At 41.4% G+C, this 54,317-nt stretch overlaps 2 protein-coding genes across 2 annotated transcripts in view; one reads left to right on the forward strand and one right to left on the reverse strand.

The window, feature by feature from the left end:
* Positions 1 to 2,510: 2,510 nt before the first annotated feature.
* Positions 2,511 to 21,409, forward strand: POP1 (processing of precursor 1, ribonuclease P/MRP subunit (S. cerevisiae); the record flags this gene model as incomplete). The annotated part of the gene is made up of 14 exons (XM_009702607.1): positions 2,511 to 2,761; positions 3,613 to 3,788; positions 5,076 to 5,324; positions 5,879 to 5,966; positions 6,273 to 6,448; positions 7,074 to 7,324; positions 7,457 to 7,550; positions 8,340 to 8,451; positions 9,419 to 9,538; positions 16,030 to 16,145; positions 17,477 to 17,668; positions 18,568 to 18,722; positions 19,562 to 19,903; positions 20,732 to 21,409. Coding segments are annotated over 14 exons (2,986 nt in total), but the record flags the coding sequence as incomplete, so codon positions are not given.
* Positions 21,410 to 46,119: 24,710 nt separating this feature from the next.
* The window catches only part of NIPAL2 (NIPA-like domain containing 2), a gene marked incomplete at its 5' end in the record, with an annotated part of 32,551 nt that continues 24,353 nt past the window's right edge, over positions 46,120 to 54,317 (reverse strand). The window contains 5 exons of the mRNA XM_009702608.1: positions 46,120 to 46,214; positions 46,523 to 46,617; positions 47,949 to 48,012; positions 49,724 to 49,812; positions 52,253 to 52,388. Of these exons, the coding sequence (XP_009700910.1) occupies positions 46,120 to 46,214; positions 46,523 to 46,617; positions 47,949 to 48,012; positions 49,724 to 49,812; positions 52,253 to 52,388 (479 nt within the window). The remainder of the gene's footprint in view (positions 46,215 to 46,522; positions 46,618 to 47,948; positions 48,013 to 49,723; positions 49,813 to 52,252; positions 52,389 to 54,317) is intronic.

Consider the following 54,317-nt stretch of genomic DNA (forward strand, 5'->3'; position numbering starts at 1 on the left):
CCCTCACTCAGGGCTGGGTGTCCCCGCCTCCTCAGCCCCAGCGGCCGGCGAGGCGAGCCGAGTATGGGAGCACCCCAGGGCTTCGTCCCCTGCCGTTGACTCCTTTAGCCCCGGTTCTGCCATAAATCTCGTTAATACGCGCGTCTCCCTATCGTCCCTTCGATTACATGACAAATCTGTGTCCGCCCGCTGCGGTTTCTAACCTTAAAATTAATTTGGACGTTACACCCCGTGCAGTGACCTCCCTTCTCGTTCTGTCAGACCTGGGAGCAGCAGGAGCTAGTTTAGCCTGCTGGCCCTAGGTAAATGTACTTTTTTTCCATCAGATCAGCATGCCCAGCCGATGTGCCTTTTGGCGCTTGTGGGTCCTGTATCTATGAAGGAGTATTGGCAGGAGGCAGCAAGGCCTTTCTCTAAAATGGCAGTGTTGCTAGGTCATTGCTGGAGCATTTTGTGCGTAGGTAACTTTTGCAGTTGAAGACTGAAGGAACCTGTCAAGCTGTATGCCAGATGGTTTTTTGTCTGTGTGTTTTGACCTGCATCCTGTATGCTTCAATCGGACTTTAATTTCCATATGCCTCCTCATCCCCATTTCATGTTTTTATTTTGTTACCTATATTATCTCGGGGGGGGGGGGGGGCCACACACACCAGGGGGGGGGAAGCACACATAAGAGCAGGGCCTGTTACTGTGAGGCCTTCAGAAGTTGACAGGTTGCATCTTTGTGGTTGAACAAAAAAATGCTTAAGTGTCACTGTGTATTTAGGTGACTGAAGAGTTCCTAAGCAGACAGAATGACATAGCAAATTATGGTCAGCCTTGTCTGAGGATTTTGGAATATCATTACGGGAGTACTGCCAGATTAAACACATTTTTCTGAGTTTATTTGTAGCAGGGAACTTCTAAGATCATGTGGTTATGTTTTTCTGTCCTGTTGATTGGCATGTATTTTCATCCATATAACATTCCTTGGTAATGTTAGTGAGTATCTCGATTTTATAGGGCTATTTTGTAGAAACAGGAAAGAAAAAAAATCTAGATAGGAGTTATAAAACTATAAATCTACATGGTACATGACATAATTTAATTTTTCCTTAGGTATTAAGTCAAGTCACTGTCTTTTGAAACACTCTTCCATCCTCTGATTAAAATATTTAGTTCCTCCATTCTTAGGCAAACTTGATAGTATAAGGGTGTGTTTGTGATATGAGTTAATCGCCATCCAGTTACCCTCCCACGATTGACTTGGGCTGTAGGTTTGCACAGATTTGCTGACTGAGGCAGCATCCATCCCTCTCTCCCAGCTATTTCCTTCTCACCTTCACCTCGCTGTCTGGACAGTGCTGCTCTCAGCCATGTGAAGAGCCCAGAGCAGGGAGTTATTCCACATAAAAACTAACTTCTGTTTCCACACCAAAAGATTTTTTCATCTGAATTACTGCAGTTCTGCATGATGTGTAGTTCCATCAGGGCTGCAACAGCATTGCTGCTGAACATAAAACGAACCTCATGCTTATTTGAAATGGAGAAAGGAGGTTCTTTGCCATTTTAGATTCACATAAATTGATGCTACTAGAGGTGAATGCGCTCCTGGCTGTTCCTCATGCCAGTGGTAACATTTTGGGGACAATGGGATAGGCTTGTTTAAGAAGCTGATCAACCTGAAAACTTATTTTTTCAGTCTCTCAGTCCGTTTCTCCTGACACAGAAGTTGATTTTCACTAGAGAAGCTCCCTGAACTGTATGGCTCCATGTTCCCTCAAGCACTCGTCTTGAGGCAGTGAGTGGGCTAGTGGGAATGGCGGTCTGGGCCCTTTTTAGTCCAGTTGTCCAGCATGAACTGCCTGAGAACCACATCTCCAGTTGTACTAGATATCCTAACCAAGACTTAACTGAATAGGTTGGATAGAAACTAATCATTAAATATGGACTTCAGGCCTGTCTTAAACTTCAAGTACTGTTAGGCACTTGCCACTTTTGAAAGGTATTTCTGTACCTTAGGAAACTTACTGTAGACTTTAGTTACTCAATTTCAATATTGATTTAAATGTCTGTACCAGAAAAGTAACTTACCACACCAACATACATGTGTCACACTTACCTTATTTATTGCTGTAACAGAAATACATGTGAGACAAGAATACCTTTGCTTATGGGAAAAAAATTAAGGGGCAAGAGGGAAAAATATTAACTTTGCTGGTTTGGTACTAAAACCCTGACTAGACAATAATAAAAATGACTACTGATGTTGCGTAGACCAATTTTGGTTGGGTCTTTCCTGTTGGGTCTGATAGAGTATTGGAGGCAAAGTCTGGATGGGGTACTATTTTCAGAATGTACAGAAGTTCCTTAATCTACTGCAGACTTGCTGCAGGACAGTGCAAAATTTTTATTTCTTCCTATAAAAAAAAACTTAATTCTTCTGATTTCTGATGGCTTTTTCAGGTACATGTATTATATATAATAGGAGGAATGTGCAATGCAATCTTATGAGGAAAGGCTGTGTATAGTTATCAGTTACTTGGGCTGCTTTGCATTTCTGTTACCGCTTTTCATTTCTGTTACCGCTTACCTCCAGGAGATGTTCGATCTGAGCAGCAGTTTCAACAGCAGAAATTTTCGAATCAGTCATCTGGGCCTTCTTACAGGAAAGACCAGTATTTTCCGAAAGGGCAAAATAGAGGAGAGAGAGGCAGAGGAAGAGGAGGATGGCAAGGAAGACACCAGAGTGTTTCTGAGGAAATGCCGAAATACATAACAGGTTTGTATATAAGAAAAAGGTCAATTTATATGGCCAGGGCAACTTGCTAGTCATTAAGTTTGCTGTCTGTCTTTGCTTTTGTGCAAGAGCAAAAGTTAGAAGTGATGCTATGTTCTTCTGTTTTTCCTAATTTTCTCCAAAATACAGAAGTGGTTGCATACTGGAATGAATGACCAGCTGTTGTTCAATGAGCCCTTTCAGACTCCTGAGTTGAAAAGTTGCACTTCCTTGTAATGAGGGATATGTATTGTGGTTTCTGTTTGCCAGCAAAATGAGTACTGACAGTCATCTGCTTTTAATGTAGCCAGTGAAACTGGTTTTGCCCATGGTGTGAGTTAAGGACAACTTTTCATCTAACAGAAAGTTTATTTAGGAGAGCAAATTAGCTTTTCAAAATGTGGCAGTGCTCTGGTAGTAGGTACACTTCCATAAGCATAAAACAAGACCAACCTCTGGATTTTTATCTGATTGTTTTAAAAGAGTCTGTAATATGATTACTGCTTCCTTTTTTTTCCATGCTGAGGCTTTTTTCATCTCTCTGAATACCATCTGAAAAGATTGTTACTCTAATTTAATAAAGAATTACTTAGTGCAAATAGGACTTGTTGGTTATACCACAGCTTTCAGATTCATTCATGTGTAAGTACTTGCTTAACCATATCTGTAAGCTTCAGAATATCTAAAGAATTTAAATTTCTTCAGTAATAGTATACAGTATTTACTTTCATCTCAAGAAGTCATTAGACTGATGTACTAGGAATACTCTGCTGGAATTCAGTAATTTACGTACAGTGTCCCTTTCTTTGATTTTTGCCGTTTGTCGTGCTCTGATACAGTTCTTTTCATTCCAGTGTCTACTTTTGCTCAAGCTCGTGCTGCTGAGATCAGTGCAATGTTGAAAGCGGTTGCGCAGAAGTCTTCAAACTCTCTAGTTTTCCAGACTCTACCTAGGCACATGCGAAGGCGAGCTATGAGTCACAACATTAAACGCCTACCCAGGCGGCTCCAAGAGATTGCCAGGAAAGAGGTATAAGTGCATTTTATAGTATTTGATAAACTGTGCAGCAGGCATAGCTAATGCACAGTGTTCAGCTGTACGTTTATTAATGTTCAGACTTGAGCTTATCTGCAAAACTTCCCTGCATACACAGGTTCTCAAACTTTGACTGACATTTGGATTCAAAATGCAACTCCTCAGTTTTAGATGGTAGCTCAAGTAGATCGCACTAACCGCTTGGCTTTGTGATTATTGGACATCTTGAAAAGTTATTAGATTAGTGATGATAACAGGGTCCACTGCAGGAGGGGTTGTTCAGGCAGTGCACTGGTCCCAGGTGATCCAGGAGTCCTCAGTACAATTCGTCTGCCTTGCACCCCACTACAGCTGTAGGGTGTGACCCTGCCAGCTGCAAGCCAGCACAGCCCGTTCATGACCGGCGCAATGGTTCATGTCTTTTAGCTGAAATGTGGGAGGTATGCTGGAGCTGTTGGCAGGCTGCGTGCAGCTTAAGACTTACTGGTTGACTATTCCTGGGTCTGATGGTAATATACTTTATTTTTTGTGCATTTCTATTTTGATACCATGGATTGCTTCAGTGTTTTCTGTGCTCTTGGCAGTGATCTTCTAGCATTCTCATTCCTTTGCTATTATAACCAGTGGTCTATTGTCAGCTATGCCTTGGTGAGCTTACAGAGGACATCCTACGATTTTTTTTGTGTGTCTTATAGTCCCTATTTCTTTCTGTCACTTCTTCACAAAAAGACAAATCGAACATTTATTGAGAGGGTCAAGCCTTCCTCTCCAGCCATGCATTCACCCATAATAGTTCAGACCTTGATTGGGTATTTGTCAAGAATTTGATCAAGACATCATTACAGTCCTTTCTTGTTCACTTCTACACATTGTAGAATCCTTAGGGTCCTACTTGGCAGTCTGGTAGTCCATACTGCTTCTGTACGAGCTCAAATCTCCAGGTGTTCCTAATGTCACGTTCATTTATTCATGTGGATATATTGATGTTGGGCAAAAAATTCACACAGGAAGTAGCAGATATTACTCTCCACTGGTAAGTTTCTGAATGTGTGGGGATTTTGGTTTGTGGGTTCCAGTCAAACCTTCGTACACTTGTGTGGATGGGGCTTGTGTATAAAGTTTCAAAGTGTTAGTTAGCCTCAACAATTACGGAGAACTAACATCAGAATAATGTGTAACTTAATGTTAGTGCTTCTTGTATCCTTATATATGTCAGCCTTTTTCTTCTACAGAAGTTTGTCCTTTTGAGATTTATTTCAGTATCCTCTCTTTTAAAAACAGGCAGAGAAAGCTGTACATCAGAAAAAAGAACAGTCAAAGACTAAATGCCGCAAAGCTAGAAGGCGCCACATAAATTTGGTAGCAGAGTTTAATCGCAGGCAAAGGAAGAATATTTGGCTGGAAACGCATATTTGGCATGCAAAGAGATTTCATATGGTAAAGAAATGGGGATACTGTTTAGGAAATAGCCCTACGGAGAAGAGCTACAGAGCTTGTTACCGAGCCATGGCAAAACACTGCCTTCTTCAGGTACCACATTTACATGTTTTCTTTGTTATTTTGCCAAGATGAAGTAATCAACTGTTTAGTTATAGTGAATATTTCTGTCTCTTTGAAGTACTGTTGTGTCAGCTGTTAATAACTGCCAAGTATGAAATGAGTGATTTCGTAATTGTAATGAGGGGTTGCAAGTATCAGAGAGAACAAGATGAACCTTTAGAAGAGTCTTATGGTAACTATGATTGAAATACTACATCTTCAGTCTTTTCAAGAGCTAAGAGGTTCAGTGAATCCCTACATCGTCTTCCTGAGCAGGATGCTATTAAAGACAGGTGCTTTGTTCCATGTCCTTTTTAGTCTGTTGGTTTGAGTGGCAGGTTGAGCCTCAAATGAGAAATGCCTGACAGCTCTCCTATAACTAACAATCTTAAGTTAGAAACGAGAGTTTCCTTTTCTCTTTGACACAAATTTTAGTGAATGAAAAATTACTACTTTAGTGTAAATTGTGAAGCTCTGTCTGGTCCTTCCTTGCCAGGCTCATTTTGAAGAGTTATTCTCACTTTACCACTACCCTGTTGTTTCAGGACTTATCATATTATTGTTGCCTGGAGTTGACTGGTAAAGAGAATGAGCTGCTGAAGCAACTTGCTCGAATATGTAACATCGACACAGGTAAAATTTATGTAGTTCAAAGTAAAGTTAAGATTCTGAATAAACTAAAGGATGACCCATCCTTTTCCTTTTTTAGTATCCTACCAATCTCAATAGTAGTAACAGAGTTGATACTGAGTTGTGATTTTGGTTGAAAAACAGGATTAGAATGTCTCCTACTAGGACTAGACGTTCTTATTTTCAGTTGCTTATATAATAAACTAATTGTCGTACAGCATTAGCAGCCCAGCAGCCAGACTGAATTTCAGTTTTTTGGTTTTTTTAAACATGATTATTTTGGTTTTCAGTAAATATCTTCTTCTTTAGGATTAACATTTGAAGAGGCTTGTTGTCTGTCTGGAGGATTCGAGGGTTCCCTGTATCTTCACCGAGCAGATCGCTATCCTGAGGATATGCTTGGTCCTGTTACATTTATTTGGAAACCTAGCGATGGGTCTGAAAACAGACAGTTGTGGATCTGGATGCATCCAGCTCTCAAACAGGTATTTTTTTCTGTATAGTTGAATTCTGATTTGTTTAGCATTGTACGTTTTTAATGCTGAAGATACCTTCTGAAAGGTCTAGAAGAGTTGGATATAATACATGGCTTTAGGAATTAAAAGTTGGACGACTGTTTCCAGTCTAACAATATTTATGTTCTGCAGCTTGTTTTTATAAAGCTTATACAGAAGGTGCATGCCTCTAGGTTTTCTTAGTGTTTGAGTTTGTTAAAAGTTTCCCAGTGTCACTTGCTTCAGGTTACCTTTGCAATATGATGTTGCTTGATTCACATCCTTCCCACTGGCACCGCCAACAGGCTAAGTTTAGTCTCATCACAGATAATCATATTCTGATATTAGCTATGAACTTTAAAAAAAAAAAAAACAAAAAAAGTAAAATCTTGTGTACTGGCAATTTTTCTTCCGTTCATTTCAGTGAGAATGAATTCTTAGCAACATTCAGTATTACTTTCATCTCTTGGTAGCAAGCCGTGGACTTCAGCAGCATGAAGTTTATTACCTTAAATTCACATAGGAAAATAAAACAGTAAAATATTTCTTCAAACTGGACTTAAGCTTTGCAATGCACTGCTTATTATCCTAATCCAAACTTTTCATTTTTCTTAAGGACATACTGAGAGAGTTAAAAGCAATTTTTCAGTGTTCAGAGTCTGAAGAAATCTATATTCCTGAGCCTGTTACAACATCAATTCAAGAGGAGAAACAAATGGATGTTGTTCTGAGCCTTGGCAAGAAAAGAAAGAAGGAAGATAAAGAAGGAGAAAAGGCTGTGCCAGTGAAAAAAATAATTGGTGACGGCACTAGAGAACCCTTTCAGTCCTGCTCTTGGATCTCACAGACTACTGGCATTATGATCAGGTTTGTTCATAGTAGAGTCCAAAACTGTGACCCTCAACCACTTAATATAGCTGAATTCTGGCTTAACAGTACTGGGGAAAAAATTGTGTGTTGTACGATTGTATGTTCACCTGAAATTTTCCTCTGTTTCAGTGATAGAACCATGGAGATTCTCAGGTATCGGCTGATTGGCCCATTATCACACTCTGTCCTTACAGAGACCTTGAAGGCTGCTTCTCTCCAAACAGTAAGGAAATTGGTGGTTTGGATATTACTGTAATTTTGATAAAGTTTCTAGAATGTGCACACTTGTTTTTGCTGGAAAGAATCATACACTGTCTAGCCTTTCTTATTGCAAAGGCTAACCTATGTATTTCTACTCTGTTACCTTCTCTATATTGAGCCTCTTGACTAAGACTGATCTTAGGAAGAACTCCTATCTGGATTTTAAGTGGGGATAAGAAAAAAATAGAAGCAGTGGTGCTGTTGAGCAGGCTATGTAGTTTCTGCTGTAGTGATGTATTCTGCTGAGAGGTTTGGAATAGTTCATATTCTCTTTGACAAACCGTAGATTTTGTTTCTTGAGCAATGAGCTAGAGCACCTAGAGTAAAGGGCAAGACATGTAAGGAAAACTTTTGTGTTTTCAATTAGATACCAGATTTCTGCAGGACTTAGTATTTTGTCCACCTATTGGCACATAGCATCACTGTGGTTTTAATGGGGGGTGTTTTTTGTGTCTTGTGGCAAACACAACAAGGCCATGAAATCTCTGGCTTTCTGTAAGAAATAATTAATGACAGGAAGCATTGTGGATTGTTGTGTTTATTTTTGGAACGCAGGTTAAACTGAACAGCTTATTGGAGATTACTCTAAAGTGGAGTATAGGAATAGATGATATCAGGAAAAAATTATTTTGTTTTGAAACTTGAAGAGGAAGAAAGTGACCGTAGCAGTTAAAGGAAACTGAGAGTGAATTCATACTGATAGAAAATACTAAATCACCACTTGAGTTTAATTTGATGTGTTGTTTTTCAGGAGATGGCAGATTCAGAGACAGAAATTAATAACTGGTGGGTAGAAAACTGCAAGGACCCTGAAAAAGTGTCTCTTCATCAACGTCAAAGTGCTCTCTTTGAGCTATTAGAAGGTATTTGGGCATGTGGATGCTATGGGAGGAAGGGGAAACTTAAACTCTAGTGGTCAAAACTGGCATGCTAGTAAGTTGACTTCAGTTTGGGAATGCTTATTTTTTGCTTGATCAAGAGAGTGATGCCATTGAGCTTGTACTTAGGTAATTACCATGGCATGTCAAAGATTTGAGAAATGTTACATTAGGTTTTTTAAGGAAATTTTAACCCATTGGTCTAAACTCTTAATGAATAATCTGAATCTTGTTTCCTATCTTCATGAGCTTAGATTTTAGATTGCTGATGGCATAAACAGTCTGACATATGCTCTCACTCTCTCCCCCAATACACACCAAATTAAGACAATAAGTTGTGCAATACCTCCACAGATAAAATGTTAGGCTCCTACCCAAAGTGAAAGTATTATACCTTGCTTTATATATTTTTGTTTCTAATGAACAGTTGTGTATTTGGCTGAGTTTTAAAGTATCATAAAGTTAACAATATCTCCTCACTTTCTAGCGCTGAAGCAGGTAAGGGACTGGCTTTGGTAGATCTCACACTATACTTGAGCTATCCAATGTAAGGCAGTTACACAGAGATGAGATAAAACTTTTAAAAAACATTTTTTTAATTTCCTTTCCCTGGAAGACAAGTATAAAACAAAGATTGATTGTTCCTTAAGAGATATGCCAAATGCCAAGGATGAATCAAGTCTGTAAGTTGTGAGAGTGACCTCACTTCTATGCTAAGTATAAATGTAATTGCAAACTAAGTCTTATGCTGCTGTTGTTGTCTTTTGTTACTGGACATTTAACAAGCATTGGTGAGTTTTCAAAACATGTTAAATTAAGTGCTGTGGATTGCTTCTCTGGCTTACAGTGGTGTCGCATCCCTGCAGGCAAAAGTGCACAAAATAGTAGTGCAGAAAAAGATCATAACTTAATTGGTGGTTTCATGGCAATGTTCATCTGTGTATTTTTAAAGGGATAAGTTCACCATCAGAAATGCCACCAGGTACAATACTGGGCCTCACTGTTGGAGATCCTCGGGTCAATTTGCCGAAAAAGAAGACAAAAGCCATGCCAGACTTCGAAAAATACCAAGGTAAAATGCCTTGCTTATATTATGCTTCTGGTGGAACTGCCAAAGGCAAGAGATTCAGTTTGTCTCTACACTCTTGTTTTCATTTATTGTCATCTTCTACTGATTGTCTCTTGCTGTTTTCCTCTAGCATTCAGTTTCAGAATGTTTCCTTCCCCTTTCCACAGCCCCTGACAGAACAGAAACAGTTTGAAAGTTGCTTAGGTTTTAGAACACCAGTTGTGAGGGAGGGACATGCACCAAAGCTGGTCTTGTGCTCAGTGGAAGCCTCTGTCTGACCATACAGATGATCCAGGTTCGAATCCTGGCAAGGCCAACCAGGTGCTAAAAGCTACTTAGTAAGTTTTTGTTTGGTGTTTAGTCTTCCTGATGCTGTTTGTCTCTCCAAGAAGATACCTGCTGTTTCTGATTTATAGTCCTACAGTGATGAAAGTTGCAATTCCACTAAAAAAAAAAAACACATTACCATTGCAAGATTAGCATTGCAGATAGCCAAGATGATGGTTATGTTAAAAAATGAAAGCATGACTTCAGAAACTTTCATTTCAGTGCTGACTTACACAACGTTTCAGCGCAAAATTCAAATTCAGTTGGATGTGAATGTCCTTGAAAAATGTGCAAAAGCATATACAGTATACAGTGGGGTTTGTGTACAGTGCTGTGTAGGCGTTTCCTGTTAGGTTGACTGGACACAGACTGCATCACCTAATATGAGAAACATAATAGCCAGCTAGCAAGCAGTAGCAAATAGGACAAGTTGAAGGTTCCAGAGACTTGAAAATACTTCATTTCCTTGGTGGTGTGTTTGCAAGATGCTAGAATAATCTAGCTTTACCTGTCACTTAAATCAAGTTGAACACCTATTTCAGTCACTGTCTTTTAGCTCTATGCACAAGTCTTACTTAGATTGTCTTACATCCTCCTATTCTACCCTCTGTATCTAGAACAGCCTTTCTCCTGTTAATTAGTTCTGTTCAGCTAACTTTCTCATCATTAACGTTCCTATTGGAACATGTAGGCTGCAGCATACATGACCTCTACTTTGGTTCCTTCCTATGTATAGCACTTGTTTACAGATACTGATTTGAGCTGGTAGAGGAGTTAGCAACTGCAAGAAGTAATTCAGCTCCCTTCATTCTGCTTGTCATATCTGTGAAGATGTGTGCAGGAAGGCAACGTCAGCAGAAGGCATCTAGGCATTGGAAACATCTCATAGTAGTTTCTCTCCCACTGTCAGAGCTGATTGTCCCTCAGGGAGAAGGGCCATGATAAAGAGGTAGTGTTGTAAGATAGAGAGTCAAGAGCAAGAAAATACTCATGCCTTTTTTTCCTTTGGCTGGCTAGAAATGGCCATCTTCAACATCTTTCTACTTGGGGTTATCCTTCACTTGCAAAATGTCTTCTAAACCACAAACATTCTGAAAAGCTGGTGTTGCTTTCTGGTTCCTTTCTGAGTGGTTTTTTATTTCATCATGAACTTAAAACTGCATCTGTCCTCTCTGACTTGCATTTGGGAGAGGGACAAGGTCCTTGTTCAGCTAGCAAGGAAAGGTAAACTGCATGATACCTGCTAATTTAGGTTCTGCTAAAGGACTTGATGTTACACACTACTAAGTAAGCAGAGTAGGCAGAAGGATGAAAGAAGACAGGCAATACAGCTGTCTTCTAGTAGAAAATCAAAAGACCATCATGGTAAGGGAGTAGAACAGGAGACGGCAGCCCTCCTGCAAGAAGCAGTTAAGGAAAGAATAGGAGGGAGTAATGGTTCAGCAAGGAAAGTGGCTGCTGTTTTCCACATTTTCTACCTGGGCAACTTCCTAATGCTCTGTGGGAAGAGTTACAGGATCATTCACAATCTCCTGCGTACCTATTACATGTGCAGTTGGGGAATCCTATGGCATGGTAGTTCATCTCTCTTACCTGAGAAACTCAAGACAGAGGTCTCACTGCCACTCTGCTGTCTTCCTCATTGAGTGTTCCTAGGTGTTAGTTGGAAAGAGAGGCTGTTGTTACTCTCCAAAGACTGTTGTTCCTAACCTAATTTTGTAGTTGACTATGTGACAGCTACTACCTGTGCTATATGTCTGCCTTAATGGGCCCTCTTGTTAAGTAGTTAAAAGCAGAGAAGGGTACGTGTTTTCAGATACTTTTAGAAAATTAATCCATGTTAGATTATTGAGCTCAGATACTTTCATAGTTCTCTAGTCAGGGGAAAGCATTCAAGTGCATATAGTTCTTGGTGGTTTTGAAAGAAAAAGTAAAATTGCATATGTGTTAATAAAAGGAAGCCTAGACGTAATCAGTTATTGTGCAGAATGCATTTTATGTCTAATCTGTTGTCTCTACGCAAGCATTATGCTTTCTTGCCACTGTTCACTGTTTCAGGACCCATTATAAAGTCTTCCAGAATACTGTCAGCTTAGTTTGTAATCTCCTTGGAGTGTGGGGTCTTGTTGTATATTTCACTGCCTCTGTACACCAATTAGATTTATTCCTTTTTCCTATAAGCCTCCTTGATTGCCTGGCAGGTTTGCAGGAGTTAAAAAATCATTTAAATACATGAGAGGGAGATACAAATGTAAGGAGAACCTGTTGAAGGATACTCAGTGCAAAAGAATCACCTCTAACTGAAGAAGTCTTTAAGCCACAAGTGGCCAGGAACTGGCAGAGTGAGGAAGTAATGCAACACTGCATACTGATTCAATTGTTGTACTCTTCCCCGGGACCCTGTTATTGGCCACACTTGGGGTCAGATTACTGAAATATCCAGCAAGAGTTTCATCAAAAGCAACATATTTCCAAAGATTATTCTAGTTTGTTTTAGCATTTTTGCCAGCATTTTTCCAATCAGTTCTGTCCCCTCATTCTACTGGTTGTTTTGCCAAGAGTGACCCAGGAATGAAGACTGTCCTCCTCTTCAATATTTGAAGGGCAATTGGTTTAACCAAAAAAGCGAGGAATTTAATCATGGCACATAGTGTACATCACTACAGCAATAGTATAGCCAACATTTCCACAGTAACACCCACCCCCAAAAATTAGACTTCTCTGAGATCTGTAATTCCATTTGGGTGGTATTAATTTGCTCCTTCTGTAAGAAGTCTTTTTATGAGCCTTAGAACTACATAAACTTTTTGAGCCTTGGTTTTGATGTAACCTTGCTCAGATGTCGTAATATAGTGAGCTGATCTTTATTTAAGAAACATTAGTAGTCATTCATTTGCCTTAATGACATGTCATGTTGATTGAGCAATAAAAAGGAACTTGCTGTATTCCACACTTTTTTCCCCTTTTTGCTTCCTGGACATTCAAATACTCTTAGGATTAGTATTAGTAAGATTGAAATGGCACTGCACATGTTAGCAGAGTCTGTATGTGCTTTAGCCTCTCTTGTTCTTTAAAGTTGTATAAAAGCTAACTGATTTTCTTAGGAAATGTTTACTAATTTAAAGATGCATTGTTTGTCAAATGAGTGAATAGTTTAGGTAAGTTACAGCCATCATCTTTGCTTGTGGATTGTCACACATACAGTCTGTGAAGTGGTATACATCTGTCCATATCCCTTTTTTTTTCCAAAATGCTGTTCTGAGATATGCCTGTGTAGTTTTTCACCGTGAGTGACATGCTAACAAATCAGATGTAATTTCAGTCTTTCCCAGTTACTCTCACTCCTGAATGCAAATGCATGTGTGCAAGATGTGTGTTACAGACACGTGCTGATAGAATTTAATCAAAGAACTGTTCTCTTTTCTTCAGGCTAAGGGATAGAAAGTTTGTGAATAAATCTTTTCACTGCCTTCTTAGCAGGTTTATGCCTTCTGGAAGTCAAGACTCGCAGTAAGCAGTCAGTGTTTATGTGACTGCAAATTAGTGCTGTTCTTTTCTCCATTTTAAAGTACGCTTCCAACATTTTGATACGCTTTTACTGTCTTCTGTGGGAGAATGCAAATTCCACTGCCTTAAAAAACTGCTCAACATGGAGTATGGTGGAGCTTTTAAACAGTGAATCAGATGCATAGAAGAAGAGTGCATCATGAAAGATAAACGAGCTAAAGTTCCTTCTGCAGACACAGAGCCCGAGTCCTTGCCTGTAAATGCACCTTTTGCAGAAGTTTAGGTATCTGGCATCAGTTGTCCTGCTACCACACACTCCTACATACGTATGGCTCTGAAACTGCTCCCTAGCAGTGCTTATATTTTTGCTTTTTCTGCTACTGCCTCACAGAGAGAAGGAAAAATTTCAGATAGAAGAACTCTTACTCTTAGACCTGTCTTCTAAGATTGTTAAGATAATCAGCTACACAAATCAGAACAACAGCTTGAAATGGAACAAAACCTTCCTCTGTCTGCCTGTATTGTCTGAGCACTAACCGTTTACACCAGCAGACGTAGACATGCTGATTGCCGCTGAGCTTTGTGTGCTTAGTAATACAACTCCCTGTTTCCTATACTAGCTCTAACATCTTACTTCCACTATCATCAGCAACTTATTCATCAGTAGGGTTATTTCCCCAGCAATCTTAAAACATGGACTGAAGAAAACAGGAGAGAGGTAAGAAATAAAAGAACTGGTGTGATGATTTGGGATTATGATTTGAATTATAGTATGCTTAGGGGAGAGATTAAATTCTCCAAGTTCAGTGGGGATCAAGGAGAAAGAATGTACCAAGTTCGAGAAGGATATTTTAGGGGTGAGAGGAGAATGGACTGTGGTGATGGAAAAAGACTGACTTAAAAGGGCTTTCTAAAGTGGGGAAAAAAAATTCATGCCATTATAGAATACAGGAATTGTGAAGAACTCCAAGAATATGACAAGGATAGACTGCCTGAACTTTGGTAATAGAAGTAGTACAAAAAAAAATCAGAGAAAGCTACAGTGAATAATTTACAGTTGAAGGAATGAGAACATGTTTAAATAATTTAACATAAAGAAATTCTGGTGTTCACCAATACTTTCTGTACAGAAGATGGAAAAGTCACTTCCCTTATATTTGCTTGCTTGTAATTATGTGCCTTTCCGCCTTGGTTATCTGTAAGAGTCAGGGAGGAATTCCCCACTACCACTACACACAGTTTTGTTGCTGTCTCTTTGTGCTTCCTTTGAGGCATTGATATTTGCTGTATCTCCAGACAGAATATGCTTTGCCTCTGGGAGTGCTGAGCTCTTTTAGGTTCCTGCTCAGATTCCTGTCCTTAATTTTTGGTCTGAGAAGGAATTCTTCTGCTTTAATTGGCAGGGAATTGGCAAGGATTTCCTTAATTTGAAGGAATGCCACCCTAATCTGATAATTTCTTTAGTCTTTCTTCCTCTCACATAAACATAACTCATCAGCAAGAATGCATAGCAAGTATCATCTTGATAACACCATCAACACATGCTGCTGTATTTAATATTTCTTTCAAAGGATTTTGCAACTCTTAGTAATGGGAACATCTTAAAGAATTTAGATTTTAAATAAATAATTACTGCAATTATGTTTGGCAGTACCTATTGTGTTGTTAGTACTACTGAATAATCCTTATCTTCTGTGCTCGAAGTCTTTGTTAATGTTAACTAGAAAAATCAGCTGAATCTTCCTTTGAAAGACTAAGTGATTTAAGAAACAAAACAAAACACATTATGTTACTTTAATATGTAAGACCTTGTGGATGACAAAATGAGCAGCAGTCCCTGTAAGTTTTAATCACATTATCTATTAACAGGTTCATTGTATTTATTGGTAAGAATTATTTTACTTAAAATATGGATCAGCATGCATTACATACTGTACACTGAAAGCTTTTAATCCATAGATCACTAAAGGTAGGTATACATTTTCTCTGCTTTGGTTAGATTGCAAAGCTAGAGATAGGTTATTTAATGCTTCAGCGATCAATTTTAAAGCTAGAAGTGTTATGTATTTTCAGTAATGCACACAACTGTTGGTCTGTGCAGACATAAGCAAAGAATAGTCCCTTCCTTGAAGCGCAGAGCCTGAAAAGATCCAGAGTGAGAAGCTAGTGCTAAGTAAGTAATTGTGTGTCAATCATATTCATAAAAATATTTCCTGTATGTATGTTTCTTAAAGGTCATCCTTGCTTCTCTTACAAGTTTACTAAGGCAGATTTATTTCAGGCTTTGTAACGTTGCTCTTTCTGATTTTCACCAAACCCACTGAGCTTCACACTCTGCCTGAAAGGTCAAATTATAGACTATTAAAGGTGGCATGCTAAAGATGTAGCTTACATTGCCAAAGATGGTGTCATTTGTAATAAGAAATGTCTGTAAGAGAATGCCAGGTTAATGCTTCTACCACTGTTTATTTCATATTTTGTATTTAGAAAAACTTGTGATAGTAAGATATTCCAGAAGCAGTGGTGCTTGTTAAGCTTTTAATAGCTGTTTCCTTAGTTGTCTGCTCATTGTACTTCTGATAGTGGAGTGGTTTTAGTAATTTGATACTTAAGCCACAAAAATTGTTTGAATTTTGTTTGAAGGTTCTCTTCTTTTGTAGATAATGATAAAGTTAGGCAGCTGTACCTGGAGGGTGTACCTGTAGACTGTGCTCACAGCTTTATCTGGGACCAGGACATCTGTAAGAACGTCACTGAAAATAAAATCTCAGAGCAGGTAACTAAGAAGGTGGATTGCCATGGAGAAAATGGCTAATGATCCATAGAGTCCATAGAGCGAGACTCTTGAAATTTGTATAAATCCAAGAGCAGTAGTTTCCTAACATCATAGTATCCAGCTGCTGAGTTGAAGTGTTTATTTTGTAGCTTTGTGTAATGATTCAACTATTGTTCATGATTCAATTAAAAGAACGCTTTATTGGATTTTCTACAGGACTAAATAGTTGTAAGTTTATTTATCAGAAGGGTTTGGAATTGGATTTTCCTACGTCACCTTGACTCCTATGCAGCAGATAAAAGGGATGAAGTGGCAGAGAGGCTCTGACCGTTCACTCCTCAGTCATAGCCAGGACGATTCTCCTGACAAAAGAATCGTGGAAGTTGGAAGGAAATAAATCTGGTTCTGAACTGCAGCACACTGTGTTGTGGGCGTTCTGGGCAATAACCTGTGATTTGTAGAGAGCTTTAAATGTGCTGTTACAGGTTTGAAATCTCCTATCTTGACATCTCTGTTGACAATGGAGGAGCAACCCATAAAATGCATGGGTAAAAAGGTGATTTAGTCACAAGAGGTGATAAATTTTCAGCACCGTTGTAATCACAAAGAGAAAATACTTGAATGGCAGAAACCTGTCTCAATACTCTCTTTATGAAAATTAGTTTTCTGCTCTTTCAAACTGGCTGACATCGTGTAAAAAAAGCAGAGTACTTACAAAATATTACACTAGCACATAATGGTTAGCACAATTTTTTTGTATATGACTGTTCTTCATGCTGTCATGAAATGTAATGTTTACCTTATAAAACAGCTGATGCAGAAAGGACATGTAAAAAGGCAGTCTGATGGTCTATTTTTTTATAAATATATTCTTAATATGGTACAATGAAGTATAACAACTGGTGATTGACAAAGCCTTGGTGCCAGCATGCTTTATGTGAAACTGTTTTGTGACCAAATGTTCTTCCCATCTCCCTGGATGTAGCTTAGATTTGCTCCATGTATTGACAGACTATCTGAAAGCACCTGTTCAGTCTAGTCTTGTGCACAAATCTATGTATATCAAGTTGCAATACTTGTTTTTCCTCCTTCATCTGTGCTGTACATTTTTGCTCTGAGTTTCAGTACCTGAAATAAGAAGGGGAGAAAAGGGGTGCTTAATACTTCTTTCTAAAAATATTTTTCATGCCTTGATGGAGGTCAGTTCAAATGTGTGGCATATTACTAGTACATTTTTCCTAGTTATAAGCTCACCTTGTCTATCTTGGGAGGGTGTCTGGAAGAGGGGAAAAATGGATACTATCTTATGGGAAATGTCTCCTCCTTCTCAGGATTTAAACCATATGAGAGCTCAGTTACTAGTACCTGGATCACACCTTGATTTGGGTCCTTGTGAATCTAAGATTCCCATACTGTTGGTGCAGCAGCCGGGGAAAATGACTGGAGAAGACCGACCAGGATGGGGGAGTGGCTGGGATATCTATCTCCCAAAGGGCTGGGGCATGGCTTTCTGGATTCCTTTTGTAAGTGACTTTCATTGCAAAGTGCAAGTAAATATGACAAATTATATGATTTGGTTCAAAAGAATCGATTTTAGAGAGTATACTTCACATTGTGTAACCAATTCACAATTATAGGATCAAAATCCCACTTTAAAAGAGGGTGTATGAACTGGTTGGTGACAGAGGCTTGGTCTTTAAATCCTTAAAATAAACAATAGCTTTCCGTATCTTCTGTTGGGTGTAAGTGTGCCCACATGGCAGTCTAAATCAGGAAATCAGAGTGGGGAGTAAGGAGAGAAAGCTGATGCTATAGCTCTTTGGTTTTGTGCTTCTGCAGACATATGCCTCTAAAGAGAAATAATTTGCTGCCTGCTGCTAATCCATTTCCAGCTTGGCTATCTCCACCACTCTGTCAACAAATTGGTTACCTCTGACTTGGGAGAAGGTTTGAAACACATAGTTTGAGTTAAGCTTGAATACTCCTCTTGATGCTCTTTGGAGCATCCTGCTTTGAATGTTTAGGTGTCAGTTTTGATGTCTTTCTGCAGTTAAATTTACGCTTTTGAATGTGCAGGGGGGTTAATTGCAGTGATACCTATTGTACAGTTAACATAAATTGAGCAGTGGCTTTGTCAAAGTAATATGACATTCCTGGTATTGTACAAGATCAGAACCTGTGAAATTCTCTTCAGTTTTGTTGATAGTTTTTCAAAATTAAATTTAAAGAGCATGACTAATGTTGTTGAAATGAGCATCTAGAACTGTGAAAACCATAATTAAGTTTATTTTTTTGAAAGATAAAGTGAAAGACTTTTCCATTTTCTGAGGTAGTAGCTTCTGGAGTATTAATGTTTTGTTTCAGTTGGGAACCCAGAATCAGTACAAACATTGCTTTTTTGGGGTTTTGGTTTTTGTAACAGATATATCGAGGCGTACGAGTCGGTGGCTTGCAAGAGGCTTTAAAGCATTCTGAATATCAAAGAATGCCTCACACTCCAAATGATTTCCCAGACTGCCAGGCGGGAATGCAGTTTGCCAAAGAACTGGAAACCAGTCTTCTTGAAAAATTCAAACGGTAATATAACTTAAAAATTGATTGCAAGAAGGAAAAAAATGAATAGTGCTTAAAATATTCCCTTAATTATCTTTTGTAGTGTTCATTTAGACTTGGACTTTATTAATAGAGATCTTTCACTAGTGTTTTAAATCCTAATATAATAAAAAAGAATCCTAGGTATATTTAACAGAAAAACTCTGCTAAACAGGGCATATAAATTAAGTAAAACCTTTTATTCCCAGAGATATGCTCAGTTAGAAGGCTATAGCAAGGCTGCATAACAATAAAATAAACAAAGCTATTTCAAGCTCCGTTAGCAGCAAATGCAGGAGGAGGTAGGAGAAGGCAAAGGCAGAATATCAAAGTATGTCCTTAAGTGTTAAACAATAAAGTGAATGAAGAGGTGTATTTCAGTGTCCACTTTTTAAATACCAGGTATTTTGAAGTTTACCTTCATTTTCATGACAATAAACACAGAATTCTTAGCTGTGAGTATGGAGTAGCTGCAAGTGTCCTCTGCACCAACTGATGTTGGTTCCCCTTCCAGCAAGGAGGGGGAGGTAGGAGAAGTTTAGAGGAGAAGGTGGTGGTGTCAGTCACAGTAGATAGAAACATCCAACATGCCTGAAAGGATATGGTGGTCAGAAATACAGCAGTGCTGTCTAGAATTATAACTTTAAAATTCTTGTTCAGTGAGATTACAAAGAGGATGCACAGTTACCTTGCTATTCTAAATACTTGGCTTTGAAAACAGAAAACATTATTAGACCAGCAGGACAAAGTAGACAGCCTTTTGAAGTGCTAGGGACTAAGGGCCTGGGAAACAAATATTCTTACCTAGTTGATTTATCATTTAGACGTCCACCTGCAAAAAGGACAAATTATGTCAAGCTGGGCACTCTGTCCCCTTTTGCCTGTCCTTGGGGGCAGCTGACAAAGAACTGGGAAGGAAGAATGAAAGCTTCAGGAGAATTTGTACGTCCTTCTTCCCCGCACCCTGAGCGCTGTGCAACTGAAGGGCATAGCTTTTGTGACCCCAAAGCAGAAGTGGCCAAAGAAGCTTCCCCTGAGACTGGTGAGGTAGAGGACACCATGGAGATAACAAGCTCTGAAGGTGCCCTAAAGACAGAGGATGTCACAGGCACCCAGGACTTTGGTGACAGAGATGAAACTATGACAAGTGACTTCATTGTTCTCAGGTATGTCAAAATGATGCATGCATGTGAGGTGTTATTTCTTTATTTGAAATTACTGAATTAGGGAACGGAAGAGCTCAGCCCTCGTTATTAAGACGAGAGTATTATTTGATCCAAATACAGTGAGGAGGTTAAATAGTTTTGTCATGGATCAGTATTTGCTGTTGAGTGGGAGTCCTTCCCCTGCTTTTCCCCAGCAAACTTGGTGACTGGATGAAGTAAATTTCTTAAATCATCTTAAATTTAATGCTCTTGAGTTCAGTATGTTCTTGGAGTTGGCATATTCTGTCTGCTTCCAGGTGGATGGAGCTTTTAGAGGCTTATGTTTGTGATTTTTAAAACCGTTGCTGTGTAAATCGACTTGCATTCTCTTTTCTAATACATCATCACAGGTGGTTCTTGCATTACTTAGTAAGGTCTATATAGAGAATAAAGAATCCCCTGCATTCCAATGCAACGCATGAGGGCAGCAACAGTGTTTGGAAAGTGCCTGAATGCAGGTCTTTCATTTTTGTGTAGTTATCAGGGGAAGAAAACATTGGCAGTTCTGCACTGCATTAATGTCACTGAAGGTTTTAGAGCATTTGTGATTTAACAAGTTTTGGGGGTTTTAACAAGTAATGTCTCCTTCTGAAGAAATAGCCTCACACATGAATTCCACTCACCCATGTTCTTTTTGTGCTCAGAGTCGTAGAAATACCAGCTTGGAAGGTACAGAAAGCCCCTGGGCTTTTTTTAATCACGCTCTGGCAAATATATGGGGTGCTGGATTTCTGTTCTACTACTTGTTAATAATTATCCTTGATGTTTATTTTTAAAAATTTTTAATAGGAGCGAGAAACTACTAATGCAGTTATCAGCCTGGTGCTATCCCACTGCGGGAAAAGATCGGCGAGTCCGCCTTATTTCACGACTGGGACAGAAGGAAATGACTGAAGATGTCTTTTTGCCAATCTTGATGAGCTATCCAAGGGCTCTCGTGTGGGTCAACTTGTCTCTTTTGAGAAAGGGGAACCCTGAATTACATGCCATGATTTGCATCCCAACAGAAGATGACTTGCTACATCTAAGCAAAGACAAACTCTTCTGTGGTCCTCAAGAACCCAGACATCACGACATATTCAAGCACAAGATACAGAAACTAAAAGAGGAGAAGAAGAAGAGGAAGAAAAAGGATAACACAAAGACTCCAGAAGGTGACCCTCTAAGCGTTCCAGATAAAGAAACAGCTGAGGAGCATAAAGACCTCATTCTTGGTCTTTGGTCAGATGCTCTCCCAGATGTTACTTCCCACTGCTCCAGAACTCTCTTGGGATATGTTACTCGAGGGGATTTTTCATTGGCTGCAGGCTGTGGAGAAGCACTGGGTTTTGTTAGCTTGACAGGGTTACTTTGTATGTTACACAACCAGCCAGCAGATAAAAAAGGGCTTGTTTTGTTAAGAGCTCCAGCATCTTTACAGTACAGGTTTGCCAGACTTAATATTGAAGTTTAAGTATCATTGCAATGCAGTAGAATGCCAAAAATACCAAAGAATGTCTGTTTTGTCTTCTGTGGCCTTTCTGATAAAGTCTCAAATTTGGGGTGATTCTAAGCCCCAACAACATCTTGAGAACTATGAAATAATTAAAAAGCTTTGAGCGTTATTCATGAAAACAACTAATGCCTGAAGAGATCTAGTATTGCTTTTGATGTCTGCATTGCTAAGGATTTCTAACAGTAACACATCATTATAATGATCTTCTTTATCTCTAAAGAAGCGTATTGTTCATTTTTCACCTCGGAGCAGTGGATGCTATAACATACACAGAAAATCGTTATTTTCCTTTTAGAAATCTTTTGGTCAGATGGATTGTAGCTTTCCAGTGTACTTTCACATGTAACTGCATGCAATCTGGACCAGTGTGTATAGCAAGTGGCTTTTCCCAGTTTGTTGTGTCTGAATACATGTGGCTGCGGTGGAACAGAGCAAATTAGAGAAGCCTAACATAGAAAGCAGAATGGTACTTCCTGTGACGGAAAAGCTGTATGCTTAAATGAAATGCAAATAAAACATAGCCCGGCTAAATAATCTTGAATTATAGCAACTGGAGCTCTTAAATTGGAAATTGTATCAGTTTCTCTCTCTAGTCTGAGAAGGAAAATTCTATTTTTGAAAGGTAATAAGCCTTTCAGATGCAAATTGCTGTTGGTAGGTCAGCATACATTTTCTGTTCCTTAAAACACAAGATTATTTTTGTATGGAATGTACTAGGATTGAAAGTTTCTTCATGTTACAGTACAGTTTATGAATATTGTTCAAACAGTCATAAAACTTGTAAAGTGTGCTGGAGAGGTGAGGAGTGAGAAGTGTTTGATATAACTGGGGTGGTGTGGGTTGGTTGGTTGGTTTGATGTTTTGTTGGGGTTTTTTTAATGATAGCCTTAAGCTTCTAGCCATCCTTGAGTTAAGCAGCTTGAAAGTGAGTTTACAATAATACACTGTAGTTAGTAGCAGCATGATACAAATATGTGCCAGTTGGTAAAACTACCCTGAAATGATCATGTACAAATAAAAATGTAATCTATCCTTGATTCAGGACTTTACTGATTGTGCTTGATTCTTTAAGAAATTAAATATGGATCAGTTAATTACTTTGTCTTTTGAAGTATCAGTCTGCAAATTAATTCCCTCATTCACAGTTTTGTTTGAAAAAGTCTTAGGCAAATAGATTAATATTGGCTGGAGTTTTTTGTTGGAGGGAGGATTTAGAGTACCTTACCCCCACAATTATTAAAATTTCGGGCCACTGTTGAATTAAATATGGCACGCACATGGGGAAGGAGGGAGAACATCTCTGGTCGCAAGGGAAGTATTGGAAGTGGGGCTGGATGTTTGTTTTGTTTTGTTTGTTTTTTTTTAAAGTCTTCAGAAGACTAACTTAAGAATTGTGCGGCAGTGGGATGGAAAGATGCAGCCTCCAGCACAGCCTGGACTACATCTCCATGAGAAATCCTGCCAAACGTCTCCAGCATCGCTCACCTTCAGTGCACCTGATAAAACCGTCATTGTCCCAGCAAGGTCCCGAGTAGCATCTGTGCAAAAGCTGGCAGACAGCCCCAGAGGAAAAAGCTTGGTGCTGCGCAGGGCTGGGTTTCCCAGGCTCCTTGCCGTGGGACTGCGAGAGCTGCAGCCTGTAGGTATGTGTGAATAAGGAGCCCCTTAAACGTTACAGCCTGGCTGCTCTGATCAAGTTCTCTCGTAATAATCCTGGATTTAATGAACCTTTTGAATTGTGAGCCCGATTGAATATTTCTAGGATCAGAGTTTCCAGAGCCATGCTTCATGAGAAGAAAGGAGGGGAGGTGATGTTTATATGGCTTTTCCCCCCCTCTCCTCCCTCATCTTCTTAGTAGATACGTATTTTCTTGCCTCACTAGACCTGGCTCATATGTGAGAAAGAAAGAGGAGAAGCCCCGCACCCAAGCTATCATTCTTTTCTGCTTGTAGATCTTTTGTTCACTGAATCTTTCCCAGGTTTTTATTTTTTTAAAAAACATCTGGAGTCTTTTTTCTTTTCCTCCTATTGGTAATTTCTGCCAGGTTTTCATTTTGACACTTCCTGTTACTTTTCTTTGATTTCCATTCTCTATTTCTGATTTATGAACCTTGTCCCTGGTGAGCCAATGAACAGAAACTGGAATCCAAATGCATCCTGTTCTGTGTATTTTGTAATATTGTTACACAGTTGTTTTCCTTTAAGTCAATGATTTATGCCTTAAGACTTCACTCTACTTGTAAAGCGCGTTGCAAGCCCGGTAAGTTAAAAGTGCTCAAAACTCTCAGCCAAAGTTTGTCAGAAAAATACTGTGGCTTTATGTAGCTGCAAGGAAATTTTTATCTGTGATTGGGATTTCCAGATTCTGAGCATCTCAAGGGTGACTTAGTCATAAAAACTGTGTCAACACTGGATAATCAAACCGTGGATAATTAAACCTGTGTTATCTGTGCATCAGCTGGACAGTATGTCTGTGTTCATGATATTGAATCAGGTGTAGTTTGCAGCACACATCTGTTCTTGGGCTGTATCTTACTGCAGTTACTACCCGTTGGTTAACTACCCCAGAGCATCTGGATCAGCTCCTGTGGGCTCTGATACATGAGCGTTTTGGGGAACCCAGGAAGCTCTCGCCCAGTGAAAGAAGCTCTCACAAGCTCTCTGGCTCCCATACTGTTCTCCAGATAACTTTCTCAAAATGGATACCAGCACGAAACCTTAGCTCTTGTTCCTTGCTGGCAAGAGCTTTTGGAAGCTGAAATGAAGCACAGAAGGCAATTCTGTCATTATCTGTAGCACTATGAAGAGCTTGAATGCTAATGCATTGCTCCTGTAAGTCTTCCTATGGTTCCCCCAGAGCAGCTGAATAAATGCTGTATTTGAGACTCACCTGCTGAAGGGTCGTTTCCCGTCCTGAACCATGACTTACATGGTAGTTGCCTGCTATGTTAGGACAGGCACAGTCACCAATGGACCTACCAAGCTGAGGGTCTCGTGGCTCTGAGATACGCATTCTTTACCATTGCAAACCCAGAAAATGAGGTTGCAGAAGAGGGTGGTGATTACTCTGTGGAATGAGGTGAGGTGGGACTGTGGCCAGATTGTTTTGTGTTTGTTAAAGACGTTCAGGGCAGTCGGTTTGTTTAGCAGCGTGTAAGTAATGGAAGAAGTTACCTGGCAGAAAGGCAGCTGGGGTTGTTGAAACAAATCTGGAAAGTAATTGACAGGGTGACAGACAGCTCGATGGAGGTGGAAGCCTTGGGGGATCATGGCACACTCAGACAGGGTAGTCAAATGCAGCATGACAGTTTTCTTTCAGTGCTCTAAATCTGGAAGAGCCAGATATGTCAAACCTGATCCATTCACATGTCCGTGTGAGGTAGGTAGTAGGAACAGAGCTCGGGGGAGTAAACTACTACAGGCAGGTTTCTGAAGTGCTAAGACTGAGAAAAGCAGAAAAGCAATAGCATTGTTTTATTTTCCAAAAATACAACATGCAGAAAACCCACATGGAAAGCCCCCAAAGTCCCCTGCTTCTAAATGCTCTTCTCAGAGGTCAACAGTCTAAACAGCACCCACAGTTCGCCTCTTGCAAATTCAACTTAGCTGTACTAAAATTCTTTGTGAACACTGGTCTCATCAAATCTCTGCAAGAGCAAGTAAACTTGTGCTGAATAATGAGAGCTCTAGGAAAGGACGGAGGAGATGGGCTGAAACCATTTTGTGGCAGCTTTGAAAGTTAGAGCCTGCTTGACCCTGGACAAAATAATGAGTTCAAGGTAGTTTGCAGCATAGGTGGGGTGACAAAAGAACAGAATAGACAAAACACAGCTTTCATTTATTGCATTGGATCTCTTATTAAAGAAATATGGTTTCTTCTGTAGTAGGAAAAATGCCTACACAGAATGATTTTTAAATTTTTTTTAGACGCTCCAAGATGTGCATAACATGTACCAGCATCAGCTTGCTTGGCACATTTTAGCTGTCTTTTCATCACGGGCTTACAGCACTGCTGCTAATCTGACAGCCTTGCACAGCTAAGCCCGATTCTTATGAAACAGAAATCAAAAAGACATCCAGGACACAGCAAGAGTAAAGCAGAGAATGAAAAAGCAGTCTGAAGGAAGAGAGTGGCTCAAATTTCATGATCCAAATATGTGAGGATTTGCTGTAATTTCTAGAAAGGATGGTGCAATTCAATATTTCAGTTTGTCTCAAGAAGATCAAATAAATAGCCAGGATGAGAAAGGCTGTTTGTTTCAGCTCAGTCCTTCTCTCAGCATCCTGTTTCTTAGCCTGGAAAATGTTTTCTTTTAAAAACAATACAGTCAATGTGATGGATGGGAGAGCTCATGCATCTGTAAACCTGTGTGCCTGTCAGACCTCACTGTCACACATCACTTCTCATCATTTCTGGTTTTGTTCTTTATTTACATTGGGTAATAAAAAAAAAAAGGTGCTTTTTTTTTTTTTTGGTCTTTTAGCAAAAGGATGACATGAAAGCAAACTTGGACAGGCAAAACCTGAGCTTTATCGCTCAAAAATGAGTTTAAATGCCACTTCAGAAATAAGCCTTCTCCTCCTCCCAACTTGAGACACCCCAGGTTTTTTGACTGTGACTCTAGTGACAAATCCTATGTGTCTACTGTTGTAATTAATTATAAATACCACATAAAATCTTACCCAGGTTGTACCAGGTGTCACCCAAAGCGGTTTCACCAGTGGGCAAAGCCAGTTGCTTAGAATGGGTTGGATTGGGTGAGAAAGAGGGACCACATGCGTCAGAGTCTGTTACTTTTCCCTAGAGCTCCAAAAAGTCCAGAGTACATGCACAGAAGAACAAATTGTAAATCTGCAATTAAAAATACACTTTCCAGATTGGCAGTGCTTAACACAGTGACTTCTAATTTTTTTTTTTGAAGATGCATATGGAAGTGGTTTTGATGCAGGCCAGCAGGGATTAAAGAGTTAACGATAGATAATTTATTTTCCTGTAAGACAAAATGTCTTACAGGAATCAATTGGATCCAGGTTTTCTGAATATTTTTACAATGCAATAATTCTTGTAAATTAGTTGGCAAATATATCAAGGGGGTTCCAAATGAAATCACAAAAACATACAAAACTGGCTGAGAACCATAACTAGATTTTTTTTTTTTCAAAGAGAAGCAGATGAAAATAAACATTAATGCATCAATAAAATAGCAGTCTGGGGAAAGTCTTGAAAGAGAATTAATTGTAGTTTCCATTAGTGCTTTTAAGACTTTCACTCAGCTACTGTATTTTGATTTGTAAACAAATTCTTTTTTAAAGAATCAGCTGTAGTTTCTATTAGTGTCTTTAAGAACTTACTTTTATGCCTATAGGTAGCATGCAGTGGCACAACTTCTAAAACGGCAACCCCAAAACTACAGATTTCTGTATCCCCCAGAGTGTCCCCAGCCCTGACGCCAGGACCGAGGATGTTTCCCGAGCCATTCCTGCCTTGCCTGGCTGCGCACCTCCGGCGGCAGCAGACTGCTGAGACAGCAGGAGCAACCAACCTCTGCAGAAATCGGTCCTGGAGCAACATGACAGCACTCGCTGTCAAAAGCTGTGGAAGCCCATCCTTCCCGTGCTGATGGCGAAGCTGTGGAGTCCTTTGATGTCGGAGAAGGAAGGGCGAGTATTACAAATAGCTCAGAGATCCCAATCCTGGCATTCTGGGTTTATTTACCAAAAAAAAAAAAAAGGAAAGTAAAAAGGAAAAAAGGAAAAAAAGTTTCCTTTTTTAGATTGGTAGACATGCAGAAGGCTAGTTTTACTCCTTTTTAAAGTCTCCAACAAAACCAGAAACATCCAGAAAATAGCAGTTCCCTGCCTGAAGGGTTGTTTCTCGCATAACATGCAATCAACCCCTTTTTGTTGTACAACACGCTGGTGTAAAGCTAGAGCTCACCAATGTTACAAGATGTTCCTGTGCAAGCACTTGCACATGGGCTAACACACCTGATACACGTGGTAAAAGGCTTCCTAATGAACATACATTTAAATCACTGCTTCTCACGGAGCAAATAATTTTCTTTGATTGCCTGAGGAGCAGAAGAGACTTGACACAGCTTTAAATTCAAAACCTCCAAAGCCAGAGGCATTTTTAATCTATCTTAGTAAAAGGACTATGGTTCGAAACCTGAATTTTCTCTTTATTTAGAAAGGTAATTTGAATATTATTCTGTATTTTAACATATAAAAATGCCTCCAGTTCAATTCCTTTTTCTTAGTTGAAGATGTCTTTGCAGCCTGTTGAAATTACGTTGCAGACGCAGTAAAATAGATCACATCAGAAAAGTGGAAGTCCTAGGAAAGGCCTCCCTGTAATATAGAGCATAAAAGCATGCTGCAGCAAGATACTGTCTGGGGAAGATGGTCTGTCATTCCCATTTTTAAACAAGGCAGAAAGGTGCACCAAGTACTGTCATCTGGCCTGCCTGCAGTGCCTCAGGCATCCATCCCTTCCAGGGCCAGAAAGGTGGATTCAGTTTTTTTCCAAGACTGTACTCGGACAGGACAGCGAGAAAACTAATGCACATGCCACCACAACACAAACTTTTGGCTGTTTCTCTGGATGGGCACTAAGTACAATTCTTGGAGTCTCCTGTGTAAACAGTAGCAGTCATCCATTTGCTGTTTTGATTTTTTTCTATTTAATTTCTTATGATTTTAGCACACTTTTGTGTTTTGATTGTAATGCTGTAACCTTGGGATTATTTTCTATAGCATACACACTATAACATATACGCTTTAATGTGTGCATTAAAAGACATCAAATGAAGAGATATAAGTCCACAGCATTAGCATGTGTCTCAAGTAATAGATCTCTTTCAGTAGTTAAAATGCTTGTTTTTTAAGAGCTAGGTATTTCAGCATTTCAAGTTGGCAGCACCCCAAAGGGGACTTCAGTCCATGGGGGTTTGGGTCTGCAGCCCACACTCTGGTTCTCATCAAAGCCTTCCATGAGATCCAATGCTGAATTCCCCCCCCCAAGTTTTTACTGAGTGCTCTCGCTGTTTGGTGTGGAATAGTTTATTTTTTGACAACTTTTCTGTTGTAGTAGAGACCACAGAAGAGGGAAAGGCCATGTTTATGCTGTATCTGTGTTTTAAATTCCACTTTGGTCCCTCTCAGAGTAAATCTTGGCCTTGATTTTGAAATACTGTTTATTTTTTGTTGATATTTCCTTCTATAAAAAGGCCATCAAAAGCTGAAAGATTATTGTCCCACAGTACGAGGAGAGATGCTGTTAGTCTGGCCAAGCAGCTATCAAAAATATGCAGGAAATACAACATAAATTCATTTTTCTCCAAATGTTTTCTACAGATGAGATCCCAAGCTATTAGGTTAACTCCAGGGACTATAAAGACAATAACTTGAAGTCCCAGGACAGTAGCCAGGTTTCATGTGGTCTTCAGGGATGGGAACAAAAAACCCTACCAAAAATAACTTCCCTTTCACCATTGAAAACAGTGAACTCCACATGTCAGCTAGATTTCAGAGTTTATTAAGAAGCAAGAGAGGTCACCTCTTCTATCTGCAAGGTCATTAAATTGATGGCCATTAAAAACTGATTCTCATCCAGATCCATTTGTAAAATTAATTTGCATGTTTTCAAGAATATAAATTAGTCTATGGGGACCTAGACTTGGAGAAAAACGTACAAGTTGCAGTATCTGTTTCCTCCTTTCAGTCCTCAAAATGTTAAGACCACTGAGTACTGAAAAATATTAAAAGCTTCAGCCAACATCCTGACTGAAGTCTGAGTCTCCTTCTCAAACAGGAGCTAAACAGTGTTTCTGACCTCACAGACAGGATATACTTTTATCCCATAACATAAAATTATAGAAAACCCTTAAAAGATTCCCCTTTGAACTTTGATTGCTATTATTAAAATGTCTTTCCTTTAGGATATCACCCATCTTCTTTCATAGACTGCAGTAGGCACCCTTCAGTTAACTGGGTGTTTTTCTGTAGGTACCTTGAGTTTTTGTCACGCTAAAATTCTTTCTAGAGTGAAAAATGCAAGGGGGAAGAATGAAAAGCAGATATTCTGTCTGAGCCTTTAGACATCCAGATATTTTTTTGCCAAATGTAAACCAATATATCTATAGGAGTTTGGCTTTCCAATAAATTAAAATACTAATTTCAATAAAAAATACAAATATTTTTAGTAAGTTTTCTGTTTCCACTTTCAAACCCTGAAGTACTGTTGGATAAACTTGTAGGGCACTTTTCTTCCCTAAATCTCTTTAGGGCACCAACATGCACTCTGAATTGATTCCTTTCCTCTAAAGAATAAAACCATCAATCTCTATTTCCTGCCACTTCAAATTCAAGCCGGATGCTGAAGGAAGAAAAACAGTGATTGGCAGAGCTTGGAGAGGGAGCCAGGAGGGGTGCGGAGTGCCAGCTCATCCAGCAGAAAAACTCAGGCGAAACAATTCCTGGTCCAAGGAAGCCGGACCAAAACTCTCACTATAAACATCCATCATTGATAGAAACAAAAGCTGTCATGCTTCGGAGTGTGTTCCAACTTAATGAAGGGGCAAGCAACCAAAAGGAAAAAGAAGAGGAGCCCCCAACTGTGACAGCACATATGAACATCTCTTCACGAGGGAAATAAAGCAGTGAATTAAAATTTATGGCTTCCCAGTAGCATTACATACCCTGGGAACAGTGAATGTTTTGTTCCTTCCCAAAATGACAAGTGTTAGGATCATAAAATCAAACTCAACTGGAGTAGCAAATTGATTCTAGACTATCTAGTTCTTCCAGGCTGCGTCATGCCGAGTGGAGTCGGTGGTTGGTTGCCTAGGGTAGCAAAATATTAGGAATAACACAGTGTTTAGTGACTGTTCCTTACGAGCGTGTCTCTGAGAGGGGAGGTGTACTCATGTGTTACTGTGCTTAGCGCAGCAGAAACCCTAGAACTGAGTCAGTCCTCAGTGTTGCCTTTCTAGCCAACTTTCCAAAAGCAATGAACTAATAGCATTTCCAAAGGTTAACATTTCTGTAACTTTGCCAAATGGTAGGGTCGTGCCCTGTTTTTCTGCTCATACAATTTACTTCCCTCATTTTTTTTTCTCATGACCTTTTCCCCACTATTTGCCACCATCTATTTTGGCCCTCTCTCATATTGCAGCAGACCTCTAACATACTGCTGAAATTATCAGCTTCGTATTTGTGTTGTGCTTTGTCTGTGCAAGTGTGAGCTGCGGGACTGCTGTAGCTGTAACGAATCTGCCTCAGCTGCTAATCATGCAACAAACAAGGCAGCCTCGTAACTTCAGATGTGTGCAAGGTTACTCATCTATCCAGTGCATTCAGGGCTTAAATCTGGCTTTAATGGAATATTAACTTGTCAGCAACAAGCATATGGAGACATTGCCTTGGTGTTTACCCTTACAATTTGGTGGCACATCCTCCCCCCACTTTTTTTTTTTTAAAATAAGGCAACGCTGCATTCATCCTAGAAGAATGTGTTCCTAGAAGCCTTGACTCTTGACAAGGAGACCATCAACATTTTCACCCAACATGCAATTACCAGCTACGGGTGTTCCTGCCCTTTCCTCTGGCACCACCTGGTTGTGACCAGAGACAGGATAATGATCTGGATGCATCGCTGGTGTTATCTGATGTTGCAAGTCTTTTATAAGTTTAGCAGTCCTTCAGTGTTGGAAGATACCCAACACGTGCTTCTCAGCCTGAGAAACTCTTCCTGCTGGGTCTAAAACTTTTTCTTAACAATTTTCTTCACAAGTATGGTGTTTTAATCTTTTCCCCTTGGATGCTACATGCTACCCCTGATACAGCTGATGTGATGTCTCAGAGGTCCTGCAAGAGATCAGGGCTTCTGTGCCATCTCCTGACTCAACAAAGCCATTTAGTAGCACAAAATGCAGTTAGGACAGATCAGGTATTTACTAAGAAGAGATGCCACTCTTAACCAAAAGTAAGTAAAAGATACAGATAAGAGGTGAACCCTGTCCAAAGATGTCACTCTTCTGTGCAGGTTTCTCAGAAGAGAAGGGCAACATTATCTGTATCCTTGTGTTGTTCATTGACCTCTATTATTCCCTAGTTCTCAGGGAAATGGGTCTTCAAAACTATAATTCCACTGTGACCATATTCTCTAGTTAGATGTTTAACTTGTTTGCATTTTTGAGAACACTGCCTTTTTTGTAGCCCAACAGCATCTGCAGGCGGCACTAGCAGAAGAACTTACACGGTGAGCAGGAGGTGGCCCACAAGCTTTGGCAAAAATCTCATCGGCAGCCAAGGGATGGCCAAAGGTGCCAGGCTGAGGCTTACAGGGGAGACCACTACTGTACAATTTTGTGATGTCCAAGAGCTCACCCCGGGCATGCGATGTGTCCTTCTCTCCAGACCCTGGGCTGCCTCAGGCCCTTTACTTCTGGAGACGGCAGTCCTGCACATGGCTGTTTGCTACACAGAAATGCAGCAGGTGCAGGTTTAATGAGCGAGTGAGACAGTAATGCCCTACCCCACATGCTTGTTAGGTGATTTCCAAGTCCTTGTAACTACCAAGTCAAGAACAAAAATTTCCTCCAGGACCCGGCCCTATGCTGCACTCCACAAATGTATTTCCGTGGGAAGCGTCACTGCCTGAGACTGCCTTTTGCTTTGAAGTCTTGCTTGGAGGGTGGGGGAAGGCAGGGAAAAGGTCTGAGTATATTTTTATAACGAGGAGAGGGTATTTTCCTTCACTTCCTGCTCATGTGGTAATGGCTGAACTTTCCTTCCTTTCTTCTTGTGAAGGAAATGTTCCAAAATAAACGAAACCACTGAGTTGCAAGCAGCCACAACGCCAGGAAACCTGGAACTGGGAGGCGGCACTTTCCTAAAGTTAGGGACTGAAAGTGAGGTTACAACCAAAGCCTTTTTACTATGTCGACCTCTGTTCTCATCCTAGGTTTTCATATAAGCCATCGCCTAAAGAACTTACATGAAGCCAACATGAAGAGAAGCAACAGGAGGACATGTTGGCAAAAAAGGGGTATTTTGGATACCCCAACAGTGGGGTGGTCCGCAGAAGATGCAGGAGAGGCAGAGGAGCCATGCGGTGGTGCCGCAAGGTTATCCACAGGTGCCGAAGGATGGAGGGACCGAAAGGGAGAAACAGAGAGGTTGAAGGTGCTGGGGCGGGTTAATGGGAAGCCTCATGTGAGGATGGACTGTGAGACAGCTGGCAGAGGATGCGCCTCCGAGACAGGGGAACGTGCCTCTCCGAGATGTGAAGCTGAACAGAAATGAGAGGAGGGAGGTCCCTGCCCACCTGCTCCCGGGACCATTCCGGCTGAGCTGCTGGCCCCGGTCCCACCGGCTCGGTGCTCACAGCCTGGACCGCCTAAGCCTGGCTATGCATCAGCTCCTCACCAGGGCCAAATATTTTTCAGCTGTTTTTCAAACTCAGGCTTGGGACCTGTACTTTAGCTTGAAGATAAACATTTTGAAAGCTGTCTTCTTTCTCACAGTGCAGGCACAAGTTGTTTTTAATTATCTTAGGAAAGCTTTCCTTGGCCAGGCCAATTTGTTCACTGTTTCTCTTGTGTAGTTGGTCTGTTTGTCTTGTGGAGCTGGCCCATAAACCAGCTATTAGGGGTTTATTGTACAACATTATCAAGAAAGTAATCTTTGAAAAAAAAAAATGAAATCACTTACAACAACTCTTTTTTTTCTTTGCAAATAACTTCATCGAAGCCAAATGATCTCCACAGCTGACCACCCAAGCCTGCTGGAAAATGCTTGCTCCAAATGAAAATGTTTAGGTTTAGTCATGTTTTAGCCCTAAAATGTTTTAAGTGATGATTTGGACAGGAGAAAGAAAGTTTTTCCTGTGGGGGGATGATATGGGAGAAGGAAGACTTCTTTATTTTTCAGAATAGTATATTTTTGAGTCATCAGTGCATGATAAGTGCAGAGACAAGCAAGTCCTGCTCTTTGCTAGATTTATGTCTGCCTTGCACACACACACACACATGCACGTACTCTCATATATATAAGAAAGAAAGCAATAGGGGAGAGAACAGCAGCAATTATTATACCTGCTGGTTTTATTATTGGTTTTGCTCTGCAGACTCTGAACCATGTGGGTGTTGACAGTTGACTTTTTAAGAGACTTAATGAAGGTTACCTTTGGAAATTTTGACATTCATGATGATAAATGTGCTACTCACTTAGAGGAATGCAGTTATCTTAAACAGACTGTAACAAAAATTTAATTTTCCTTTTTTTTTTCTTTGACATACCTCTGCATTATCCCTGTTCAGGGCTAATGCCAGTATTTTTCAGATGACTGTAATTTTGCTTTCCTACTGACAAAGAGAAAAGAGGTATCTTTCTCAAGTGCTCCTCAAAAGGAACAGAAAAGCAAGACCATTGTAAGTACCAAAAGGAGACTGCTCAATATTTACATTTTATTGCTATTCAAAAGAAAATTTGAAGGGGGGGAGTACTGGTTCTAGTCAGACTATCCTTTTATGTCTCATTTCTGAGACACTTCTCATTCACTGAGAAAATATTCCCAGGCTCTTCAAAGGTTAGTCTTCAACCCAGAAAATGAAAGAAACCCGTTAGGAAGCCTGGCTCTTTTCAGGGGTCTATACATTTACTGTCTGTATCTTCTCGAGCGCACCCACCTTTCTTCCTTGGGATGCTCTTACACTGCTGACTGCTGATGCAACTTCCCATAAAATCTGTACTCCTGCTCAGTTCTTGCATGTTTTGATCAGCACTGACATCAGTTAGAGCATACAAGGCGTTGAATGCATCAGCTCTGATTTTATACTCTAGTTCATGGGAATACCCAGGAGATCTTACATCTCAGGCTTTCCACACATGCTTGCAGAAGAACAGCATGGGTTACATTTGCATTGGGGTTTAAACATTTCCTTCGCTATGACAGCAATTAGAGTGTTATTTTCTATTTCACTGTAAACTAGAGCTGTGAATAGCAATGGAGAGGTCTAAACACCCCTTGCTCTCCGAGTAATCCCTCAAGACCTTGGCAGCTTTAGGGAACAACGCAGTTCTGCTCTCAGATGTTATGTGTCCGTGGGAGAGCATTTCTCAACCTGTGCTCTGGGAACCACTCGTGGTCTGAAAGACTTCAGGGAAAGGTTTGTGAGATCACTCTAAACCAAAGCCACTCTCCCCACTATCTTCCCCATCCTAAAACTGCCCAAACCCACACACACATGTTGTCATAACTTTCAAAGGGCAGCCTAATTTTCAGTTGATTATTGATGAAGACCACTGCCTTAAGACTGCTCAAGCAGCCTCCAGCTTAGTCCTCCAAAAAGTTTGGGGATCTTTGGATTAAAAAGCATGGAGAAACACTGCTTTGGAGAAGTGTGTGCAGGATTTTATTTATTTGGGAAGACGCAAAATATCTGCCTCATGCATTGCCTGTACTCTTTAGAGTCAATGACAGACTGCTGCATCAGGCTTCCATCTTCCACCAGGTGCTTAATACTCATGGATGAAGCATACTAGATGCAACAGTGCTGCTAGTAATAAAACCCAGCAGTTTTATATTATTTTACTCCACCCCTTTTGTCTCCTCGACAGCACCTCAGATGCTGCCGAAGCCCTTACTACCACTGTTGCAGTAGCTGGGTTGGCTTTTCCAGTACAAATATTGCTCCTGGAATATCTCAGCTACTGCATAGCCTCAGCTCAAATGCAAGTCTTTTCCCTTCCTCACAGCTCCGCTCTGCGGAAGGGAGGTGCTTTCTGCTGTGCACGGAAGGCCACATTGCAGCTTTATAGCTGCAGGAAGCCACGACTGAATGTAACAGCAACATCAGACTGAGGAGCATAAGATGGGGAGAGACCTCCACATCAGAGGCTCCTGTGCTGTTGCAAACAAATGGGTCATACGTTTTGCAGGCTCCATCTTAAGACTAGTTAGGTTTCTTGCTCCTGCTGTTTCTACTGTAAAGCTTGTTGGAGCCTTGTTCCAGAGCTTGCTTCTACCAGAGCTTGTGGAAACTTGGTAGTTCCAGACACATTTTTAGGGTACATGTTTATTCTTGTGTTTCTGCTGCCTTTTATCTTAGTGAATTGTTTGTACTGCAGTCACACCCGTGGGCCCTACCCAGACGCTGCTGAACACCCAGCAGACTCTGCATACAGGGCTGGCCCAGAAGGATTCAGGACGAGACTCTAAGCAGAAGATGCCAAACACAAATGTGTGCAGAGGAGTCAAACTGGTGTCCTGGGTGCTGACAGCTCTGGTGCCTCTTCCATCACAGGGAACGTGGAAATACCCCAAAGTCCTGCTGTGAAAGGCAAATAGAGGGAGTGGGGAAGAGTCAACAGGAGTGGTTGCTCCAGAGAGGAGGAGGCCAGGTTTTATGTCTCTACCTACTTCACCCGAATTAGATTTGTTGAAAAAAGGAACCAAAACATTGCCGTACCCATCAGCACACAGGAATTCAGGATCATCTCTTACCTGAGCTGGGGCATGGTCTGTTGTAAGTACAGGCTCAAGACAAGGGTTTGAATGCCTCCCAGTAACCCCCCAGCTCAAGCCCGTGGTTTGGTTGGTAGTTATTAAGCAGCTGAAGAAAAGCACAGTGACTGGTGTCCACTGTGGCTTCTGCAACCTCTGAGCACCAACATTTGCTGAAATAGAGTTAGGACCGTTCCTATGATTTTTTTTAGCACAACTGTATTCTTGTAGGTTGATGTTGAGGTCATTGTTGAGACCAATGCTTTACTGCAGTCTGTGTTGCACATTTTAGCCTGTCTCGTACAGCCCCAACTGCAGCCTAGCTCTGCCCGTGGCTTGGTGTGTTTAAAGCCACCATTTAGCATAACAAAACTAATTAACATAGGCTTGAGCTTTGGCCAGCCAGCCATGATACATTTTTAAGCTATGCTTTTATTTTGGCCAGTGGTTAATGATGACATGCTTAAAGCTGTGATTTTATTTTGCATTAGAAGACTTATTTATGCATAGTAAATAAGTATTTTTTCCAGTTCTAATAATATTTACTGCATCTTGTGGAACTTCAGTTTCTAAGGAAGAAATAAAAAAAGATGCATTCTGAGCACCGAGTGGCACAGCATGTTACACACTAACGAATACATGATAGGACTGGTACCAGTGAGATATTAATCTATGCCACGCAAGTACTCAGTTAACCAGACATATCCGCAAACACTTTTTCCTCCAAATAACACTGTTTCAAGAAGGCAGATGTCCTGGTCTCGGGCACAGCTGGCAGCACTGCTTCATTCTCTGCTGTAAGATTCCATTTTGAGCTGATCGTAAAATTCTGCCAAATTTCTACCATCTGAGCTGAAATTTTTTATATGAGGTGTTCACTTCAGAGTGCTGCTGATGGTTATTTATAATCAGTCGATTTAACAATATGGTTTAACTTCTCAGAGAAAAAGGTAGTGAAAACTGTTAATTTTTTAGCAAAACAACAGCACTGGATTTCTTTTCTTTTGAATGTAGGAGGTAAGAAGCATCTTGTCCTGACGGCCATATGGAGTGCCACCACAGCACACTCCAGACTGCAGCAGCAGAGCCATGGCCAAGCAGAAGTCCTTATCCCTCAGTAGCACAGTTCTACCGGTTCCTGAAGACGTAGCTAGTGGTGTCCAGTTCAGACTAGGAAAGTTTTCAACTCAGACTTTTAAACTTCACACTAATGTTTTGACCACTGAGAGGTACCCTGGAGTAGTGCTGAACTCACCATTTGTTTTGTAAAGCGCTGCATCCTTTGAAGCCATGCCCCCCTCCTGTGCCCGGGGCTGCAGGGCACCCTCCCGGGGTACCTGGTGGATGGGGTTATGCGAATGGTTCATAATCCGCTTCCAGCAGTGATGGTGAGATTAGCGGAGGTCTCCCTTCAACAGCAGTGAAGACAATGTGAGGATGTTCAGCATACGCTGTGTAATGGTGTTGGCTTCGGTCTGTTCAGCTGGCAGAGCTGTGGAGCGTGATGGCAAGCAGCTGGGGAAAATGCCATTTTTTACTAAGCACAGTCTTTGCAAAATTACGGTTTGTCTGCGCTGTAAGTGTCTAGGTAAAGTGTCTGGGAAGTACACATCTGGGATACTTCTGGAGTTCATGTGAGTACTCGTTTGACATAAGTGGGATTCATGAAAGGCTCAGCTCAGTTAAGCATCTGCAGCATCCGACCCTGAATCAGCGAGGAGGGGGCTGACGTTGAGATCACTCCCTGGCAAAACTGGCCTGAGACTTCTCTCTCTCCTTTTCCTTCCCTTTCAAGGGTGCCTTTTTGGGTTCCCAAATGAAGACTTTGCTGACTGCAGCTGGAGAGCAAGGGAGCTCAATAAACAGGAAAGTAAGAGTCTATTTATCTCTGGCTCAGCCTGCCTTTTTCTAGTCTGGATGGAAAAGAAGACGAAAGTCCACTGTGCACTTGAGCGAACAACAAATGGCATAAGAACAAATGCAGCAAAAGGGAATGCCAAGGTTGTCATCCTTCGTCAGCGGTTTGGATGGGTTTCCTCCTCGGAGAAGCGCTGGGGAGGCTCGAGGCGGGACCTCGTGCAGGAAGCAGGTGGTTTGCTTTACCAAGAGCCATGCGTAATGGTCAGGGAGCTGCGCCGCACTCTGGGCCAAGCTACAGCAGATGGGCTGCAGTTCGCTCCGCTCGAGGATATTTTTCATGTTATGTGTGGAAAAGAGCAGTAACCCTTGTTTGTTATATGATGCCTTGTAGGACTTTGCTTGGAAAAAAGCCATTTTTGATATAAAAAAAAGCCATTAAAAATGTGAGTCACTGTAATCACATTCAAAGTGCTCCAGCATGGCCTTTTATTTGCAAAGACTTCACTATTAAAAGCAGCTTTTTATTTTTTTTTTTAAATGACGAATTCCACCACGAATTACCTCAGGCTAATTGAGGTGACATTACTGATCTATTCATTTGAAATTACTAAGAAAAACCATGCCAAACACTGAATTCAAACTATTCACAGTGCAAGGGTACCAGCAAAACAGCTGTGCCTGCTCTGTGGTGTAATACAGGACCTTGGGCTCTAAATGCATGACAACGTTCTCTGCAACAGAAATGCATTTCAAAACCTAGATCCCCAAAAGTGCTGAGGAAGACTCGTCTCTTGTGCCAGGAGAAGAAGCAGGACCAGAAGCACAGGGTCCACCCAGAAGCAGGACCCTGGGGGGAGCCTTGGGCACCTCAGGGTGGGGACATCCACAGCCCCAGCAAATGGCTGATCACCTGAAGGAGCCAAAGAGGCCGGGGCTGGCACGCACATCCCGCTGCTCTTTGGGGTGTGGATGCCCCATTCAGCATTAGCAGGTGCTTGCATCCTCTTGGAGGGCAGGTGCCCAAACTGTGGCTTTCAAAACACATCCTTGCCGTGAGGCTGTGAGCAGCGAGGGGCAGAGGGAGCAGAAGCCTTTCTGTCGTATATGACAAATATCAGCATTTTTTCTCTCTGGTGCACCATCACCATCCTTGAGGACATACCAACCCACCTGGGCAGGGTCCTCTCACATCCAAGCACCCCTCCCAGAGCCTATTTACTTACTGCACCTTAAACAGTCACTGATGAGTCACCTTCCTCTTAAATGCGGGTTGAGCTCTCAAGTCTCTCAGGCGCTGGAGAAAGGGCAGCTCTGTGAGGCTGCTTGCCACCGCTGCCAGGTGCCACCACCTCTGTGCCGGCCCCTGGGCCAGCGGGTGTCGGGGTCTCCTGCTGTGCTGGGCCTCCCGGGGACCTCTGAGCAGGGGCACCTCCTCTTTGGACTGTCACCAAACTCAGCAATGAGTCAGAAGTCAAATCGCTGAAAATAATCAAGGTTGCCGCATCTCTGGGTGTGCGAAACAGCCGCCGTTAAATTACAGTGTCACACCAGAAAGCGTAGGCACCCTGTGGGAGAGGTGGCAGGGCTGCAGCTGTGGGAGAAGGGGGAAGCCGGGCGCTCGATCTCTGGGTCTGGTCCAGTTCTGTGCTACTTCTTCAGTGCTGCCAGGATCTGATTTTTACTCTGTGTTTGGCCAATTGCAGACACTGGAAAAATGGGGACAGAGCAGAAAACAACCACAGAAAACAATCTGAGGGCTGACAGAAATGTCTGATGGTGAGAGACTTAAAAAGTCCGTCTGTTTGGCTGAGTGAAAAGCCAAAGTCACCTTACTGTATTTTACTAGATGGACTTACCGAGTGCTTTAAATCACTGGCAAAAGACAAATAGCTGCAAGCTAAATCCAGACAAGTTAAAATAGACATAAGGCACAGTTCAAAAGCAAACAATGACTCATTGCTAGTAGAAATTGCTAATGGCATTGGTGGATTCTTTACTTTGGCTAATAGGAGAGGATGGGGTGCCGCCTTCTGTAAATGGGCCAAAGGATTCACACAGAGGTGCTTGGAGGAGGCTGCCTGACTGGATCTGTGGAGGAGGACAGGCCAGACGACAGAGCTGCCTTCTCATAGCAGCAACCTGCCATTATTCACACCGCTGTATCAAATCCTGCAGCGCATCCACACACCCAGCGTCCAGTTGGCGTGGTCAGGACATGCCAGTTAGTTAACTGTTAAATATTGTCTGGAAAACATAAACACATGGGTAACTGCGATGCTTAGTATTAGTAAATCGTATTCCTCAGCTCCTTTCCTTTGTAAAACAGAACAGCTGTTCTTGGAAAACTGAGTAGAAGCTCCAGTACTTTGTTGTACTCTGTCACCGTACGATGCGTTACCAGCAGTAACCTTCAGTGACAGGTAAGAGCTGCCTAATTAGCAGCCTTTGTGCCACGCAAGCTTTCTCTCTTACTCTTGGCTGAGGGAATTAGAGAGCATTAGACAGCATAAAGCTCTGGGCCTGATACACATGCTATTGAAACTCAAGAAAAGCATTTAAAATTTCTTTTGAAATGGAGAGAAAAGCCCCGATCTTGTGTTCATGCTGCTTTGGATTTATGCCCACCAGCTATCAAACAGCAGACAAATGACAGCGCTGTTCTTTCAACCAGTTTAATGGTTCTGGCAAAGGACCTGGCAGCAGACTCCAAAGATTCCATCTAGGCAAGGCAATGCCTATTCCAAGAGTGGAAATCTCCAACTGGAGAGCTGGCAAGTGCATGTTTGTACTGGAGGCTTAAATCAATCATTTCTATTTTTCCCAATGTGATCTAGCAAAGTACAGAAATTGGCTCCTTCATCAATGGCCACAGGCCACTTTTCATGTTTAAAGTATTAGTGCCATGGGCTACAGTTATACATCGACTTCATGTAAAACAGTCAGTGTTAGAACCACCTGTTTAGTCATTCATTTACAGTAGCTCTGCTTTGAAAACTGTCAACAAATGCTTTGTTGACACTGTCAACAAGGAGTCCGGGAGATCTCCGTGTATTAGTGGTCCCCTAGAGTCATTCCTCTGTGTTTGTACAAAATTCTCCTGTCACCATGATACATTACTGATTCTGATATCAAACATTGTCCCCTCATCCTACCTTGTGAACTGATACAAATTCCCCCAACACCAATGGCTGAGTCCATTAGCAACCAAAATGCTACTGCAGATTTATACTATTAAATGCACTTTCTCCTTCAAAGGCTTGGACAAACTTTAGGGGCCTAACTGCAAAACTGGGATTTAGATTAGATAAGAATCATCAGCTACTTAACTCTTTATTTAGGGTCTGACCTGTTGTACCTGGAAGTTCCTGCAGTGCCAATAATTCCACTTCTGTGAATACCCAAAACTGCCCTTGCTTACTCTGGTGGGAATCACAAAGTAAAGGGAACATAATCCAAGAACTGTAGGTTTGCAGAACTTCCTTGCAGGGCAGTAGTCTATAAACACTTCCCAGCTCATGGGAATGTCCTGGCAGTGCTGTATCTTCTTACCAGAGTAAGCCCGGGGTGCGTACCCAGCACGCATTCCAGTTTCCCCACAGGGAGGACCTAGCAAGAGCTCTGCCTGGGAGATGGAACAGGCCAAAGAGGCGTTGGTACGATGCTCAAGGAGTCCCGCTTAGCATGTTTCAAAAATATGTTTATATGCAGTCTAAAGGGCCAGATCAGCTATATGTGCTCTGAGGAGATTTCACACATGACAAGAGGACAAGGCTCTTAGGACAAGAGGAAATGGCCTCAAGTTGCACCAGGGGAGGTTTAGATTGGATATTAGGAAGAACTTCTTCACCGAAAGGGTTGTCAGGCACTGGAACAGGCTGCCCAGGGAAGTGGTAGAGTCACCATCCCTGGAGATATTTAATAGGCGTGTAGATGTGCTGCTTAGGGACAGGGTTTAGTGGTGGGCTTGGCCGTGATAGGTTTACGGTTGGACTCCATGATCTTAAAGGTCCTTTCCAACCTAAACAGTTCTATGATTCTATGATTCTGTGTATTTGCCAGCGCTACCTCCTTGTATGTTATAACTCAATGGTTACTTCAGCCAGGGTGCTCAAAAGGTGCCTCTACACATCTCCCAGCTTCAAAAGATTGAAACATCTCCCATCTGCCAAGGGAATGTCTTATTTCCTCTCTGCTTCTCTAGGCAGAGAATAGTCATCCTTTGCTCCCAAATCAGTAAAAAAAAAAAAAAAAAGCCAAACTAAACCCGCAAACAAAAATATATGGAATCACTATTTATTCACTGATATCCCTAATTCTGTCCCAGAACCCAGAAACATTGCAAACACAGGATTTCTCAGGCTCCTGAGAATCCAGAGCACTGAACATTTCTGTATATTTTGCTCCTGAAGTGGCTCCACTTTGTAAATCTTCCAGCTTGGCCCTCCAATAACAATTACAGTAATTAGCCTCTATCTCCTTTGGGCTAATTGCTAACACAGTCCAGCTGATTTCTCCAGAAGGAAGAAACAAACAAATTTAAACAAGAAAAAGGCCAAGCTTCAGAGGACAGTAACAGAAGGGCAAACTGAAAGACAGCTCAATCTAATCATCTGCACCCCAGTGTTATCAGAGGCAACATTTTTCTCTGCAAGCAACCAAGGATCCTGCATAAAGTGAGTTGGAAGAAGAAATCACAAAGGGAGACCATTTTGAGTTCAGAAAACTTTTCTGTCTGTCCTTCCAGCACTGTTTATCCACCTTATAGCAAACAGTCATTGGGAAGAAAAAAAAAAAACAGTCCTTAGAACAAGTTGTAGTCAGACATGTCCAGGCTTCAAATTGACCTTAGAAGACTCCTGGTGCCATGGGCTGCCTATCTCAGCCCCATGTGAAGCCACTCAACGCTCACTATGCATAATCCCGTGAGTCTGGCTCAGGGTTTTGCTTCAGGAGTCAGACACTTAAAAGTGCTTCAAGAAGCTCATAACTGCTGCATTTGGGGCACGGTGGTACATGAAGAGGGAGCTTAGCAGGATGTTCACTCTATAGTGAAGCTCCTCAGAAGGAGAGAAATAATGTAATAGTTCACCCTAAAGAAGAGAGGTCTCGCTTCCTCTCCTCCTTTCCCCCTCCTTCCCACCAAGCACTGCAGTCAGCCTGGTTGGCTCAGCTGAGAGAGCAAGCCCAGCGAGGAGAAGGCGGCCGATGGTTTCCACGGGGTGAGTGAGCGGCACTGGCTCACAGAGAGCCACAAGGCCATGCAGGACCTCACAGCTGGGAAAAAGAGGGTGAGACTTTTAGCAGCCCTGAACCATTCAAGCAGCTCACCAGGTGCGTGAAACCACTGCTTCAAAGCACAGAAGTTCAAGCCTCTATAACGTCCGACCTCTCTCCTTTGGCTTTAGGTGACCGATGCCCTTACACACAAAGCGTGATGCCACCAAAAGCTGGGCTGTAGCAAGGAGCAGGCAATAAGCCTCCCAGGTGAACACCAGGCCCCTACCATGGGCAGAAATACAAATCCAGTTCAAAATTCATTTATTTTTTTTGCCAGCTGAAACTGATTGGTAAATGCATCCTGATATTTTACGGCAAAAATTAAACGGCCTCGCTCTACTCCAGAACTCCCATTTCCAGGCCCATGGCCAGTTAATACTTCATCTCTTACCGCAGCGTGACCAGCAGTGGAACAAGCACTAAACAAGTCCTGCTGGTTCTGGTCTGTCAAAAATCCCAAGCTGGAGCCTGGGGGAACCACGTGAGCCGCTGCCTGCCCACCACGCCTTCCCGCGGTTTGGTTTCCTCAGATCCCGTGGAGGATCTGTTCAAGAAAGTTCAGTTTGCAGGTGCAAGTTTTGCGGCTTATATCTGGCCCACATTTTTGATGTCAGGAAAAATATCGCAAGAAAATAACTCATTATTAAAAAGAAGGGCTCCAGAGACTTTTTTGTATTCCAGTGAAAAAGCTTTTCTTTTAGCAGGCATTTGTCTGTGGTGTTTTCAACCTAAATATCACAAGCAGAATCTGAAAATGACATTGATTAGAAACTGATTCTTGAAACAAATCATGTCCCTTTCTTGGCAGAGCAGTAATGAATTCCCGTCACTGAGTTTTTCTGATCTTGTAATACATTAATTAGTTGGAACGTGCTCACATCTCAAAAATCATTTCAAATCACAACTTTTAATTGCATATAGTTCCTACCAGTGTTTTGCTCCATAAAGTAATTCCAATTACATTCAAGTTTAAAGAAAACATTTTAACCCTTATAATTTTTGTATAAACCCATAGGAAGAAAAAAAGTGTTGTGCAAGAAGAAATACAGTAGTTTAAAATAAATAATAACTTTTGCCACATATTTTTACATTTGATTTCTTGCTTTAAAGAGAAAATCCGATACCTAGTAACCTTTAATACCTCCTCCAACCCTCCTGAGTCATGGAAACGGATTTCAGAAAGATGCCCAAGGCCCATAATTTAAAAAAGAAACAAAATCAAATCCTTTCACCCATTTGTTTCCCAGATCACAGAATGAAAAACTGTAGGCTTCTTATTTCCATCTTTAGCACACGCTCTCACTGGAGACTTAGAAAGCAGCTTAAATTTGACTTGCAAAAGAAAAAGGCATGCCCTTACTCCCTGGAGGAAGCATATGAAAAGAATGTGCTTTTTTTTTTTATTTTATTTTAAGCTTTAGAAACTTGAACTCAAGCTGTAAGAGGGGAAAGGAAGGCCACGGCCAGGCAGCTGGTATAAGTAAGGTGCAGACACAGGGTCTTGTCTTGTGCCAGCTGGAAAAGCTCCCCGTTGGAAAACAGCTTCACAAGCCCCCCCCCGCACCCTGGCTCCCGGGACATCGCTGCATAGGAAAAACTGCTGCTTTGAGTGTGCTTTGTAGGGTTTGAAATGAAACTGTCTTATAGATCTTCAGCTGTACCTATGTTAAAATGAAATAAACAATTATTTGAGAAAAAAGAGAGACCTCATTTCCTCATATCCCACTGAAACAAAATACACACAGCCTATGGCCCCTATCCATTATCACAGATTAATTCCAACCTAAAACAAGTCCAAGACGCAAATACTTTTCAAGAGCACTTTCACTTATTTCTGCAGAGGAGGTGTCTGACCCGCACCGTGCCGGCGGAGGTAGATCGGTGCTGCCAGGCAGGGGTAAGGGCACGCACGACGAATGCCCAGAAGAAGCTCTCTTGCTGGGAGGCTGGGACTGAGGGACACCGAGAACTCCCAGACCTGAGCACAGAGCCTGTATTGCCATGGTTCCCATCACTGCTGGCTCTTCAAATCACTGTGGAGACACTACCATTGAATGAAGGAAAAATTGTACTATTCCTGTGATTCTTTGTGATCCTGTTTTTTACAGCCTTTCCTCATGCAGGATTACCAGCAGTTTAGGAAGGAGGCAGGAGTTGCCCTACTTTTCTTTTTTAGGGGTATTTTTCCAAGACACATCAAGGACGGGAGCCTGGCTACCCCATTCCCTCTGGAGAACTTCGCACTTTCTTCACTAAAACCTTGTTTTCCTGAAAACGAGAGGCTATACCTTGGGCTAGATGATAGCAGTAGTATAGCGCAGCCCAGTCCAGCCCAGTGCAAAGGACTCTCCTGGGAGGAGGCAAAATGGTTCCCTAGCTCTGCCTTGCCTGGGCACCTCAAATGTGCGCGTGTGTGCACGTGCCTATCTTTCAACAAATGCTCTCTTCCTTCCCCCTTCCCACACAAGTGTTTATTTCCTTGGAAGATAAGAGAATTAATCTGATGGCAGAAGATAATCACAATTTTCCCTCTACACATAATATAAAATACTTTGTGTGTACGTATTTGTGTATACTGTATATATACCCACAGTTTTGACTCCTGAACAGGAAGGATCAGATTTTTAAAGGTATTATACATATAGCAGGATACTTTGAAGTCACTTCTGAAAATTATCCTCATTTCCCACCTTTGTCTTTAAGAATCAAGGGGTTTCAAGGGGGAATTTTTATAATCCTGTTCTGTGCCTATTTGCATTTCAAGGCAATTAAGGCTAAAAATATCCCCAAGAGGCATTGATGCTAGGAGAATGTTCCATTTCATTAATGGTTATTTAGTTTTCTTAAGGCTTCCTTTATCTTCAGAACACGTTTGGGGCAACCATGGAATAAATTAAGTAGGATTCAATAAGACTATGACTCATCAACATACAGGAGTTCAACATATACTTGAATGTTTCCAACAAAAAGGTGCTGCCGATCCTTGTTCCAGTGGCGTTCCTCCTGTTAATTGGCACGTAAGGTGCTTTCTTCTTTCAGTTTTGACTTCTCACTGAGTCGTCTTCATTATTCAAAGTGCCATAGCATGAACTGTGAGAATCTGGTTGTATTTTGCCTGTCAATTTCTGTCCTAAGGAAATGGGGTGAGAGAAGGAAAAAACAACTCTGTGAAGAATTTTAATAAAATAAATCCCCCACCAATCCATCATTTAAACATTCTTTGCTCCAGTAATCATTGTTTTCATTTGACTGGTTGTAACAATAGCTTGGAACAACTCTGAAAAATTCTTTGAAAAATCTGTTGGGAACAGGAATAGAAATTAAGGGAACAGTATATTTATTAAATATGACTAGAGCACATTTGTGATTCAACTCTCCTAGGTCATCTCATTATCTGATATCTCATTTTTTAAAAAACAGAAAAAAAGACCTACTTACCAGGAATATGTCCACAGTCAATAAAAGGAATTTGTAAATGCTCCTCTTTTTTATTTCTTGCAATTACAAATACACCAAGGAAAGATAGGAGACACCTGCAAAATAACAGTGGCATAGTATCATTAGAAACAGTTCACTGCATCTGAGATGAGGATTTCTTTCCATGTTTCCTTTTCAAAGACTTCCAAATCCAAGCTGCTCAGTTTATAAAGAAACTTTTCTTCCTGGCAGCTTTATAAATTGATCTTGGGCTCCCTTTCAGCCTAGTTTTTGCCTCCTGAAGCTTTATTATCAGTTCCAAAGGCTCTGCAGGCAAAATTACACTTTCAGCAATATATACCTAATCAAATGCCTGTGAGTGTGACTACAATATTTGAATCCCTGAGCAAATCTTCACAGAGCATCTAAGCTAGCATTGTAGTATTTGCAATTTCATTAACAACTCAGTCTAGCTGCAGACAATCAACATCTCTGTTGTTTTTCTCATTCGATTGTGTGTCTCAGGGGCAAGCGGTAAGCCAGGAGCAATGAAAAATTGCTATGCTTGGATAAATCTTCTGTCCGCTCTGTGTTGGACACTCAACCACTAATTCCTGCCTGCCAAATAAATGGGTTGAATTTCCTCATCTCCAATTTTTGGTCACTTTTTCTGCAATCAGACAAGATAGTGGTTGTGTGCACCTACTCCAGTCCAACTGCAGAGGAGGAAGACATCTCTAGCTATCAGCCCCATTTATTTGACTGCACTGTGTCAAGACACCTCCAGCAGTTCTGGGAGATGCTTTTAACCATCTCATGCCCATTATCAAGTAACTGTCACCTGTCCCCAGAGTTGTTACAGTGCTGGTAGCCAGCAGAAGGTTTCTGCTCTCACAACACCCAGGCCCTTCTTCAAACATTTATTGTTAACAGCTTCTTAGCATGCTCTGAACTTTTCCACAGGCATGCTGTGCCTTTCTTGGCACAGGAGGATGGGAAAGAGAGATATTATAGTACTGCCTGGTAGGCAAGCAACTCATATAATTGCCCATGCCTAGTGGCAGCCGAACATGCAAGAGGAAGGTAACATGGGAGGAGATTTCTCACAGTTGTAAAAGCACCTCCTATAACATGATCTTTGGTGGAGAGCAGCGATTTCTCCTTCCTGCTGGAGGAACACATGCTGCTGTTTTTTCATTCCATCATGAGATTAGTAGTTCATAAGTGTCTCACATTTTTACATATTTGGATTCAAAACCAGGCCTCCAAACTCCCAAAGCACAGACATCAATCTTTCCTTTAATTTTTTTTTTATCCTACTATAATGGCTATTCCATAATACTTTAATAACAAGACGGGTTTCTTCTTACTGAGAAGAGAAGGGATTCCGCAAGGCAATGCTGTTTTAGTACAAATGTTAGTGCAGATTTTAGACTAACACACTTACCCGAACAGAAACATGAACATGCTCAGCAAAGGTGCACTTTGGAATTCCCGATAAAATATGACCCCTGGAATGTGACAGAAACAAGAATTGCAGATCTTGACTGGCTTCCAAGTGATATGAATTACAGCTGGGAGGGTCAGGAGCAGTGTCATGCTTAAACGGAGCAAAAAAATCCCAAATAAGGTATTAATACATATCGTGATGGGTTCACTTTATGTGCCCATATTCCATTATCTAGGCTTTCTCAAGATACTGCACGGGACTGGAGGAGATTTAGTCTCTCAGGTTGGAGCATATGCTGTGTTAGTAACTGCACAGATGCAGGTATTTTTTGCATTGTCAGCAACGGTTTTTATGCAGGTCAAACTCAAGGTCTTATTCACGAGCAGTCATACCAATACAGCTAACAGGTTCTTCATGGATTTAGTTAAGCCACTCCAACAGACCATGTGAACATCTTAACTCCAATTGGGAACAGGTTTCCGATAACTAGCTGTATCCCTGATGTTTACACCAAGTTAAGGGCTCCAGCAGCCAAGTTTGCCAAATCTTTCTGGCTGAAGGGATCACTAGCTCCTTCTGGTCACTCCAGGAATTAGCACCTCTGCAGTGGAGGTGACAGGACCAGATGTGTATCTGGATCTCAGCTGCCCCAATTCACAGCCAAGTATATCAGCTTTAAACCACTGATGAGCATAGTTTTGCTTAGAAACACCAGAGTGTGAACCAGTGCAGCTGAAGTGTGACTGTATCTTCAAAGGCTGTAACTGGGGATGGGGGAATCATGAGTCAAGGTACCTTCTACGAGCACCCCAGCAAAATTCAGCAGAGGTTGTTCTTCTAAGCCTTATGCTGTTTTAACTAAGCTGGTGCAAATGCATGTGTATCTAGTCTCAAAGCTATTAAGCTATTCCTGAATAGGTACTTGATCTTTTAAGGAGGCACACGGCCAAATTCCCCATATGGTCCCAAGAATGCAACCCCCTTTTGGCACAAGTCTCCTCTCAGTCACAAAATGTAGGTCTTTTCTAACACAGGTGCTGAGGCAATCTGTGCATGAAGCTAACTCCCCTTCTCATTAATGGCAGCTCTGCATGAGAAACTCCTGCACAGCAATGACAGGAAAGCCCCCAGTGTGTGTTAAAATGAGTCATAAATGTTCTAACAACATGATCATTTTGGCTCATTGCTGATACAGCATCTCTAGTCGTCCTCCCTGCTCATGTTCTTATGCTGTGCACCATTTCCAAGATTTGCAATCCCTCTTTAACAACGCCGAGTTCAAAGTTCTCACCCAGAATAAAATGTTAAATGCTGAAAAAGTCTTTGGAGTCATTTTATTTCCTTCACTTAACCTAGAATTCCACCTTCTGAAACAGAATATACACTAACTACTATGAAACACAGCTGGTTGTCATTTGAGTAGCTTGCCAGGCTGTTAAAATTACTCTACCAGTTCGGATATGGAAAGGCTGGTGTGCACATGGTGAATGCATTTACTGGATGTCAAGATGAGCCTAGGATAAATCTAGCAAGCCAGCAAAGGCACAGTAAACCATATATATCAATTCTGGAAATGCTAGAATTTGTTTATTATTTTGCTTCAAAAGTTGTGAACTTATTCATTTTTCAGAACTTAAACACCTGTCACTTAGGAAAAACTTCTTTTTGTGGAGACAAACATGGCTGATTTGTGTTCCTGTTCACAGGCAGTAATTCTTGAAAATGTGATGTTTAGAAAATCATTCTGTAGAGGCACAAGGCCAGAAACAAACCTGAAATGATGGCACTGGTGGTGAAGAACGCAAAATTAATGGGCACAATTGCTGTCGCTTCATACAGATGCATTGCTTGATTCAAGAACCTGGAAGACAAGCGTTATTTCCCCTCATGCCTACAGGAGGTTCACTGCACTTTAAGTCAGGTTAAGCCACTTTGTGTCAGTTTAACCATAAGTGTGACCATTTTTTACCACAATAGCAAGTAGCCCTGGAGAGATGCATGTGTGTATTGCATTTACCTTCTGGTTTTGACTCTGCAGAGTGCAGGCGAATAGGCGAAAGTAAGAAGGTTGGTGTGGAAGCTTCTGGCCATAGGCTGTCATTGGAGAGTCCTTTGAAAGCACTGTTGGAAAAATTTTGTCTGCCATAGAGAAGGGAGGAATGCTAGGATATTACTGCTCATGGTCTGCATTGGTTCTTGGAAGCAGTGCTGCCTGCGAGAGGCCAGGGACAAATTGCTCTAATTTAAACAGGTTGTGTAAGGGTGTATTTCCAGCACAGACATGAACACGCGAGTTCTTTTAGGAACTGTTTCACTTTGCTGAAGTCCACATCGCTGCTACTGCTCAGTCCAACTTGACTAAAATAGATATTTGTATGTTTACCCATGCAACCATACCCCAGACACTCTCTGTGCTGCTGGGAATGTCCAAGGAGGTGGCTCCAAGCCTGTGCTCCGGGGGTTGGAAACTCTCTGCTGCGCTCCTTCAGAAAGGCAACCCAAACCCTCACCAGAATCATGAGCAAGAGTGTGCAGGACCCCAGGATCATACACTGCACACAAACCTGCAGGATCAAGACATTGGCCATGGAGCAGCCTGCATAGGCTGCAACAGCGGATGAAAAGGGCAAAGCAATTAACCCACTTGTACAGAGACCACAGCTATCAACGTTTACCCATAGGGTGATGAATCATGAGTGTGAACTCTGGGATGCACCAGCAGATACTCTGCTATGTGAATGGTGCATTTCAGACCGAGAGAGAAAAAATCAGGAGGCTGCAGAGTGTATTCAAAACCTATAAAAAGAACCACACTTAAATGTTTCACTGATACAATATATGTGCACAGTAAAAATCCAAGCTTGGATCTGTTTTAGCCATTAAAGTAATTGCATGGTTATTTTAGCAACTGTTGAACAGTCTCCATGGTGCTTTAAAAATAAAGAAATCCTACATATCCACAGGATAGTCAGGATTTTGAAGTCATTGAAAACACCTCATTATTTTCGCTCATTTGCAACAAACTTGGTCACAGGGACTAAAACAGTGATAGCAGGGCGCAGCAATGAATCAAGGAGGATGTTGCAGCACAGACTGTTCTGAGCTAACATACGACAGTCAAATAAAATAAGAGAGGAAACAAATAAAATGAAAAATTTAGACTGACAGCACTGTCTTCGTTAGAAAATGTGTCCAAGAGAGAAGAGAGAAAGAGACACTGAGCCCAGGGAATGAAATGGGCACATTTCACATCTGTTTTAATTTTGATCCAGCAAAAGAAAGGAGGAAAAAAAAAAGTGCAAAGAAGGAGAGGTTAAATCAGCAGCTTCCTATTTACCAAGCTTTTATTTCCTATTTTAAATGCCCTGAGCTGTTCTCCCAGCGAAGACAAGATGGATGTAAATCACTCTATAGTCTGTTACAGGGGAGTTCCTGAGTCAGCCATGGAGAGTCACTGCGTAATAGCGCACGGACTTTCTGATTCCACATGGGAATGGTATGTTCTGCCACAAGAAAGCTGGGTTGGCTCTTCTGCTGGAAAATAATCATGCAAGTAAACACTCAGACTCGCAGTGGAGCAGTCTAGATGAGATTACTGAATGATGCTATCAGCACCTGAAGCAGAGGGACCAGCATAAAGGGAAGGGACTCTCTGTTCAGCTGCAAGCCATATTTTACCATGCTGCCACCCCCAGCAATCTGCAAAGGCAGCATAAAACAGTCACTTAACAGGCCAGAGGCCAGCAGGGAAAACTTGGATGTCCCCTGCACATCAAAAGTTAACTATTTCCTAAAAAGTTACAGACATACAGGGTAGCAAAGTGCACCATGCAGATTTAACAGAGGTGGGGAGAAAGTCAGGATAAACTCTTTTCTTTGGTCTGACCAGTGACACAAGCCGGGGAAAAGAGATGCATAATGAGAGTAAATGTGGCCATTTGATTATTCAGCAATGAAGGTTTCTAAAAGTACCCAACCCCCCCCCCCCCCCCCAATTTACATAAACATAGATTTCATTTAATGAGTTCAAAACCTGTGCCAAAACTGGAATTAAATTTGGGAAGACCTTGTATAAGGTGATAATGAGAGGTGGTAGCATCTATAATAATCAATTATAAACTGAAAAATAAAGTCTAAATAAACAATACAATCAGCTGTAGGCAATTCCTGCATCTGCCAAGGTTCTGCGAGGAATTTCTTGCCTTTGAGTGCAACTTGTATCTGGAGTCAGTATCAGTACCGAATAAAACTGACAGATACAATGTGTATGAAGGTTAGGAGATAGGTAGAATCTCACTTACTTGACTTGGAAAGCACAAGAAGTTGCCATTAAAACAATCATGATGTAGAAAACAGGATAAGTTAGCTGCATTTTCCCCTTTGCAGAGAGTGTTACCATGCTGGCCACAGCCTTTACAGCAATGACAGTCAGCGATGCTGAAAGGGAGAGGGAGAGGTTAGCAGGGCAGGATTCACAGCAGTGACCTCCAAGCATCAGTGAGGGAGGACAAGGTACCAGGTCACAGCCACAGGTCTGATCACCTGAAAAGACACTAAAGTAGGATTTGGGGACCTAAAACCAAGTGTGTGATTTTATAAACGCTCTCTAAGCTACTGCCTAAAAGCAGAGTGGCCTTAGGTCCATGTGTGCTTTGTGTTTTGCTTTTAAGTTCTTGTAGCACTGAGGTCTGCAACCCTGCACCTACCCAAAGTTTCCCCATTTGCGACAGGGTAGCTGAGGTCAGGGTCAGATAAAAGCTTGCAAGGTAGAGCTCGTGTGTGTCTGTGTGTGTGTGAGAGAGAGAGAGAGAGGGAGGGAGGCTGAGCTCAAGGTGAGGAAAGAACTGGATCCATTTCCCGTTGCTGGGCATAGGACCTGGACACTGGTCTGCCAGTCGGAGGTGGTACAACAGCCTCCACATCTCCCAGACATACTTTATTTAGCTCCAGCTCCTAATTTGGGGCCCACGTTGCATTATTCAGGAGAAGTCTGAGAGGTCTTGTTATCTGCTCAAAGCAGCTGGGACACATCCTAATAGCCTGCGTGTGACACTGGCAGCCTAAAATAACTCCTCACCCTCAAGGTTTCTCTGCTATGACAGGAGCTGGCCAAAGCTGACTTCTGGGATCACATCCCGAAGCACCTAACTCTCCCCACGGGTTATGTATGGAGAGCAAATAACCAACACAGGGGTCTGCATTTCATTTCAGGGGCCAGGCTCTTGAGGCCATTCACTGGAATTTGCTCACAGAATGGAATATTTCAGTAGTGTGTTTTCAATCCATTTAGTCACTGTCATTGCATCACCACAAACAGATCTCAGACAGCAGGCAACGGTTTTGATACAGTCAACAGTTCAGAGAAGTCTTGCAATACACATCTTTTAGAAAAGGGGCTGACAGTTCAGCTAAGAGTTACTTTAGATTTCCTTTTGGAGCGTGCTCTTGGTTTGTTGAAGCTAACCCAAGTAGGCTGTGATTACTGCAAATAAAATGTAACTAATTCATAAGAAACTAAAAATGATAAGAAGACTCAGGGTGCAGAGATGACCTTTGAAGAAAGGTAATTAATCATCAGGAACATCGTCCCCCAGCTGGGACCCAGTTCCACCCTCTTCCACAGCTGAGGAGTGTTGGATTTCAGTGGTCTGATTCATCTTCCCATAACTGCAAAATTCAGACGGGCAAGGAGAGCTGCACTGTGCAAAAAATTCGGGCCAAGGGTTGGGAGAAAAGGTGGGGGAAGAAGAATGAATTCAGATCTGTGGTTTTGATTGCAAGCATTTTTCTTATAGTAAGTCCAAAAGTTCAGGGGGAGTTTAAGAGTTGCATACATCTTGTGATGATACTGTTCACCATCATGAAATTCACTGTTTTCCTGACAACGTTTCCACCAAGTATTTCACTTCTTGCTCTGTAATGGAAATAGGTGGAGTGGTTTAACAAACACAGCAGTAAAACTGAGCAGAGGAGGTCAAATGTTGGACTGCAGTGGTGCTAACGGTATGATAAAAAGCGAAAAAATACACTCAAGCTCCAACAAGCAGCCTACATAAAAAATGAGATTTGCACTCTAGCATGGGGGAGTTGTTATTTTAAAAGAACCCTTACAGGTAAAAATTAGTAGTTTGAATTGTCCAACTAAGGGTAAAGAGTGCTGAAAAATTCTTTCTGATGAAAGGACAGTTTCCATCCCTTATAATTTTAACAAACTAGAAAAGAAAGCATCAGTTTGGGGGTTTTTTTCCACTTGTTTGGTTGTTTTGGGTTTTTTTTGAAAAGTGAAAGGATCTTTTTAGTTAAAGTAGCCCTGGAATAAGTTTCAAAACCTAGGAAATCGTTTTCATATCTCTGCTAGAATGACAC

Source organism: Cariama cristata, unplaced genomic scaffold (genome assembly GCF_000690535.1).
Source record: "Cariama cristata isolate BGI_N322 unplaced genomic scaffold, ASM69053v1 scaffold25076, whole genome shotgun sequence".
NCBI lineage: Eukaryota > Metazoa > Chordata > Aves > Cariamiformes > Cariamidae > Cariama > Cariama cristata.